The 71,845-nt window shown below is 48.7% G+C and overlaps 3 long non-coding RNA genes across 3 annotated transcripts; 2 read left to right on the top strand and 1 right to left on the bottom strand.

Moving 5' to 3' along the window:
* Window positions 1-44,262: 44,262 nt before the first annotated feature.
* Window positions 44,263-58,725, bottom strand: LOC136560358 (uncharacterized). Its single transcript, XR_010784134.1, has 5 exons — window positions 58,500-58,725; window positions 52,534-53,101; window positions 50,101-50,180; window positions 47,915-48,061; window positions 44,263-44,544 (listed from the first exon to the last, which is right to left on the bottom strand). It is a non-coding gene; the product is annotated as an uncharacterized lncRNA (long non-coding RNA).
* LOC136560359 (uncharacterized) lies at window positions 45,062-46,970 on the top strand. The gene is made up of 2 exons (XR_010784135.1): window positions 45,062-45,114; window positions 46,594-46,970. It is a non-coding gene; the product is annotated as an uncharacterized lncRNA (long non-coding RNA).
* A 4,141-nt stretch (window positions 58,726-62,866) lies between the features above and the next one.
* On the top strand, window positions 62,867-64,740 carry LOC136560357 (uncharacterized). Its single transcript, XR_010784133.1, has 2 exons — window positions 62,867-63,049; window positions 63,499-64,740. It is a non-coding gene; the product is annotated as an uncharacterized lncRNA (long non-coding RNA).
* Window positions 64,741-71,845: the final 7,105 nt, after the last annotated feature.

The following is a 71,845-nucleotide window of genomic DNA, read 5'->3' as shown; positions in this document are numbered from 1 at the left end:
TCTCCTTTGCCAAAAAGGAACCCACAACACCCCAAACCCCACCAAAACACCCCCAAACCCAAAGCAACAGGCCTGAAATACCCTAAAATCCCAAAAAACGCCTCAAATCTGCCCCTAAATACCCAAAAACTGCCCCAAAACGCCCCAAATACCTCCAAACCACCCCAAAATCCCATAGAAACACCCTGAAATCCCTCCACACATCCCCAAAATCATTCAAAACTGCCCCTGAATACCCTAAATCACCTCAAATGCCTTCAAGCTGCCACAAAATCCCATAGAAGCACCCCAAAATCCCATAGAAACACCCTAAACTCCATCCAGACCACCTGTCAGGATCCGTCCTAGTGAACGGATGACCTGCTGGTTCGTAGGAGTGATCTCAGGGTGCAAAAAACCAACACGGTACAAGGGGGTTTGCAGTGATAATCAAAACAAATGCAGTTTATTGAAATAACCACAGCAAAAATGTGATAGTGGAATTAAGGGAGAGAAAAAGATAGAGAAGAGAGAGAGAGAGGGGGATATAGCTACCAACGTAGAGACCAAGTCCTTTGGTCCAGTCCAGTAGAGGATCCGCCTGTTACACTGGGGAGATCTCAAAGGCACAGTTCATTTGCACCCCAATTGTACTCTTTTTTGTTGGGGGAAGGGAGAATAAATTTCACAACCGAAACAAAGGTCTTCAGGGGGGAAGAATAGAAAGGGGGGTACACAGAGTCCAAGCTAGGCAGCAGGCAAGAACCATTGTCTTCTTGGTCCAGTGGTCACAACCTGCAGGCAAACATCTCGCTCTGGTCAGCTTTGGTCCCCCACACACCTCCCCTGGGCTGGGGGTTTCAGTCCCAGTCCTTGGAAGGAGCAGAGGGGCCTTTTCACATGGGGGTTCCATCTCTCAGTCCTTGATGGAGAGGCTTCTCACATCTCAGTCTGTCTGTCATGGTGGTTGTAAAACAGGTGAGGGTCTTCTGTGGGAGACCACCCAAAATCAGGAGAAGCCCAGCCAGGCCGAGAGGTGGGACAGCTTCCAAAAGCTATTGTTGCAAACGGGGCACAGTGCCCCCTTCTTAGCATACAGCAAACACACCTGTGAAAACAATAAATTAACACTGTGCTTTCAGGTCTCAGGGCCTTTGGCGTGTGACTTTCTCCTTCAGAGCCAGAGATTGCAGACGGGGGGGTCTTCTCTTCAGTGGTCCACCAAGGACAATCCTGAGGCAGATGAGGGAGAATTCAGACAGACTCTCACATTGGGATGAGAAACAGCCATCAGCCCACTCCAGCACTGGAAATATTTCAATGCACTGAAGAAGCAGTGCCTGCAGGGCAGAGACTCTTTGGCTCTGGGCTCTCTGCGGCACTTTCTGCTGCAAGGCCATTCCCCCCTGGATGTCCCAAGGTGGGGTTTGGAGGCCTTGGCCACATGAGAACTGTATAGGCAGAAAGGAGCTCTGTGCTCAGTGGGGTGGAGACTGAGGACAGTGGAGCAGAACCATGAGAGTGTTTAAAGAGCAATTTCAGACATGGTGGATCCTTTTGACATAGTGGAAAACAGCCTGAGAAAGAAAAACTTAATGCCAAGTGCAGCTGGGGAGGCCTAGACTGGCACCAGGAGAAAGGAATTTCCCTGCCAGGGCAGGGCTGTGGTGCAGCATGTCCCCAGAAGGAGCCTGGAGCAGCCCAAGGCTTTGTGTGGGCAGGCAGAGGCAGGCAGGAGGCAGAGCTGTCAGCAAAGGAAGGGCCCAGCCAGGTGGGACAGCTGGGGGATGCCGACAGCCTGCAGGGACAGAGGTGCAGGGCAGGGGCACCGTAGGACAGCCTGGGCTGCACAGGGCACAGGGATGGGCAGCAGCTGCAAGACAGCCCTGCCAGAGCCAACTTGAGCAGCACTTTGGCCATGGCTGCTGGCCCTGGGCCTGAGCCATGAGGAGGGGACAAGTGACCCTTGCAGGCCTGGGGCCTCATGGCCTCCTTGTCCCTGCTCAGCAGCCTGGCAGGGGCTGCCCCATGCTCCTGCCCTTGGCATTGCCCATCCCCACATGCCAGTGCCCATCCCGCGAAGAGGCCTGAGCAAGGAGGGAGGGACAGGATCTGCCTGGCCATTCCTGAAACACATCCAGGTTTGCTCAGCACCAGAGAGACACCTTTGCCTTGCTTGTCCCCAGCTGCCATCACTGCCTCCAGTGTTCTGCTCTCCCTGGAACCTGGGGACACTTTCTCTTTGTCCTGTCCCTCACAGGGATCTATTTAAAGTACAAGAAACTTCAGTATTTCAATCTCACTTTGAGTTCTTGAGAAGTCTTTGAGCCCACTCTGAGGGACTGAGTCTGACGCAAACAGCACCAAAGCCCCAGAGGATCATTACAGCCCTTGTGCTGTGTCTGTGCTGCTGAGCTGGGCCGGGCTCCTGGCCCAGAGGCAGCTCCTGGCAAGGGCAGCAGAGCTGCAGAGAGACAGCTCTGGCCACCAGCAGCTCCTGTGCACAGCCCAGCAGGGCTGGGGCACTGCCAGGGCCCCTCAGGGACACCAGCAGGGCACAGACAGAGCTCACAGGGGCTCAGCTCTGGCAGGGGCTGTGGAATGTCCCCGAGGGGGCTGTGTCACAGCAGCACCTCTGTGGCTGTGTCACAGAGGCACAGAGCAGCTGTGATGTCAGAAGGGGGTTGTTTGACAGCACAGAGTGAGTTGTGTAACATCACTGAGGGGGTTGTGACATCACAGAGCTAGCGGTGACATCATAGAAGGTGGTTCTGTGAAATCACAATGTCGGTTGTGACATAGAGTGATATGATAGGGCAGCTGTGTGATGTCACAGAGAAGGCTGTGACATCACAGGGTGACTGTGACATCACAAAGCTGCTCTGTGGCATCACATAGCAGCTGCATGACATCATATGGAGGCTGTGTAACATTACAGGGGCAGTGTGACAGTGACATCACAGGAGCTGCGTGACATCAGAGATGGCAGTGTGACATCACAGGTGGCTGTATGAAATCATAGTTAGCCTGTGACATCACAGGGGGCTGTGTGACATCAGAGGAGCTGTGTGACATCACAGGGGGCTGTGTGACATCAGAGGGGCAGTGTGACATCACAGGAGCTGCGTGACATCACAGATGGCAGTGTGACATCACAGGTGGCTGTGTGACATCAAAGGGGGGCTGTGTGACATCACAGGTGGCTGTGTGACATCACAGGGGCTGTGTGAGGTCACAGGGGAAGTCACTCTGCCCGGCCCCCCTCACAGTTCCCCCCAGAGCCGTCCAACCCTGCTCGTGCACAGGGGGGTCCCCTGTCCCCCCGGGTCCCCCCGCCCCTGGTGCCGCAGCGTCCCCCAGAGGATGTTCCACGAGATCGACCCCAGAGCCTGACACGGGGACAGGGCCCTGGGGGTGGCACAGGGGGACAGGGACCCCCCAGCAGCGTCCCTGTGTCCCCCAGGGCCAGAGCCTGGGCCAGGGCTCCTTCACCCTGTTATGGATAAATATTATAATATCGGCTTTTTGCAAATATGAAAATGGATTTTATATGTGTGATGTTAAAGTAACTTTGGTATAAAGATATAACTTTTATTTCGGTTGTTAATCGAGCTTAGACATAGTAGTGAAATAGCTTATGGAAGTGTGCTTGTGTTAAACTGCCTGCTTGGATGGGATAACATCCAATGCACACAGGATGAGGACACCTGGACAGATCTGCCAACTATCAGCACTCACTGTCTGAAGGCAGAGTGGACCAAGGCCCAAAAACTGGAGGTGATAAGAATGGACTAAAACCACAACCAAGGAATCTGTATGCTCTGAAAAGGAAGATCCAAGGAGGAGCCATGCTAAACCGTTCTTAGAACATGTAAACTAGTTTGGGGAAAAGTTTGCTGTGCATAAGGGTCTATGAATATGCAACAGGCTGATGTAAGGGAAAGGTATTTCAGGGGGATCCCCGAAGGTAACAGGGTGCTCCTGGCTGAGTGCCAAGATGCACCCGGCCGTAATAACCTTTGCTCCATGGTCCTGGTCTCCCATTGTCTTTTATTAAACTTTTTACATTTTCACAGGAGAGTGAACGTGCTTTTCACAAATGGAATCTCAAGGAAACAAGGGTCAGTTGTTAAGCCCAGGCTCTGCTTTGACCAAGTGGGGCCTCATGGGACACAGGTGCCACTGGGGCATTGCCAGGTCTGGTAGGAACAAGGCTCCATTATTGCACAGCAAGGCCTCAGGGCGCCCAGCAGAGCAGCGTGACAATGACATCTTGGGGAACCAAGTGTCACCTGCAAACACAACGGGGCCTGGTGGAAGCCAGGTGCCACTTGGATATTGCCAGGGCAGGTGGAACGCAGTGTCCAATGTGACACCGCACAGCCTCATGGAACTCAGCAGAGCATTGGGACAGCCTGGAATCTCACGGAGCCAAGGCTCTACTTTGGCAAAGTGGGGCCCACAGGACACAGGTGTCACCGGGACATTGCCAGCTCTTGTGGAACCCAGTGTCCACTGTGACACAGCACAACCTCATGGAAACATGGGGACACTGTGACACAATGGAATCTCATGGAAGCAAGTGTCAGTTGTGAACACAGCACGGCCTCACAGAACCCAGGGGCAACGGGGACCGTGCTGTGGCTCGTGGGAGCAAGGGGCCATTGAGACACAGCGGGGCCTCTTGGAACCCAGGAGAACATTGTGGGCCCATGGATCCTCATAGAAGCACGGCCCCGTTGTGACAAAGGGCGGTGTCACAATGGTCTCCTGGGTTCCATGAGTCCTCGCTGTGTTTAGAATTGACACTTGGTTCCCCAAGATTCCATGGCATCCCTCTGCTCTCCTGTGATTTGAGGCTGTGCTGTGTCACAATGGACACTTGCTTCCTCCAAGGCTGGAGATGTCCCAGTGGCACTGGGCTTCCATGAGGCCGCGCTTTGTCACAATGGGGCCTTGGTTCCATCAGAGTCCATTGTCCCACAATGGTCTCCTGGGTGCCACAAGGCCTGCCTTTGTCACAGTGGAACCTTGTTGCACGAGCCCTGGCAATGTCCCAGTGGCACTGGGCTTCCATGAGACCCTGCCGTGTCACAATGGGCCCTTGGTTCCATCAGGTTCCATTGTGTCACAGTGCTCTCCTAGGTCCCATGAGGCCTTGGTCTGCCACAGTGGTGTCTTGTTCCCACTAGGCCTGACAATGTCCCTGTGGCACCTGTGTCCCATGAGGCCGCACTTGATCAAAGCAGAGCCTTGCTCCCATGAGATTCCACTGTGTCACAATGTTCTGCTTGGTTTCATGAGAACCTGATGTGTTGACAATTGATCCTTGGATCCTAGAGATTCCATTGGATCATGGCCATGTCCTTGGTTCCGTGAGGCCCAGCTTTGTCACAACCGGACCTTGGTTCCATGAGATTCCATTGTATCACAGCAGTGTCCTTGGTTCCGTGAGGCCCTGCTGGGTCACAGTGGAGCCTTTGTGCCATTCGTTTCCATGGTGCCACAATGGTCTCCAGCATTCCATGGGGCCACGCAGCAAAAGAGTGGACTCTTGGTTCCATGAGTTTCCATTCCATCAGGATGATCTCTTGCATTCCATGAGGCCCTGCTGTGTCACTAAGGAGCCTTTGTTCCACGTGTTCCCATTGGGACACAATGGTCTCCAGCGCTCCATGAGGCTGAGCCATGAAACTCTGGGCACTTGGTTCCATGAGATTCCACCACGGTGTCACCATGGTCTCCTGAGTCCTGTAACAATTCACACTTGGTTCCATGAGATACCACCAGGTGTCACCATGGTCTCCTGGGTCCTGTAACAATTCACACTTGGTTCCATGAGATTCCATGGTGTCACCATGGTCTCCTGGGTCCCATGAGGCCCCTCTCTGTGTCACAGTGTTTGCCTTGGTTTCCTGAGAAGCTGATGTGTTGACAGTTGACCCTTGTTTCCTTGAGATTCCATTGCATCCTACAGCGTCCTTGGTTTCATAACGCCCAGGTTTGTCACAAGGGAGCCTTGGTTTCAGGATATTCCATTGTGACACAATGGTCTCACCACTCTCTGAGGCTGCTCCGTGAAACAGTGGACACCTGGTTCCATGAGATTCTGTGGGGTAACAGTCAATTCTTTGCTTCTTTTCTGCCAAGGTTGGGATTAAATCCCAAGACAGCATTTCTTGTTTGGACTCAGGTGTTCATTAGCTCTTGTCTCTGGAACAGTCTCACAAGCTGTGAGTTCTGCAGCACTTCGCTAACAAGGTAAAAATCGAGCCCCATCTCTCTCTCTGCAAGGTCTTTTAAGGATAAACTGTCCAATTAAGAAATGACACCTAAATTATTTTTACTTTTAACCCAATAACCAACCACCCATGCCTAACAATGGGGACTTTTTTATCCATTACACAATACCACCCACACCTGAGGAGGAGGAGGGCTAGGAGGAAAAGAAGTAGAAGGAGAAGGAGAGGAAGGAGAAGAGGAAGAAGAAGAAGAGGAAGAGGAAGAAGAAGAAGAAGAAAAAGGATCACCCTCTGCCCTAAACCCTCCATCTTCCTTTATATATATTACTATATTCTAAAACCTTAAACTCCATGTTGTCCACCCCATGATATTACACCCTTCTATTCAAACTCTACACCCGTAGTCCCAGTTCTATCATTCCATTTTGGAAGCCTTCTCCACAGCCTCAGGTCAAATGCAGTGTTCTCTTGGGTGTCAGTGTCTGTCAGCTCAGAAAGTCTGAAATTCTCAGCAGCCAGGGTTCCAACAGGTAACAATGTTCTCCTGTGTTCCATTAGGTTCCATTAGGCCTGGCTCTGTCACCATGGTCACCTGGTTCCATGAGATTCCATTGGGTAACAATGTTCTCCAGTGTCACCATGGACACCTGGTTCCATGGGATTCCATTGGGTAAAAATGTTCTCCAGTGTTCCATCAGGCCCAGCCCTGTCACCATGGACACCTGGTCCCATGAGATTCCATTGAGTAACAATGTTCTCCAGTGTTCCATCTGTCACCATGGACACCTGGTTCCATGAGATTCCATGGGGTAACAATGTTCTCCAGTGTTCCAGAACATTCCATGGAGTCATGACGGTCACTTGGGTTCCATGCAGGTGCCTGGGGAGCGGGAGCTCAGCCCAAATATCCTGGGGGTCCCTGGGCTGGTGTTTTTGGGGGAACCTTTGGATCTTGCAGGGCTCCAATGCTGAGCCACGGATGCCCCTTGGGAAAGAATGAAGCATCATGGAAGCCAGGAGACCCTCATGGAAGCCAGGAGAGCCTCATGGAGCCAGGAGACCTTCATGGAAGCCAGGAGACCCTCATGGAAGCCAGGAGACCCTGATATGGAGGCAAGGCTGCAGCGGGACACAGAGGGACCTCACGGGAGCCAGGAGAGCGTTGTGAGGCTGTGGAACAATGTGGCACCAAGGTTTCACTGGGGCTTGACAGAAGCTCCTGGTGACAAGGAAGCACTGGGAGCCTCTGGAATCAGCATCTGCAGGAGGATTTCCTGCTCCCTCCTGGGATGCTGGTGGACAATAAAGCCTGAGGCAGCCTCCCAAGTGTCCGGCTGTGTCACCAGTGGGGGCCACATCTGGGAGGATGCCCTGTCAGCCCTGGCCCTGCTGCTCCTCCTGGCCGGGCATGGAGCTGCTGGGAGCCCGGGCTGGGGGGAATCCTCTGTCGGGTTCGGCTGTCTGTCTCTGCCCCGACACGGGTAGTGTGGTTCTTGGGTGGCACGCGTTTTAAAGGATGAGTCTGGACTCTTCAGCTTTTCGGTCTTCAGGTTGTTTATTATTTCTTATCTACAAAATTTTCTGTCTGCCCAACAGAGGTCTGATCTGCAAGCAGTCACAGGCACTCTCTGACCACCCACGGGGCGGTCATGTCTTTTTATACTAATATCTACGTACACAATATTTACCTTTATTTCCCAATGCTTTTCACCCATGTTGGCAAGTGCACCTTCACCATAAACCAATCCCCAAATGCCAACATCACCACAGGAGATGGAGGACAAGAAGAAGGAAGAAGAAGGACAAGACACGCCCTGATCCCTCCATCTTGTCTCCATAACCCCCCTGTACCCAAAAACCTTAAAATCTATATTTCATCCTCTAAATGTGTCCCTTTTACACCTTTTACTCTAAAGTGATTCTCTTGTCCTCAAACTCTTGTTATTTCTGTGGATGGATCAAAATCAAGCCACCAGACACTCTTGGCAACATTCCAGGATTTTCGAGACCCCCAAGGGTTCTCCTGGCATCTCTGGACATTGGGAACGATGTGCTGAGATCCCACAATCCTCAGGGCTGTGCAAGGAAAGGTTCCCCACAAGCAGCCCTGGAGTGAGATGTGCAGTGTGAAAAACGCCAATCACTTGTTTTTAAAATTTTAAAAGTTTAATAGAAATAAAATGGTTATAAAAATAGAAATACACTTAGAGTAATAATAATTTGGACAATTTGAATTAGGACAATATGAGACAATAGAGACAAAGAGTTATGGATGTCCGGGTACCTTTTTCTGGGCAGCACGAGCCTGAAAAAGACACCCGTTAACAAAGGATTAACCCTTAAAAGCAATAGCCTGTTGCATATTCATACACTTCATACATGATGCATAAATTCCATTCAAAAACAGGATTCTGTCTGGTCAGTGCTACCTACTTCCTCTGAATCCTAATAGCACCTTCGAGGCAGGAAGAAGTCAATTTCTTTTGATAAGAGGGCAATAAATTCCTTTTTCTCTGAACAATTTAGGTGTCCTGTGGCTGCTATCTCGCTGTGAGTCCTTTCTTTAAAAAAAGAATCCTACATAGCATAGTTTCTATTTTAATATTTTTTACAACCTAAAACTATATTTAACACAGTATTTAAGAGACTTAATACAGCATTACTTTCTAACACAAGACATATAATATACATTTTAATATTTGTGAAAAGCCCAATCATAAAATACGCATTTATCACATGCAGGCAAAGCCAGCGAGACAGCAGAAAAAGCAAGAGCAGCGCAAGCAACACAACAAACTCACCAAGAGCAAGAGAGCAAGTTTGAACAGAACCTGCAAAGGGCAAAATCAGTTCAAACCAGGTTAGACTGAAGAACAAGGAGCACCAGGCATGGGCTGATGATCCAGGTAAAACATTCCGACGTGAGGAGGATGACAGAAGCCTTCATCAAAAGAGCACCAGAAGATTGACGAGCACCACAGGAGGAACTGATGCAGGCGCTGAAGCCACACAGGGCTGTAAAACCGTGACACAGCTTTATGCAAATGTGAGTATGCTAATGAAGTGTTGTAATTGTGACTTTTAAAATGGAACTGAAGGCTAAAGGAGATCGTGTGGGTGACACCGTGGAATCTCATGGAACCAAGTGTGAATTGTTACAGGACTCAGGAGACCATGGTGACACCGTGGTGGAATCTCATGGAACCAAGTGCCCAGAGTTTCATGGCTCAGCCTCATGGAGCGCTGGAGACCATTGTGTCCCAATGGGAACACGTGGAACAAAGGCTCCTTAGTGACACAGCAGGGCCTCATGGAATGCAAGAGATCATCCTGATGGAATGGAAACTCATGGAACCAAGAGTCCACTCTTTTGCTGCGTGGCCCCATGGAATGCTGGAGACCATTGTGGCACCATGGAAACGAATGGCACAAAGGCTCCACTGTGACCCAGCAGGGCCTCACGGAACCAAGGACACTGCTGTGATACAATGGAATCTCATGGAACCAAGGTCCGGTTGTGACAAAGCTGGGCCTCACGGAACCAAGGACATGGCCATGATCCAATGGAATCTCTAGGATCCAAGGATCAATTGTCAACACATCAGGTTCTCATGAAACCAAGCAGAACATTGTGACACAGTGGAATCTCATGGGAGCAAGGCTCTGCTTTGATCAAGTGCGGCCTCATGGGACACAGGTGCCACAGGGACATTGTCAGGCCTAGTGGGAACAAGACACCACTGTGGCAGACCAAGGCCTCATGGGACCTAGGAGAGCACTGTGACACAATGGAACCTGATGGAACCAAGGGCCCATTGTGACACGGCAGGGTCTCATGGAAGCCCAGTGCCACTGGGACATTGCCAGGGCTCGTGCAACAAGGTTCCACTGTGACAAAGGCAGGCCTTGTGGCACCCAGGAGACCATTGTGGGACAATGGACTCTGATGGAACCAAGGCCCCATTGTGACAAAGCGCGGCCTCATGGAAGCCCAGTGCCACTGGGACATCTCCAGCCTTGGAGGAAGCAAGTGTCCATTGTGACACAGCACAGCCTCAAATCACAGGAGAGCAGAGGGATGCCATGGAATCTTGGGGAACCAAGTGTCAATTCTAAACACAGCGAGGACTCATGGAACCCAGGAGACCATTGTGACACCGCCCTTTGTCACAACGGGGCCGTGCTTCTATGAGGATCCATGGGCCCACAATGTTCTCCTGGGTTCCAAGAGGCCCCGCTGTGTCTCAATGGCCCCTTGCTCCCACGAGCCACAGCACGGTCCCCGTTGCCCCTGGGTTCTGTGAGGCCGTGCTGTGTTCACAACTGACACTTGCTTCCATGAGATTCCATTGTGTCACAGTGTCCCCATGTTTCCATGAGGTTGTGCTGTGTCACAGTGGACACTGGGTTCCACAAGAGCTGGCAATGTCCCGGTGACACCTGTGTCCTGTGGGCCCCACTTTGCCAAAGTAGAGCCTTGGCTCCGTGAGATTCCAGGCTGTCCCAATGCTCTGCTGAGTTCCATGAGGCTGTGCGGTGTCACATTGGACACTGCGTTCCACCTGCCCTGGCAATATCCAAGTGGCACCTGGCTTCCACCAGGCCCCGTTGTGTTTGCAGGTGACACTTGGTTCCCCAAGATGTCATTGTCACGCTGCTCTGCTGGGCGCCCTGAGGCCTTGCTGTGCAATAATGGAGCCTTGTTCCTACCAGACCTGGCAATGCCCCAGTGGCACCTGTGTCCCATGAGGCCCCACTTGGTCAAAGCAGAGCCTGGGCTTAACAACTGACCCTTGTTTCCTTGAGATTCCATTTGTGAAAAGCACGTTCACTCTCCTGTGAAAATGTAAAAAGTTTAATAAAAGACAATGGGAGACCAGGACCATGGAGCAAAGGTTATTACGGCCGGGTGCATCTTGGCACTCAGCCAGGAGCACCCTGTTACCTTCGGGGATCCCCCTGAAATACCTTTCCCTTACATCAGCCTGTTGCATATTCATAGACCCTTATGCACAGCAAACTTTTCCCCAAACTAGTTTACATGTTCTAAGAACGGTTTAGCATGGCTCCTCCTTGGATCTTCCTTTTCAGAGCATACAGATTCCTTGGTTGTGGTTTTAGTCCATTCTTATCACCTCCAGTTTTTGGGCCTTGGTCCACTCTGCCTTCAGACGGTGAGTGCTGATAGTTGGCAGATCTGTCCAGGTGTCCTCATCCTGTGTGCATTGGATGTTATCCCATCCAAGCAGGCAGTTTAACACAAGCACACTTCCATAAGCTATTTCACTACTATGTCTAAGCTCGATTAACAACCGAAATAAAAGTTATATCTTTATACCAAAGTTACTTTAACATCACACATATAAAATCCATTTTCATATTTGCAAAAAGCCGATATTATAATATTTATCCATAACAGGGTGAAGGAGCCCTGGCCCAGGCTCTGGCCCTGGGGGACACAGGGACGCTGCTGGGGGGTCCCTGTCCCCCTGTGCCACCCCCAGGGCCCTGTCCCCGTGTCAGGCTCTGGGGTCGATCTCGTGGAACATCCTCTGGGGGACGCTGCGGCACCAGGGGCGGGGGGACCCGGGGGGACAGGGGACCCCCCTGTGCACGAGCAGGGTTGGACGGCTCTGGGGGGAACTGTGAGGGGGGCCGGGCAGAGTGACTTCCCCTGTGACCTCACACAGCCCCTGTGATGTCACACAGCCACCTGTGATGTCACACAGCCCCCCTTTGATGTCACACAGCCACCTGTGATGTCACACTGCCATCTGTGATGTCACGCAGCTCCTGTGATGTCACACTGCCCCTCTGATGTCACACAGCCCCCTGTGATGTCACACAGCTCCTCTGATGTCACACAGCCCCCTGTGATGTCACAGGCTAACTATGATTTCATACAGCCACCTGTGATGTCACACTGCCATCTCTGATGTCACGCAGCTCCTGTGATGTCACTGTCACACTGCCCCTGTAATGTTACACAGCCTCCATATGATGTCATGCAGCTGCTATGTGATGCCACAGAGCAGCTTTGTGATGTCACAGTCACCCTGTGATGTCACAGCCTTCTCTGTGACATCACACAGCTGCCCTATCATATCACTCTATGTCACAACCGACATTGTGATTTCACAGAACCACCTTCTATGATGTCACCGCTAGCTCTGTGATGTCACAACCCCCTCAGTGATGTTACACAACTCACTCTGTGCTGTCAAACAACCCCCTTCTGACATCACAGCTGCTCTGTGCCTCTGTGACACAGCCACAGAGGTGCTGCTGTGACACAGCCCCCTCGGGGACATTCCACAGCCCCTGCCAGAGCTGAGCCCCTGTGAGCTCTGTCTGTGCCCTGCTGGTGTCCCTGAGGGGCCCTGGCAGTGCCCCAGCCCTGCTGGGCTGTGCACAGGAGCTGCTGGTGGCCAGAGCTGTCTCTCTGCAGCTCTGCTGCCCTTGCCAGGAGCTGCCTCTGGGCCAGGAGCCCGGCCCAGCTCAGCAGCACAGACACAGCACAAGGGCTGTAATGATCCTCTGGGGCTTTGGTGCTGTTTGCGTCAGACTCAGTCCCTCAGAGTGGGCTCAAAGACTTCTCAAGAACTCAAAGTGAGATTGAAATACTGAAGTTTCTTGTACTTTAAATAGATCCCTGTGAGGGACAGGACAAAGAGAAAGTGTCCCCAGGTTCCAGGGAGAGCAGAACACTGGAGGCAGTGATGGCAGCTGGGGACAAGCAAGGCAAAGGTGTCTCTCTGGTGCTGAGCAAACCTGGATGTGTTTCAGGAATGGCCAGGCAGATCCTGTCCCTCCCTCCTTGCTCAGGCCTCTTCGCGGGATGGGCACTGGCATGTGGGGATGGGCAATGCCAAGGGCAGGAGCATGGGGCAGCCCCTGCCAGGCTGCTGAGCAGGGACAAGGAGGCCATGAGGCCCCAGGCCTGCAAGGGTCACTTGTCCCCTCCTCATGGCTCAGGCCCAGGGCCAGCAGCCATGGCCAAAGTGCTGCTCAAGTTGGCTCTGGCAGGGCTGTCTTGCAGCTGCTGCCCATCCCTGTGCCCTGTGCAGCCCAGGCTGTCCTACGGTGCCCCTGCCCTGCACCTCTGTCCCTGCAGGCTGTCGGCATCCCCCAGCTGTCCCACCTGGCTGGGCCCTTCCTTTGCTGACAGCTCTGCCTCCTGCCTGCCTCTGCCTGCCCACACAAAGCCTTGGGCTGCTCCAGGCTCCTTCTGGGGACATGCTGCACCACAGCCCTGCCCTGGCAGGGAAATTCCTTTCTCCTGGTGCCAGTCTAGGCCTCCCCAGCTGCACTTGGCATTAAGTTTTTCTTTCTCAGGCTGTTTTCCACTATGTCAAAAGGATCCACCATGTCTGAAATTGCTCTTTAAACACTCTCATGGTTCTGCTCCACTGTCCTCAGTCTCCACCCCACTGAGCACAGAGCTCCTTTCTGCCTATACAGTTCTCATGTGGCCAAGGCCTCCAAACCCCACCTTGGGACATCCAGGGGGGAATGGCCTTGCAGCAGAAAGTGCCGCAGAGAGCCCAGAGCCAAAGAGTCTCTGCCCTGCAGGCACTGCTTCTTCAGTGCATTGAAATATTTCCAGTGCTGGAGTGGGCTGATGGCTGTTTCTCATCCCAATGTGAGAGTCTGTCTGAATTCTCCCTCATCTGCCTCAGGATTGTCCTTGGTGGACCACTGAAGAGAAGACCCCCCCGTCTGCAATCTCTGGCTCTGAAGGAGAAAGTCACACGCCAAAGGCCCTGAGACCTGAAAGCACAGTGTTAATTTATTGTTTTCACAGGTGTGTTTGCTGTATGCTAAGAAGGGGGCACTGTGCCCCGTTTGCAACAATAGCTTTTGGAAGCTGTCCCACCTCTCGGCCTGGCTGGGCTTCTCCTGATTTTGGGTGGTCTCCCACAGAAGACCCTCACCTGTTTTACAACCACCATGACAGACAGACTGAGATGTGAGAAGCCTCTCCATCAAGGACTGAGAGATGGAACCCCCATGTGAAAAGGCCCCTCTGCTCCTTCCAAGGACTGGGACTGAAACCCCCAGCCCAGGGGAGGTGTGTGGGGGACCAAAGCTGACCAGAGCGAGATGTTTGCCTGCAGGTTGTGACCACTGGACCAAGAAGACAATGGTTCTTGCCTGCTGCCTAGCTTGGACTCTGTGTACCCCCCTTTCTATTCTTCCCCCCTGAAGACCTTTGTTTCGGTTGTGAAATTTATTCTCCCTTCCCCCAACAAAAAAGAGTACAATTGGGGTGCAAATGAACTGTGCCTTTGAGATCTCCCCAGTGTAACAGGCGGATCCTCTACTGGACTGGACCAAAGGACTTGGTCTCTACGTTGGTAGCTATATCCCCCTCTCTCTCTCTCTTCTCTATCTTTTTCTCTCCCTTAATTCCACTATCACATTTTTGCTGTGGTTATTTCAATAAACTGCATTTGTTTTGATTATCACTGCAAACCCCCTTGTACCGTGTTGGTTTTTTGCACCCTGAGATCACTCCTACGAACCAGCAGGTCATCCGTTCACTAGGACGGATCCTGACAGGTGGTCTGGATGGAGTTTAGGGTGTTTCTATGGGATTTTGGGGTGCTTCTATGGGATTTTGTGGCAGCTTGAAGGCATTTGAGGTGATTTAGGGTATTCAGGGGCAGTTTTGAATGATTTTGGGGATGTGTGGAGGGATTTCAGGGTGTTTCTATGGGATTTTGGGGTGGTTTGGAGGTATTTGGGGCGTTTTGGGGCAGTTTTTGGGTATTTAGGGGCAGATTTGAGGCGTTTTTTGGGATTTTAGGGTATTTCAGGCCTGTTGCTTTGGGTTTGGGGGTGTTTTGGTGGGGTTTGGGGTGTTGTGGGTTCCTTTTTGGCAAAGGAGATCTTCCTGGCGCTGCTCTGGGTGATGCTGAAGCCCTGCAGGGCCTCGCAGGCAGCGCCCGCCTGCACCTCGGTGTCCAACTGCACCCAGGCACCAGGGCAGCTCCTGAACCCCAGGAGCCTGGGCTGGGAACGGGGCCAGGAGAGCCCCAGACACCCGGGAACATTCCCCAGGCACCCGGGAATGTTCCCCCAAAAACCCAGGAATGTTCCCCCCCAAATTCAGAAAAAAAAAAAAAATCCTGAAACATTCCCCAAAAAATTCAGAAATGTTCCCCAAAGAAATCCAGAAATGTTCCTCCAAAAACTCCTGAAACATTCCCAAAAAACTAAGAATTTTCCCCAGGAAATCCAGAAACATTCTTCCCCAAACAATCCAAAACCAACCCCGTTCCCCATGCAGAAACATTCCCAAAAAATCCAGAAACATTCTTCCAAAAATCCCAACATTCCCCTTTAAAAAAAAATCTAGAAATCTTCCCCCCCGCCCCCAAAAATCCAGAAGTCCTGCCGCAAAAAATTCAGAAATTCCCCGCTAAAAAATCCTGAAATTTGCCCCCCCAAAATCCAGACATTTCCCACCAAAAATCCAGAAATTTCCTCCCTAAAAAATCCAGAATTTCCTCCCGCCAAATCCTGGTCTTTCTCCAAAAATCCAGACATTCTCCCCCAAAATCCCGATACTTCCCCCAAACAATCCTGTCCCAAGCCCCCCTCACCCCTCTCACCCCCCAAGCCCCAAAATCCCCCAATGCCCAAAGGCCGCCTGGAATGCCCGGAATCCCCAGGATGCTGGGATTGCCCCAGATCTCACTGGGTGCAGAGCATGGGGAGCAGCAGCTCCTTGGGCTCCTCAGGGAGCTGGGGCAGGAACAGGATGTGCTTCGGGCCTTTGCCCACAGCTGGGGAAACGGGAGAAAAACCCCAACATCAGCAACAAATCTGCCCCAAATCTGCCCCAAGCAGGCCCAAAATCGGCCCAAAGTCACTCTGGATACACACCAAACAATCTGCCCAAAATCCCACCAAAATCCTCCATGCTTTGACCCAGTGCTGTCTCATCATTTTTAAGTATTTTTCAGAGTTCCAAGAAATGATATCTCAGCTTTGTGGGAAGCCTCCTCTAAACTGATGGCATTGTGACATCTACTCTCAGTAATCAGATGCAGCCCCAATTATTATTACAGAACCACTCCAACAGTTTGCTGGGTTTAAAGCATCTCTGTGCTGAGGGAATTTTGGAGGAGACAGCTATTGGATGGTTCATTAGTCTGCCGCCCCCAGACCTTTACTCCTCAGTGCTGTTCTCAAGAGCTTTGTTTTAAATTACCTTTAAGGAATTCTCTCCCACTTAGAGCTTAGGTGGTGGGCAGGCCTTAGCTCTGCATGGATGGGAATTTACCAACAGACCCAGATGATTTCTGCATCAAAGCTAGATTTGAGTTGCTTTGACTTGGAAATCTGACCCTCTAGACATGACAGTTGAACTCTTTTTAAAGGGAGCTTGGGAATTATTATCTGGAAATAATGATCCAAGTCCCCACTGAATCGAGGTTTGTCAGCTGTTTGCAGACTCTGGGATGATGGTACATTATTGCAGAGATTGCTATTTACCTAATTCCACCTATGTTGTTAGCTTTGTCTGCTATTTGAAATATTCCTGATTGTTGTATCCAAATTATTCCTAATTGCTGTAAGTTTCTTGTCCACTGCATGTATTATTTTACTGTGATGTTGCTTCATACTCATAACAAAAGACATGCATCTCATTCTTAAAAAACAAAAAAAAAAAAGGAGGAATGAACGCCTTAAGAACATTCAAATAATGCAATATGTACATGAGAAATTTGGACGACCAATCATTTTGAATAATGCAATATTTACATGAGAAATTTGGAAAAAAGATCATCACATCTAAATCCCAATTGAGTGTACCACAGTGAAGCCTAATTGATTCATTAACTTCAGGAGAAGATGTGCCTGTGTTTTATCATCAGCAGTTCAAAGCAGTCACCTGTTCATTCCATCAGATACTGATCAGCTCTGAAAAAATGAGGCCCAGTGCAGAGAGAAATAACCTCATCACCTTGCAGCCTTTGTGGCCAGAGCAGGAGCAGAAGGAGGACTGCCCAGACACGGCTGTGTCTGGAAACTGACAGAGGCAATTTGCCAACAAAAGCCTCCTGGCATCCTCATGGTACTGAGCTCCTATGGACCTTCTGCAGTCATTCCCTGTTCCAGCTCCCAGGAGGACATTCAGTGATGTCAAAGATCAACACTTCCAGCTCATGGACTTTCTCACACTTCTCAACTCATTGGAAACAATGGTCATTTCTTTCCATTTCCCTAAGAGACATTGGACATTATTCTTTTGTCTTCTCATGCTGCAAAACCCTGTGTCAATGACTTGATAGAATTTGGTAAGTTTTGTTGATTGTAATTGGTCTTTTATCTATCTTATCCCATATCTAACAGATAACCAGTGATAACCTTGATGAGATAATACCCTGACAAGAGTGAGCTGTTTCAGCATCAGAACGTAGGAGCCTTTTTTAAATGAATGAAAAGGGGGAGATGTCATAGGCAGGTAGGATAGTGATAAAAGAAAGGTCTTATGAAATCAGGCCTTGTTCTGCCATATTAATAGCTGGCCTGTCATCTCTTCTGAGTGCAGCTAAGCAGTTACAAGTTCCCATGTGAAGCTATTGTGAGAATGAGACTTTGTGAACAATCTATTCTGAAGGTGAAAAACAAATGCACCTCCATCAACAAGGGATTTGTCCCATGAGCATCGGTGAAGAGAACAGGTAAACAATACAATAGAGAGATCTGATGCACAAGTAAAATCTATTTGATTAAGCAAAAATAGAATAACTGCTAAGAAATCTATGAACTAACTAAAGTTGCTCACGAGGTCTGTCAAACTGTGTAAAATGAGTTGTGTGAATAAAGAGTAAAGAGTTCTTCTCCATCTCAGCTGGGTCCTCTGGGATTTCAGTTCCCCCTTTCTGTGGGGCTTGGGCTTCCCTCTTCTCTGGAGCTTTGGTTTCCTTCTTCTTTAGGGCTTTGGTTTCCTTCTTTTCTGGTGCTCTGGTTTCTTTCTCTGGGATTTTGGTTTCCTTCCTATCTGTGAATTTGGTTTCCTTCTTTTCTGGAGGTTCGTTTTTCTTTTCTGGGAGTTTGTTTTCCTTCTTCTCTGGGGCCTTGGCTTCTTTCTTCTCTGGGGCATTCTTTTCCTTCTTCTCTGGGGCCTTGGTTTCTTTCTTCTCTGGGACATTCTTTTCCTTCTTCTCTGGGGCCTTGGTTTCCTTTTTTGGGATTTTGGTTTCCTTCTTCTCTGGGGCATGGGCTTCTTTCTTCTCTGGGGGTTTGGTTTTCCCCTTCTCTGGTTTTGGAGGTTGCTTCCCAACAGAGACACCCTTCTTTTCCTTCTTCTGCCTCTCTTCCTCCTCTAAGGCTTTTGCCTCCTCCTCAAGCTTTTGAGCCGGTTGCTTCAGCTCTCTTCTGCAGACAAAACAGAAAACATGGCTGAGTCCCACCAGAAACTTGGGCTCCCTAGTCCTGGCTGGCCCTGCACTTCATTCCTTGACCCTGAGGCCATTTCTGTGAATTCTCCTCAACCCACAGAGGCTGGGAACATCCCAAGGGAGGGCATTGGTGGAAGGGGACCTCCAGGACCAGCCAAACCTAAGCTTTGCCATCATAAGCTCTTGACTGTGCCAGCTCCCTCTGAAGGCACAGCCAGACCCCTCCCACCCCTGCCCAAGGCTGATCCACCAGCTCTCTGTGCTGCTGCCTGAAAACGCCCTTTGTCTCTTGGCTTCCCAGTTTAGAGCAGAGCACAGATTGCTGACATCTGCTCGTCTCTCCTACAATTCTTACTCAGCTCATTCAGCCCCCTTCTCCCTGGGCATAGCTGAAGCATGATTTTAAAGAGTTCAGATTTCAGCTGAGGCTTAGAAGCAATTCCCATTGATCAGGATGTAAGTTAGATAGGCAGACCATAGGTTAATGATTATGAGATGCTTAAGCTGGAGCTGATTGTTCTGTTGTTTACCATTAGGAGCTTCTTTCTAGAAGGAAGTGGAGTAAGTGAACTGTTATACGAACATCTTGAAACCAGGAGAACAATGCTTAGCACCTGGGCTTGATGTCAATCAATCACTAAGCAGGGGACCTTGGATGGTGCCAGAGGGTCACAGAGACCTGATGAAGACATTCCTGACTTCATCCCTTAAGACCACAGACCCAATTTGAGACCACCGACCCAATTCAAGGGAAGAATTGCACGGGTGTGAAGGACCAATGAGCTCATTTGAATACAGAGCGGGGATGGGAGGTGCTGGGGCTGTGCAGATGTATTGCATGTAAGATCTTGGGAAATAAAGAGAGGGCAAAGAACCTTGGACAGCGCGGTCACGCCTTTTAGGGACGGCTCTGGTGCCGCCCGCTGGTGTTAATAAACACACCACTGTCTAACTCTAATTAGTTCGAGAGTCTCTGCCCGTGTTCTTCGGTTTTAATGACTCCTAGCCTGCTCCTTCATGAGAACAATCCTATCAGTCAGAAAGCAGAGGCTGCAGGAGCTCCTCTCCTGCAAGACAGGCTCTTGTCAGGCAGATTTCCTGCTGGAACCCAGCTGGGACCAAGCAAACCAGTGCTGGCTGCCATGGAAACCATTGGAAGCAGCCTCGTCCCTCTCCTCCCCATGAAACCAACTTCAGCCTGGCCTGAAGAAGTCCTGATGCACAGGCTGGCTTGGAGCACCTCCACTCCCAGCTCCACACTGGGCCTGTGTGTCCTGAGCTGGGCTGCCTTGCTGGAGCTGAGCTTCTCCTGTGCTTGCCCACGGCTGCAGCTGCAGGGGAGCCTAAAGGACATGAGCTTTTCTGGGCGCTGTCCCACCATAAGGAGAAGCCTGGCAGATCAGCATTGCAAGGACTTCATCTGTGGCAGGAGCAGGACCCAAAGCAAGGTTTGGTCTGTGCCCCACGCCTGCCCATACCACAATCCCACTGTTTTGGTGAAGAAGGGAGATGATGAAGAAGATGCCACTCAACACCAAGGACTTGAAGACACCTCTAGAGGCAGTGCCAAGGCAAGCCCAGAGTCCAGCTCCCTGCAGGCAACAGCTAAGCCAGGAGGGCTCAGCACTCAAATAGAGAAGATGTTGTGTCTCTTCCTCTCTTGGCAGCCAGGGAGCTCAGAGTGGCCACCCCTGTGTTGCTGCTGGCCTTTGCTGTGCAGCACCTCTGAGCTCAGAGTCCTTGGAGCAGGGGAGCCCTGCAGGGACAATAACCCATGGCAGAGCAGGAACCCATGGAAGACTGACTCACCTCTCCCTGAGAGGGGCCTGAGAGCCACAGTTGATCTCCCGGGGGCTCAGGGAGAAGCTGACACGTGAGGCCTCCCCAGGCACCAGCACCTCATAGCTGGGGCCTCCCTCCACTGGCACAGCTCCGAGACATTGCAGGTGGTGTTGAGGAGGCCAGAGAAGGTGGAGGAGACCTGCTGGCTCTCTCCTGGCTGCAGCACAGCTGACACTGGCAGGATACTGAAAGCCTGGATGGAAGACAGGAGAGATTGAGGTGCTGAGCATGGAAATGGATGCAGAAGAGCATCTTGGAGCAAAGTGCAGCTGTAGCCAGAGGGGCCTATTCCCCAAACACTGCCAGAATCACCCTCACCTCATCCTGCATCCATGCCACTGACCAGTGCAGGGACCATGGGGAAAATCTTCTCCCATCCTCACGGGTCAATGCATTAATTAGTACATTACATGAAAATGAACTGGGATGTCTCCTGGCAGTAGAAATTCTCTCTGATGCACAACTTGCCTTTAAAAAGTTTAAAAGCTTCCTGCTTTTAGAAAAGGAGAACTCAGAGTGAGAGCTCTTGGAGCCGGGGGAAGGAGTCCAGCCCAGCTCATCTGACTCCTGAGGCTCTTCCCCTCTCTCTCTGATTTAAATGCTGCTTTCTCAAGGTGCTACAGCAAAAGCTGCTGCAAAAATTTCCTGTGGAGCACCTGAGGAGTTCCAGGGGGAGCAGTGCCCTCCAGAGGTGCTGCACAGCGTCCTCGGGCAGCCCTACAACGTGTCCTGCACGGCTCTCCAACAAGCAGCTGCTTCAGCAGCACTTTGTGATGGGCCTGCAGGGATGGGAGGCCCCTCTGGGGGCCAATGCTGAGGGCCCCCAGTGGCACTGGCAGCTTCAGCCCTGCTTGCCACACTGACAATGGGCAAGTGAGACAAGATTCCCTCTTGCCTTTTCCGCTCCCAGGGGAGGGTGTGCCACGTCCAGGGAGCACCTGAATCCCTCCAAGCCTCATGGCAGGTGAGGGTTTGCAGGAGTTGGTGCTGGCACCTGAAAAACAAGCCATTTTCTGTGCTGGGAGGAAGAGACAGCCACTTTGCAAGGTCTCCCTTTGTAAGACAGCTCCAGGGCCAGCAGTGCAACAGCAGCTCTGGGTGAAAGCAGAGCCCTGCAAACAGGGAGTCTGGCTGCCTTGGGAAGAGGCTCCATGGAGATCAGGATCATCCCAGCTGGCTCTGGGAGGGAAGCTGGAGGTCTGACCATGAGGATGCAGAGAAAAGCCTCATCTTACACTGGGAAGGAAACAAGGCAAAAAATACCACACTCAACACAGGCCTGTAGGATCTGAGTCAGCTTCTCCAAGGAAAACTCTCCTATTTCTCCCTCCCCCTCATCCCATGTCCAGCCACTGGCCCTGCTGCCCAGCCCACTGTCAGGGCATAGCACAGCAGGGCAGCAAAAAGGGAGCTCAGCATGAGCAGGACTTGGTGCTGGCAGGCGGGGGAGGCAGAACAAGCACTGGATGTACAAGAAAATCTACCTCTGCTCCTGAAGATTGGCTTAAATCCTGCACTTCTTTGAGGGCTCTGGCTGCCTCCTCCTTTCCAATCCTGAAGCGCCTCCATCAAGTTTCTGGGCAATCCAAACTGGTTCTGTTCCCCTTCAGTGGCTGGGGTTTGAATTTCAGTGGGTTAAGCTCATCTCTGGAAAATAAATAACTATGAACAGGGACCTGCAGTGGGAGGGAGGGACACCTGCACGAGCAGCTCCCGGCCAGGATGCAGCCCCTGGGTGGGTGCTGGCACATTGAACTGAGAAATGGTTGGATCCAGCCCTTCCCAAACAGGATGGAGCAGGTCTGTTCTAAAGGCAGCCCAGGGATGACACTGAGGTGCTGCAGCAGCTGCAACTGCTTGCACTGAGCAACTGCAGAGGACAGCCATGAACACCTTGTGGGGATGCAGAAAGCACAGTGGGAGAGGAAAAGACAGAAAAGACAGCAAAAAGGTGAGATTTGAGGCACCGAGGGGCAGACCCAGCCAGTGCCCAGCCAGCACAGCCCCCCCAGTGCCCAAGGCCAGAAACTCTGCAGCTCCACCAGGGATTTATCAGGAATGTTCCCCTGACACTGCTGGGGGGTTGGTTGACATTTTCCAACACTCCCAGGTGACTCAGGTCACATTCTCCATCCATCCATCCATCCATCCATCCATCCATCCATCCATCCATCCATCCATCCATCCATCCATCCATCCATCCTGTGGCTGTGGTGCTGGGATCCTGCCAAGCTCTGCCAGCCTTGGGAAAAAACCACAACAGGGAAACCTAAAAAACCTTCAACAGCTCAACCCTGCTCAAGTTATTTCTTTAGGGACACCTACCACTCTCCAGCTGAAATGCTGGGCTTTTGGGGAAAAAAGAAAATTACATGTTCACCTCCAAACTGAAAGGGATTAAGGTATAAGAACCTTTCAAACTACAAATTATTGGCCCAAAGCTTTTACCTTTGCAAGAAATCTCTAGTTAACACCAGGCTGACAGTTAAACAACTGGTTCTCCTGGTGGGGAGAAACCCTCATCTTTAAGGGAAGCAGCCTGAGAGTTGAAAGCAACTGTTTGGTCAAACTTCAGGCTCCCTAGCACAGCCTGCATTGCCTGTCCTTCCTGTTCACTGATTTACAGGCAGTGCCACAATGGCCCAGGTTCAGATGTTTGGGGCCATCCAGGGAATTTGGCCTTGTCATTTCCATATGTCTTAATATAAGTTTAAATCCTTGCAACCACTCTTCAAATGCCAGCTTTCCTTTCTTTTACAGAAAGCTCAAGGTTCCCACAAGTCTTCTGACATCCTCTTTTGTGCTCAGAGAGATGACATTTTCAAACAGATGTTTCCAAAGTTAACGGCATTTGAAAGAATAATGAACTGAAATGACCCTGGGTTCCAGCTTAGCCAAACTCCATTCTGTGTCAGACACTGAGATTGCCACCTCTAAGGCAGGAGCTGTTTGTGCCACCCATCCCTCCTGTCCTTCTCCCCAGCAGCCTGGGCCTGTTTTCCCCGGCAGAATCCCCGTCCCTGTGCACCCTGCCGGGAGCAGTTGCACACAGGCTCACATCTCCCCTTGCCCTCACCAGGGGGTTTCTCTCATCCCCCAACACGCCCATGACAACGTTGGTGCCATGAGTGCCCAGGGCCTGCACTTCCACCACAACTGGGATCTCTGCTGTGCTCTGGGGCTGCACAATCCCACAGGGCTTGGGGCTGGAGTAGAGCACAGCAGAGTCCTCCTTGCATTTCTGGAAGGGACAGAATGAAATGCAGCTTCAGAGGGACCTCTGGAGAAACTTTAGACTCCTTAACATCCACCGCAACAGCAACTTACACACACGTTTAAAACTCCCCAGGACAAAGGTCAAAGGCACAAACAAGATGCAAGAATTGTAGGCTTAGCACTCCCAGGGGATCCTGCAAGGAGGCTGCCAGCACAGGCATTGGTGTCTGTGGATGCAGCAGCTTTTCACAACCCTCTAAGATCTCCCACAAGAAAACACCCTGAAGACCAGAACATTACCTGTTTCCTCAGGAGCTTCAACTGCCTCCTAAAGTTTACAGTCGGGTAGGATCCTGTTCTCAGCAGATCTTTAAGACTGAATAGAAACCAGCAAGGTCTTATCCAAACCTCTTTTTCCCCTAAAAATCTCCTCAATAATATTTGACAGGAGGAGGTGGATGTGATGCCAAACCTGGGGAATGAGCCCGTAGCAGCCAGGAAGGTGGCTGGGATTCCTAATGAAGAGCTTCCTCTCGTAGAGCACCTTCAGGTGGTACTCATCGTACAGCAGCACTTGGGGGGACACTTGGAGCTCAGGAACGAGACATCTGGGCAGAGAGATGACCCCAGGGCAATCAGAGATACTGAGAGAATGGAGAACGTTTCCCCCCAGAGATTGTGCAATGGAGCAGAACACATTGGTCACTGTCAAATGCACACTGAACAGCCCTACAGGGATAAATTGCCTTCTACCTCTTCCCACTCCAACATGTCTTGTCAAGGAGGGGCAAACCCTGAGAGGCAGCACCCAGAGGCTGCCAAGTGCCCCAGGCAGAGCACTTTGCCCCACAGCTGCCTCAGCCCCTCCTGTACCCAGGAAGGCTTGCAAGGACTCCTGGAACAGTCCCAGTGATCCACGAGCTCTGGGGGAGCCTTCCCAACAAGGATCAGGGCTCCCTAAGGCTCAAGGAACACACAACTCCAGTGTCTCAGTAAAAATGACTCCCTTCTCTGCCATGGTGCTGTTGCCCTGCCCGAGAACTCAGCTCTTTGCCCCAGCCCTGGAGGGCACAAGACAGCAGCTGCCCCACAGAGGGGCTGATCAGCCCCTGCCAGGCCCTGCACCTCCCTGGCTCCTTCACTGCACAGCTCCAGGCCCTGCCTGGCCCCAGCTCCACCTGCTTTACAGAATGGCAGCCCAGGCACTGCCTGGATGGCTCTGCCTGAGACAGGGAACAGCCCCAGGGAGCTGCATCCCTCTTGGCATCACACTGACACCCACAGCTGCACAGCAGCATGGAATTCTGCTGCAGCAACAACGACTTTTGGTCTCAACTCTGAGAACATTAAAGCTCAAAATGGGAAGCAGAGGGAAGGAGAAAAACTGGAGCTGACCTGCCACATCAAGGGCTGCTTTCCCCTCGTAAGACCTTGCCCTCACCACTCTTGCTGGGAGCCACTTCCCCCCTGCCATGGGCCCTCATGGACAGAGCCAGACCCTGACTCTCAGCAGGCTGCCTGGTGTGGCCCAAACCAGTGCACGGTGCTCACAACCAGCACAACTCCACCTCTTGCAGGGAGAAGGAGAGGAGGCCCTCGGGAAATTTGTTCCACCTCAAGCACCAAAAACCAGGCCAATCAATGATATCACTCCTGGTGCCTTTAGCAGAGGGCCCAGGACCGTGCTGGGCTGTGAGCAGGGGTGCTTTTCACCACAGGCTGCTGCCCAAGCACTGCTGTTCTCATGTCCAGCTGGCACAACACGAGGCCATTAAGCAGCACTTCTCCTTGGCAGCTGCAGCCAGCAAAGCCTGGGCAAGGCAGTGCCCGGGGGAGGCCAGGCAAGGGCTGGTACCTGGCTGTGATGATCAGGGTTGCCACTCCCTTGCCAATACCCTCCAGCTCCACCAGCATTCTCCTGCAGAACTCCATCAGCGTGTTGGAACACAGGGTCACCTGGTGGAAGAGAAGAACAGTCAATTCTTCCTTACAAAAGCTCATTACCCATGTGTGATATCCTCCACCTCTTGAGGGAGGATTTGGCCTTAATTCTTCTGCTGCTCCATGTGTAGAGCACAGTCTCAGAGTAACAAAAGCCTTCTGGCAATACCAGATTTGTTAAACACACCTTGCTATCAGGGCACAGGTCAGCTACATTAAAACATTAGACTACAGCTCTATGCACCACTGCATTCAAATTAAGGGGCCAATTTCTCATCTACAATGAGAAATGCAACTACAGTGACATCCATGCAGAGGAAATCTGACTTGAACACAATGAGTTCAGAATTCAGAACTCAGCAAGAAGCTGAGGGCAAAGTTTGGCCCAGCAGGTGCTGGGCAGTTCATGGCTGCAGAGTTTTTTGTCTCCGCTGGAGCTTCCTGCAGTGAACACAAATCATTCTGCTCCCCGGGATGGGGGAAATGAGACCAAGAAGGAAAGCTCACTGCTTTATACAATGACATCTCTCTAACAGCCACCTTGTGGCCTCATCCTTGCTCTGCCCACTTGCAATCAAAGAAATCGCTCTCAAAAACACAAGAATGGCTTCAGGCCTTGACCATAAGGTATGTGACCTCAGCATATGATTTTGGAAACCAAACAGTGCTCCTTGAGGAACATCCTGAGTAAGGCAGCTAGCAGAGGCCTCCCAGCAGTGCAGATCTCTCACTGCCAGGATGCTCAAAGCTGGCACCAGAGCTAAAGCCCTCCCACACTGCAGTGCAGCTCCAGCCCTGGTGCTGCAGCGTCTGTGGCTGGGCTCTGGCCGTACCTCGATATCCTGGTGTCCCTGGGGGAGGATGGTGCCTTGGCTGGGATTCATGGTGAACTCCCTGGGCTCCACATAGAAATGGATTCCCTCCCTCCAGGCCGGGTCAGTGTCCCTGCGGATCTGATCCACGCTGTCCACAGCCGGCTGCGTGCCATCGTCCGACATGCGGAGCTGGAACGTCAGGGGCACCGGGGAGCTGTTGGTGAGGCGGCAGCGCCGCGTCTAGGGAAAGCCTGGGGAAGGACACAAATATCCATTCAGGCACCCATTAGGGCATGATCCTGGGGGAATATCCTGGCAGGATGAAAGTGGGATTGGAGTTGAGCTCTTTATGATCTGAACTACAGCTCACCTGAGAAGCTGCGTGAGGAATTAATCGTCACTGAGTTCCGTTTGACACAGATTCCAGACTGCAGCCTTGAAAATGCCCACTCCTAGACCTGCTGAACACTGCAAGCTTCTCTCTTTGTGATGGGGAGGAGATCCCTCACCTGCCCCAAACCAGCACCAGTTCTCTCTCAGTGATGAGTGTGCACCCAGACCCAGCATTTACTCTGAGAATTCAAGCTGTCAAATTCCCTGGTCAGCCTGCCAACACTCCCACCACTTTCAAGATATATAAACAGTGAGTCATCACTGAGAAGACGCTACAGCAAAAGAAAGTGAGGATGGAATCAGGAACTAGAACGTGATGCAAAGCACCCTAATGCAGCTTCTCTCTGCAGGATCCTTAAGGCATCTCTTGGTTTGGGCCAAACAGACTGAGCACGTGACAGCTCAGAGCCCACTCAACCGGGGGCACACCCCAGCCTTGGTTTGAGATCAGCAATTAGGAACCAGGTCCCACCTCAGCCAACAAACAGGGACATTACAGCCATGCTGCTCACTGTGATTGCTGCCTGCACGGGTTTACCCCACTTTAGCTCTGAGATTTGCTTTCCATCCTGCAAAGCCAGAGATACAGCCACTCATGGTGGGGATGTCCTGCAGAGCCCGCAGAGCAGCCTCAGCCTGCTCTGCAGTGCACATCTGGCTGGGCTGGCAGCTCTGTGGGGAGGAGACTTCTGCCCAGGCCTGCTCACCAAGAGTCACTGGAACACAGATGGGGAGAAAAAACAACTGCAGCTGCAGCCCAGAGCTTCTCTGTGCCCATCCAAGGGACCACTGCCAGCTCCAGCAGTGACTCCAGCAGGGAGGCAAGAGAGGCACAAAAAGGATAAACCCAAATGTCAAAACCTCAAATGAGACTGAGGTCAGCAGCACCTGCAGACAACAGCCAAGAGTTACAAAGACGCAAAGATACAACAGCTGCCTTCAGCTGAAGAGGCCTTAGGAATGAAATCACATTCAGCAGGATCAATCTCCTGCTTCAGAACCATATTTCCATCTCTTGCCTTTCTTGTTTCATTTCTTCAAAAGGCAACTTGACAAGTGCCTCCGTGGTGATGCAGGCTGGGGCAGAAGCAGCTCAGGAAAGGCAACGAGTTTCCTTCAGAAGTTCATGAACTTCATTGTTCTGGGTTTAGGCTTGGCAGTGAATGTTGCCCTTGGTCTGGGAAGGGGGATAGGGGTTTTGGGGGGTTTTGGCCCTGGGCTGGGCTTTTCCGCTGGGGTTTTTTGGGAGTTGTGGCGTGATGCCGTGGGCGGCTGTGCAGTGGAAGCTGAGGCTGGGCAGGGAGCGGAGCTTCCCTTCCTCCCGCTGGGGATCGCAGCTCGGCCGCTGCTGCTGCGGGAGGTTGTGTGCTTGGCCCCGGGACTGCCCTGGCTGCAGCTCAGCGCTGGCATCGACCCTGCCTGCCTGCCCCGCTCCTGCCTGCTGCTGCTGGGCACTGCCCACATCCCCCTGCCCTTTGGGGGTTTGCACAAGGAGCATTTCCTTCCTGCCTGCCCTCCCTCCTTCCCTCCTTCCCTGCCGGTGCCAGCTGGGAGGGAATCCCTGCCCTGCCAGAGCCACAGCTCCTCCTGCTGGGACCAGAACTCCACCAAAAGGGAAAAACGGGACTTGGCGCCTGGGAACCCTCTGTTCTTGCCTTGATGTCTGTGCTCTCCTGAGATAGTCTAGGAAAGAATTGTTATTCCTTTTCTCATAGTTTTGCCTGGGAGCCCTGTCATTTCAAAGGGATTATAATTTGGAGGGAGGGGCTCATCTTTCCATTGCAGGAAGATTCCCAGCTTCCTTGGAGACATCTGTCTTTTAAAGCAGCACAGACACACCAGAAAATACTGACTTTCTATTCCTTGCTTCCATTGTATCTCACAATGGCAAAATGCCCCCTGAGGCAGCAGCAGCAGCAGCCCTGCAGTTGACAGCCTGAAGAGGCTGCTGGGGCAGACCAGGAGTGAGGGATGCTTTTCTGTTGGAAGGCATAGATCCCTGACGCTGTGTCCCAGCCCAGGCAACACTCACCAAAGGAGATGTCCCCGAAGTCGAGCTCAGGGAGGTCGAAGTGTACACTCGGTGCAGTGACGCTGCCCCTGGAGGCCGAGGACAGAGCAGGAAAGGGCTCGGTTAAAGGAATTGCAAAGGTCCGGCTGTCGTGGCTCAGGGCACAAAACCTGGGCTCAGGGCACCCTGGGTTTCCAACCAACACAGCACCGTGTGCTCAGCACAGGGCCCTGTGCACAGGAGGCAGCTCAAGCCAAGTGGCAGCAGCCAACAGCCCCTGATGGGCTTTGGGCACAGGGCAGGCAGGAGAAGCCCCGGGTTGCTGGGGGTCCCATGAAGGACCCTGAACACACACCGAGACATGGCTCCGTGCCTCAGTTTCCCCATCTGCAATGGGATGGACATCAAGGTGTCCCCACAAGCTTCTGTAAGGAGCCCTTCCAGCCACAGCTTCCCTGCTTTGCTCCTTCTTAGCTGCAACTGCTGTTCCCATGGAGGAGCTTTCTCAGCAGAGTTTGACCCACACAATCATTACAGACACAGTTCTGAGAGACATGAATCCAGGGCATTCCTAAACATCCTCTGGAAAGAGCAGCAACAGTTCTACCCAGGGGACAGATGAATCCTAGAGGAAAGGACCAGCTTGTCAGCAGTTGCCCCAGCTAGCACAGCCAAGAGCAAGAGCTTCAACAAGCAAACAAGGCTGTCCTGACTCTAGCACAGCACCTCACCTGGCCTTGAACTCAGCAGACACACTCCAAAAGTCACCAACATCCACTGAAATCAGCACTTGAAGCTGCACAACACTCACCAGTTGATTTCACGGTTGATGTCAATCAGTGCCCACTCTGCCTTTTGGTTCAAAATCAAGGAGCAGTGACCTGGGCCTTGTGTTGTATTCACAGGACTGCCCCTGGCTCTGCTCTGCACATCTCAACAAGAGACACCTGCCTTTGCTCAAGGAGAAAGCTGCTTATGCAGAAACACCCCATGACCACTTTGGGGGAGGGACAGAGGAGAATCAATTCTTTGATGGTGAAAGGTTCCCTCTTGATTTCCAAAAGACAAAAGCAGCACTTTTTCCTCCAAAAACAAAGCCAGCATCATTGTTTCTCCACTATGGGCACACCTACTCACCACTTTTCTCTTGCTAAGGAATAACTTCCTTGTTCTTTTTTATCCATCCCCCTTATCTTATTGGTATCATCCAGTGCAGATTGCTTTCATTTCTTTACTGCCTTGAGCCAGTGCCCCCCAAGAGCAGCAGCCCAGCTGCAAAGCTGCAGAGCAGCCAGCATCAGCTCTCCTGCTTCCACTGCATTATCCTAGCAGCAGATGGCTCAGGCTGGCAGGGACAAGGCCTCATGCTGCTGTGGTGCTGAGGACTGAGCTCTGCCTCCCCTATGATCAGCCCTTCTCCCTTTGGCTGGGCCAGGATTGTCTCTTGCCATGGCACCAGCCCACGGGATGGTGCCCCAGTCCTTGGCACAGTTCCTGCTGCACAGTTCCCTGACTCCCACATCAGCCCTTTGCTGGCTGTGCAAAGGAGGCACCAGAGCACTCTGTGCACAGGAGCTGGGAGCACGGTTTGTGCCCCACAGCATGGCCATGAGAGGTGAGCTGAGGCTGCTGCTGCCCATCTAGCATGGATTATTCACACAAGTTTTTACAAACACTGCTGCTGGGGCAGAATCACCCAGGCTGGCCCATCTGCAAAGCCCTGGGGGCCTTGCTGGGTGTTCAGCTGGGACATCCCAGAGCAGCTGCTGCCCAAAGCTGATCCATCCCACTGCCTGCCATGGCCCAAGGCACAGGGAGATCCCTGCAGGGAGGAGTCATTCCAGCTGCCAGGTACCACACAGGGCAGGAGGCAGGCTCACACTAAAGCAATGCCAGAAGCAGAGCAGAGATTCAGACTTCAGGAAACACCTTTTTTCTCTGCTCCACCCCAAAAGGAGGTAGGTGGGGGATGTCCCAGAGACAGCCACAGATGTGCCCACCCTGCCAGGGTCCTTACTTGATGGTCAGGATGGCAGGCCTAGGAGATCCAGCCACACTGAACTGGAACTCCTCCTCAAAGCTCCCCAGAACGGTGGCACTGAAGGAGATCTGAACACTCTGGCTCCCACCTGCTGCAACGATGCCCTCCTCGGGTGCAAACTTGAAGCACAAGCCCACGTTAGTGGCTGAGGGGATACAGGAGAAGGGGGCATCAAGAGCTCTTTGGTTCATCAGTTTCACCTGCAGCAGCAAGAAAGCAAAATGGAAATACATGTGGAACCTTCCCTTCTTGTGAGTTCTTGTCTAATGATGCAATGAACACCCAGCAAAGGCAGAAGATGCTTTGTGCTGCTGAATGGCAGAAGTCAAAAGATACAACAGGACAAGTTCTGCCTTTGGGTTTTCATGCAGAGCAGGGGCAACTCCACAGAACAGCAGCCACCCTGGGCTTATCCCATGGACACAGAGCAGTGCACCTCTGCTCAGCAGCACCAAGCTCATTGAGAGCTGGCCCTGAGAGCAATGTGGGCTGATTGCAGCTGCAGAGTGAATCACCCCAGAGCTGCTGCTGCCCCAGTGAGCACAGCTCCAACAGCACCATCTACTCATTCACCTTTCCCACACCATGAAACAATACATTGAGAATGAGGCACCAGCATCAAAATGTACAGACAGCACCATCTTTTGGTAAGAAAACTCAGGGTGTCTTTCTCTTCCCCAGCCAAGCTTTTGAACATGTCTGGCATGATGCAGTGCCTCATTTTCTACCTCTTCAGTTGCTCTCTCATGATTTTTTTGCAAGCTTGGCACTACTGGGGGGGAGGCAAATAGGTAGAAAAATCCTTTGCTTTATTCCCAGGAACACTTTTCTCTTTCTAGAGCCAGAGATGCAGCAAGGCTGAAGTGTGGTGAGGGACTGGTCAGCAAAGGAGAGAACTCCCAAGGCTTTCCTGTCACTTGCAGGAATATGCAGGGACACTTGACTGGGAGCTGTTTGCAGAGGGCTGAAGCTCAAAGGCAGCCAGTTTGTTGCAGCTGCTTCTGCAGAGCCCAGTGCAAAGGTGCCTTGTGTCTGGCACTGCCACAAAAGCCTCTGAACATGCAGCTTTTGGAGCTAGTGCTGGTTTCATGGCCCAAGGGGTTGTTTTGCAGGAAGCCTCTCAGCTGATCCCTAAGGAAGACTGCCCAAAAGCAGGGATTGGGGCTTCAGGAACAACAGACACACCTTTCTGACCCCTCCATGTTGCAGTGAGATTTCCTGTTTCACCTATCCCAAGCCCCTCAGGTGTGCCAACCTTCCCCCTCCCCCTTTTGCCCTCCTGCTAAGAGCTGTCCATCAATCTTAACATTCCAGCAAGGGCATCGTGTGGTTGGCAGATGCTCCTCTGGTCTGGGTTCATTGGCCTGTCCTAGCGTCTATCTCCTTTGAGCCTTCCCCTCCTCACACCTGGTTGGCCCTCACCTGTCCCCTCCCCTCCCCCCTGTCCCCAGGGCTTAAAAGGACACAAGACGACGTGGCCGGTTTTCGATCGGTGAGCTGTTACCACATTCAGAGGTCTACCATGCTGAAATAAAACTCTGGATTTAGACTCTGTGATAGAACCTGCTTCTTTTCTCTTCACTGCTGCTTGAACCTTTTCCACTAGAGGTAAACTGAGTTCCTACTTTGCCTGGATTTGTTCCAAGTGCCCAGCTGCAGCATCCAGCTGGCCAAAGGTATCTCTGGGGTGAAAAACGCCACAGCTGCCGCCTTTGGTCTAGCAGCAAGGGCCAGAAGAAGCCAGGCACCCCACACCAGGAAACACGGGGACTAATATTCAATACCCCCAGATCTGAACAGTCCATCAAATATTCCCTGCTCACAAGTGCCCAGGCTGGCAGCGATTCCACAGCTCCACCAGGCTTGCTGCTGCCTCAGGAGCCATCAGGATCCATCCCAAGCCCTGCTGCTCACCTCATAGACATGGGGGGTGTTGACAAAAACGTTCCCAAGGTTCAGAGTCCGAGAGCTGAGTTCAACCAAGGGTCCTTGGCCTTCCCCTCTGAGCAGCAGGGGCAGCCTGCTCTCACGGCCTGGGGAGAGATGTCCGTTGCAGTACAATCATTCCCTCTGTCACACTGGATTTTCCAGGCTGCCTCAGTGCTAGTCCCTGACTCTGAGCTGGATGCAACCAGCTCCTGATGCTGCAGGAGAAGATATGCACCCTTCTCTTCCCTCAGGAGACATCCCTTGGGGCTGACTTCTAATTTCCAACCCATTCCTTGGGCTGCTTTCCAATTTGAGCCACCAGTTTGCTGAGTTTAAAACATCTCTGGTGTCCTGTAGTGACAGGCCAAGGAGTAATGGGTAGAAATTGAAAGAAAGGAAATTTAGGTTAGATATTAGGGAAGAAATTTTTTACTGTGAGGGTGGTGAGACACTGGAGCAGGTTGCCCAGGGAAGTTGTGGAGGTTCCAGCCCTGCAAGTGTTCCAAGCCAGACTGGATGGGGCTTGGAGCTACCTGGTCTAGGGGGAGGTGTCCCTGCCCATGGCAGGGGCCTTGGCACTAGATGATCTTTAAGGTCCATTCCATCTTTAACATACTGTGATTCTGTGGTTTCTTTCCCATGCACCTCGAGGAGCTTTGAAATCCATTCAGTGAAGCCACAAAGCTCCTACAGAACTGGGCAATTACCAAACTCCCAGGCCCAGTATAAAATATTAATCCAAATATTTCTGATTGGGATGTGCCTGGCTGCCTCTGGCCCTTGCTGCTGGACCAAAGGCGGCAGCTGTGGCGTTTTCACCTCAGAGGTACCTTTGGCCGGCTGGATGCTGCAGCTAGGCACTCGGAACAAATCCAGGCAAAGTAGGAACTCAGTTTACCTCTGGTGGAAAAGGTTCAGGCGACAGTGAAGAGAAAGGAGAGGATTCTATCGTAGAGTCTTAATCCAGAGTTTTATTTCAGGATGACAGACCTCTGAATGTGGTAACAGCTCCCAATAGAATCCCGACCGCATGGTCTCGTGTCCTTTAAAGCCCCGGGGACAGGGGGAGGGGAAGGGACAGGTAAGGGCCAACCAGGTGTGAGGAGGGGAAGGCTCAAGGGATAAAGACACTAGGACAGGCCAATGAGCCTAGACCTGAGGGGCATCTTTTGAACTTCTGCCAACCACACGAGGCCCTTGCTGGAATGTTAAGATTGATGGACAGCTCTTAGCAGGAGGGCAAAAGGGGGAGGGCAATGGTTGGCACACCTGGGGGCATCGCACTGCAACTGCCCAGGAGCACAGGACTTTGTTGCCCAAGTGCTCCCCTTCTGACACTCAGCCCTGTGTTCTATTTCCACAGACTGAGAGCTACAAGGTGACAGCTCCCACACAGGGAGAGAAGCAGCTGCTGGCCAAGGCTGCTCCCTCTACAAACAGCCTGGGCTCAGTGGGGCTCAGCCACCTCTGCTCTGCTGCTGTCTGGGCACTGGGAGGTGATCCAGGCTCAGGGAGCCCATTTCTAACTCAGCTCCTCCCACCTGATGATGGCAAATGGACCCATCCTGGATCCAAGGCTGACTGTGGATCTCTCTCTCCCTCTTCTCCTGATTTCCTCTTCTCAAAATCCACACCTTCTCTGGGCAAACTGTTCCAGGAGGGTCTTTTTTCTGAATCTCTTACCTAAAGTGACTCTCTCTCCATTTGGATCCATTCTCCCTTGTCCTGTCCCTGCCTGCCCTCATACAAAGTCCTGGTCCAGCTTTCTTGTAGGTTGCCCTCAGGTACTGGAAGGCCACAGCTCAATCAAGGCGGTCTCTTTCCCAGGCTGAAGAAGCCGAGCTGTGTCAGCCTTTCCTTGCAGGAGAGGAGCTGCAGCCCTGGCACCATCTGGGTGTCCCTGCTGGGCCCCTGCTGCAGCGTGTCCATGTCCTTGCTGTCTGTGCCAGGGAGCCCGGCAGAGCCGGAGGCAGCGCTGCAGGTGCAGGGTCAGCGGCGGGGAGGAGACCCAGCCCTGGCAGCGGCTCCGGGAGCAGCGATTGGCGCTGGGCCGCCCGCACTGCAGAGAGCCGGGGCCCTTGTGCCTGCCCTTGTGCCCAGGGTGCCTTTCCCCACCGCTCGCCTGCCCACCTGCTTGGGGGAAATGCCCCCTGTGCCGCCCCTCAGGGCCGCCCCTCGCCGCTGCCCTGGGGGCTCCCCGGCGCCGGCTGGAGGGCCCCAGGCCTTGGCCTCACCCTGCTCAGCCCAAGGCCTGGAAAAGCAGATTCAAACACCCACCCAGAAAGTGCCCCAGGATGCCAAGGTCAATATTTTCTCTACAGCATGGGTCTGTGATAAATGAATTCACTGGATTTAAGGATCATGCAATTATAATTTTTTATTATTATTATGCAAGCAAGAATAAGCAAAGTTCAGCGCTGGGTGGCTGGGAGTCTCCTCTCCTCTAGGCTCGCGCCATTCCTATCCCCAAAGTTCACCTTTTATTGCCTTCTTCTCCCGGGTCCAGGGATGACGTGGTCTGTCTTTTGCACTTGCTCGTTCAGTTGCTAGGGGGTCTTTTTCTGCCTTCTGGTGGTCGTGGGATGAAGGCTCCAAGTCTTCCTCTTTAACCGCTGAGTGAACTTTCCCTTATAAGGCATACCTATACAGTGGAATTTTCAGAACACTATATGATTCCTGCAAGCCTAAGCAATTCTTGTGAGTTTAGGGATTGTTGTTACAGCCTTCCTCTGTGACCTCTCGGTGAACTTCTCCTTATAAGGTATATCTTTACAATGGAATTCTCAAAGCACTATACGATTCCTGCGAGCTAAGCAACCATATGTGGCAGCACATTTAAGAATGAAGCAGTTTTAGCTATTTAGTTATTGCTTTGATATTGTATAATTATTTAGCTATTGATTTAATTAATGAACAAACATATTGCTACTTATTACAATCCCCCATTTTTTTTTTACCAATTTTGTTCATTAAATCTTTTTAGTTCCTTCCTAGCAAGCGTTAAATGAGTTGCCTCTTCAGTTAAGCTATGTGCACTAATTATAGATGCTAATTTCCTTAGCTTTTTCATCCTATTCAAATTCATAACGAATAGAACTGCTGGCAAAATAAAACCAAGCACAATCAGAATCAAAAGAACAACAATGGGATGGCATATACTGTTTAGGACACCTGTGGTAGTAGGAGACCACCCGAACAGGGTATCCCACCACCTATGCTCGCCATCTTGCTTTACCCTCTCTATAACCCGGTGTATTTTTCCTACGTCATGATGAACAGTCACTAGGGTTTTCTGTCCGCTTTCCATGATTTTCTCGAGGATTTTGATCAGGTCTTGATGGAGCATCAGTTGTCTCACTAGAGTGAAGTTCATCCCAATTGGGGTGGGCATTATCTTGTGAAGCAGTGTTTAGTTGGATTGTAATAGGTGGTGAGAGGTGACTTTAGCTTCATAAAGGATATCACACCCTGTAATCTTAGTGAAGTTACAAGCACAGAAGTTTGAGTGATTCTTTGTATCCACCACAATATCATCTACAAGCACAGAATCACAAATAGTTCTAAGACATGCACATCCATTGCCTATGTATATAAAAATTGTTTTAGAAGTCTCGTTAGGACGAATCTCAAAATGACAAATGTTTGCTCCGTGTCTAAACAAATATCATGAACTATAATTACATTGCCTTCACAGATGAACCCCAATTGTTCTCGGATAATACACGATTCCAAATCAACAGTTTGCCATTTGTCATCAAACTGACAGGCCCATCCCCTATGTTCTATAGGATAGAGAACAGCTCCGTCATGGTTTATTCCTAATGCAATAACGGGAAAAACTAGATGTACAGAGGCATTGTGTATGGTCAAGACAAAAGCAGTAGCTGTATTTGAAATAGCATTGTAGGTAAAATTCACCAGTTTCCACCAGGATTGGAATTCTCTTTCAAAATCGTTGGCATTGTCCCAGATTATTTTCCGAATTTCTGTGGGGAAAGTGCCTTCCTCACCTTCTCTTATAATCAAGGCAGAAACTGACTGCATCCACAATTGTGCTTGGATACAGCTGAGGGCTAAGGAAACATTATTTTGTGCAGTACTGAGTGCATCAATCATCAATTTGTGATCGTTCACTCTTTCCCAATTTGGCAAAATGTTTGACAGCATCCACTGGTGTGTCCCCAAGGCTAACAGAGATGACTTCAGTGGTTGCTATAATTTGGACAGATCTCTAGTCATAGCAGCCAATTTGTTCATTAGTACTTCCGGATCAATGCTATTCAGAGTTCCCAATCCTGTACCTAGAACACCAGTCACATCTCTAAGTTTCCTTGTTTTAAAAGAGCTGCATTTCCGGAGCCAAATGGTCCAGCCATCAAAGGATGTTTGCAAAAATGGAAAACAAGCTGGCTGGATGTCTGAAACATTGGTCTGCATCAGCAGTTCGACCTGTTTGAGAGACCATGCTGGATGGAATAATATTTGTTGTTGACAAGTTTTCCTGATTATATAAGGTCCAATTTTGAAAATTTTTGGGGTGAGTATAACTGGTGGTGTAGATGGAGTCATGATATTGTGAGGTTCAGCAGTGGTAGAGTGCGTTTTAGTATCTATTATAAATTTAAAAGAAAGGCCCTGTGTATCTTTCGACCAGAGACAGACTACCTCTGCCGTGTGAGTTAATGTGAAGTTTTGCCAGCAGTCTCGTGTTATTGGGTATGCACAATCTGCTATTTGTTTATCCTCCTCACCCATGGAAACACTAATTGCAATTGTGTTAGTATGGTCAGACCCATTAACCATTCAACATCCAATATTAATTTGTTCTCCCACTACTCCTTGAAGCTGCCAGGTTTTCTGCTTCTTCCATTCATGTCTAGCGTACGGCAGACTGTCATGCAGTACTAATGTTAGTAAACTTAAAACTGTGCTATTCCCCATAGATCCGGTAGATTGCAAAAAGGCCTGAGACCAGTCAGGGATCAGGGTCCATTTATTTAGGGGGATCATGTTCTCTTTGTAAGGCTGATGAGGGTTTCCCCAGGCAGCCGGGAGGCTCAGGGTTATAATAATTAAGGTAGCTCGCCAAGCAGGGCAGGATCCTAGCAACAAATTTCTTTCTCCTTTTGTACTCATATCTCTTTTACCTGGGGCTTTCCTGTGCTCTGTTCCTGTGGTCCATTGCTCTCCCCCACTACTCCTTACCTCTCTGCCTCACCTGCCAGCCCGGGTGCGTCGGTCTGCAGGGATCATTATCTTCTCGGCAGCAGGGGTAGTCTTCAGGGGGTGCATTATTTGGGCTATCTCCTTAACTCCTGCCCCCACTCCTAAGGGCAGGCTGTCAGGCCTGCAGGCAAAGGGTCTCCTTCAAAGGATTTCTTTGATTTTACGACAGACTCTCTGCCGTCCCTAGCGAGCTTTACAGGGCCTGAGTCCCACACCTACTTAGGGTCCACCCTCTGCCTTTCATTCCCTTTCTCCTATCTTCCTAGAGTTATGTCGTTCTTCCCTACGTTCTCTACGTTTTTGTTGTTTATAGACTCGGGAATAACGGCGAATCGTGCTATTCCACTCGTCGGGCCTCACTTGCCACCCCAGAGGAACGTGGATTCCCTTCTTACACAAGGTAGTTAATATGACTGTCTGGTTTTGGCATGTCATCCTATGCAATTGGTGTTGGAATTCCCATGCCAGGGCCCAATCTCTTCTCTGTTCTAGATTTTCAACTAGTGACACTGCTTCTCTGTCAGGGATCTCCCGCTCTCCAGGGATCCTTATAAATTCTCTTAAGGCCCTTAATGGATTTGCTCTTCTCCAATCCCAATCACAAGTAAAACACCATGCACTCCCCACCAAATGTGACTGGAAAATCCACCATTTGTCTTTACAGCCCCCGCAAAAGATTTTTACCCACGCCTGACAAGAAGATTCCCGACATTTAAGACACTCGGTGTAATTGAATAATTCTCGCCTCACTTCAGCCACTACTGAAAGAGCAAGCGTCAGTTCATTCCAGGTTTTCCACGGCAGAGGGCACTTTAACTCCTGTTCCAGTTCCTGCAGGGGTTTTCTTACCAAAAGGCTCAATCGGTGTAGTTCTCTGTCCCCTAATTCAGTCATTCACGTTCCCAGCTGGCGCAGGTCCCTGTGCCTTCCACAGGGTTGGCCGTAGATCTCCAGGGCGACTGGTCACCTCCCAAGGGGTGTCTGCAGTGATGGGTCCTTTCACTCGACTGGCATGTGTCCAGCCTTTTTCAGCAGTTCGGATGGCTGTTTCTGTGGTAAACAGGACAACATAGGGACCTTCCCATTGGGGTGTTAGGGATGTCTCTTTCCAAGTCTTAATTAGGACCCTATCTCCGGGTTTAAGCTTATGCATTATTATATCCAAAGGGGGTCTTTGTACCAATAGCCCTTTTCGTTTTAATTCCTCCCTCTGTTTCATTAACTGTTGTATGTAACCCTGAATTTGACTATCTTGGATGCAAGGATGGTTCCCCGGGAATTCTAAGTCGTAAAGCATTCCATAAAGCATTTCAAAAGAAGAAATTTCCACATCTGTCCTAGGTTGGGTTCTAATGTTTAGCAATGCCATGGGTAAACATCTGACCCAAGACATTTTAGTTTCTACCATGAGCTTGGTGAGTTGCTTCTTGATTTCTCCATTTGCCCTTTCCACCCTCCCTGAGCTTTGAGGGTGCCAAGGGGTGTGATATTGCCATTTAGTGCCTAAGACCCCAGTTACCTCTCTCAGTACTTTGTTTGCAAAATGGGGACCTCTATCAGAGTCTAATATTTCTACTAGTCCATACCTAGGGATTATTTCTTCCAGCAGGGTTTTAATCACCACATTTGCAGTAGCCCGTGATGTAGGATATGCTTCTACGAAGTGGGTTAGATGATCTACCAGTACCAAGAAGTACTTGTATCTCCCTACTTTTGGTAGCTCGGTGAAATCTATTTGTATATGTGAAAAAGGTCAGTGTGCTAATTCCCTTCCTCCTGGAATCCTTTCTCGAGCCTGATGTCTGTTAAGTCTTTAGCATGTTATACATCCCCTAACTACTTGTTTTGCTATATCGTAAATTCCTATACACATGTACTTAATAGTAAACTGATCTACTAAGGCTTGGGTTCCCCAATGAGTCTGGTCATGCAGCTGCTGCACTATTCTTCGGGCCATAGATTTTGGCAATACCTCCCTATCATCTGGCAATTTTCGAATACCCCCATTCTCTTTTATTCCCATTTTGTCTAATTTCTCCTTTTCCTGGGCTGTGAAGCTCAGGACTCGAACTTTCTCGTCATCTCGCGTTCTCCTTATCCCCTGATCCTGGAATTTTCTGAGAGCAGTTTCCTTTGCCTCTCTGTCTGCTGTGTTGTTTCCTCTGATCAAATGGGAGAGACCCTTTTGATGTCCTTTAACATGTACTATTGCTATTTTCTTTGGGCCTCTTAAAGCTTGTAGTACCTGAGTAATTAGTTCCTGATGAATTAATTCTCTTCCTCGGGAGTTTATTAACCCTCTTTCTTCCCAAATTTCCCCAAAAGTATGTACCACTCCAAAGGCGTATTTTGAGTCTGTGTAGATGGTCCCAACCTTAGCTTCCAAGAATTTTAGAGCCCGCAATACTGCATACAGCTCACAGGCCTGGGCTGACCAACTAGGACTCAAAGGTCCAGATTCTATTATTTCCAAAATTTACCTCCTACAATCGCATATCCAGAGATTCGCTTTCCCTCAACAACTCTAGAGGACCCATCCACAAATAACCTTTCTCCCTCTTCCAGTTCTTCCTCTTCGAGGTCCGGCCTAATTTTTGTTTGTTTTTCTATGCTATGTAGGTAGTCATGAGTTAAATTCTCCTGTGGATCTCCAAACAAAAATTCAGCGGGGTTTTGCAGAGAGGTGGTTTCAAGTATCAACTGAGGGGATGACAGTAAAATGCCCTCGTATTTCAAAACTCTTGAGTCTCTTATCCATTTTTCTGCCTTTTGTTGCAATACTGCCCGTATGTAATGGGGGGTAAAGACTTTCAGTTCACCTCCATAGGTAATTTTGAGAGCTTCTTCCACTGAGAGGGCTGTTGCCACTATAATCTGCAAACATGTTGGCCATCCTCTACTTACGGAGTCTAGTATTTTAGAAATAAATGCTACTGGTTTTCGACTGCCGGCCCAGTCCTGTGCCAGTACCCCAAATGCTACTCCTGCCTCAGTGTTAACAAACAAATAAAAGGGTCTCCTAACATCCGGGAGGCTTAGCACTGGGGCATTAGCCAATTCCTCTTTTAATTGTTCTAATGATTCATCATCCTTCCCAGTCCATTTCATCAAACCTTCAGCAGTTAGTTTTTCATACAAAAATTTTACTTTACCACTAAAGTTTTCAGTCCATTGTCTGCAGTATCCTACAAGACCCAATAGCTGCCTGATTTGTCTCTTATTTCTTGGGGGAGGAAGGGAGAGGATTCCCTTAACCCTCCCTGGGTCTAGTGTTTTAGTTCCTTTACTAAGTCGGTGTCCTAGGTACTTCTACGAATTGCAATTTACTTTTGGACACCTTCAGCCCCTGGATGCTTAGAAAGTTCAGAAGCTTAATGCTTTCTTCTCTAACTGATTCCTCGCTTTTTCCAGCAATTAAAAGGTCATCTACATATTGAACGGTTATTCCTTGGTTTGGGGTATAGGATTTCATTATTTGCTCTAGTGCCTGCCCAAACAAATTTGGGGATTCTGTGAATCCCTGTGGGAGCACTGTCCACCTTAGCTGTTGCTTTCGGTGGGTATCAGGATCTTCCCATTCAAATGCAAAATAATCTCTACATTCTTCTTTCAAGGGGCACGCCCAAAAGGCATCTTTCAAATCTATAACACTATACGAGTGATCATCTGGTTTCAATTGACTGAGCAATGTATGGGGGTTTGCTACTACAGGGAACCAGGCAATGGTTCTCTTATTTATTTCCCTTAGATCGTGTACTAATCGGTATTTTCCATCTGGTTTCTTTACAGGTAAGATGGGGGTGTTGAAGGGAGACATGCAAGGTTCCAAGAGCCCTTGTTGTATTAACTGTTCTACCCCTTTGCCCCCCATCTGACATGGGATATTGTTTTATCCTTACTGGGATTTCTGTGTTTTGAATGTTTACTGTGAAGGGCTCTTCAATCTTCCTGCTGTATCAAGGGTATACCAGACTTCTGGGTTGATTTTCTCTTTGTCAGTGACCCGTAAGGGGCACAACCTGACTTTCAGCTGTTTTTCTTCAATATTTATATTTATCCCTAATTCCATCATTAAATCTCTTCCTAATAAATTGCAATCAGCTTCAGGGACCAGTAGCAGTGATCCTACCCCTATTTTCTTCTCTGATTCTATTAAAACATCTTTAATTACAGGAACCTTGAAGGGTTGTCCTTTTGCCCCAATAACCTGTACTGTGGAAGGTGAAATCCTACATCCTGGGGGCAAAGATTGAACTGTTGATCTCTCAGCCCCTGTATCTACAAGGAAGGTTATGGGGGTTTGCTGGGGACCCAACTTAAGTTTTACCAAGGGCTCCGATGACATTTGGGTCCCCAATAGATAGAACCCTTGACCCCCCTAATCCTCTTTGAACATTTTCTCATCCCTAAGCCTCTTTCGGCATTCCCTCTTCATGTGTCCTTTTCCACCACAATAGTAACACACTGTTCCTTCTCTCCCTCCAGTTGGAGGTCCTCCTAAATCCCGGGGACCTCTCCTCATGCCATTTCTTTCTCGTGGTGGAGGGTTGTTTTGCTGTCCCTCCCTGACTGCCACCACCATCATCCGAACTCGTCTTCTGTGTGCCTCATCCTCCCGTCTAACATATACCTTCTGAGCCTCCCTGAGCAATTCATCAAGTCCTCTGTCTAACTTTTCTAATTTCTTTCGAACATCCTCCCATGATTTGGCTACAAACTGTGTTTTAAGGAGTGCTTGCCCCATTGGCATCTCTGGGTCCACCCCTGAGTATAACTGAAAACTCTTCCTTAATCTTTCCAACCATTCAGTGGGGGTCTCATCTTTTCCTTGGCACTCTTTGAATGCCTTGCTTATATTTTGTCCCCGGGGCACAGCCTCTCGTATGCCCTGGATTATGATGGTTCTTAAGTCCTGCATATGACCACGATGGTTGGGGTCCTGATTGTTCCAGTTGGGATTTTGCAAGGGCCATTTCACATCAGCCGCGGGACCTTGAACATGTTGGGTGTCCCAAATCCTCATTCCTGCCCTTCTAATCATCCCTCTCTCCTCTGTTGTAAATAGGATGCCTAGAATGGATTGCATCTCCACCCAAGTATATATGTTTGGCCCTAGGAACTGATCCACTCTTTCTGCTACTCCTATAGGGTCTTCTAATAATTTTCCCATCTCTTTCTTAAACTCGCGGACATCTCCCGAGTTCAAGGGAACAGTGACAAACCCCATCCCAGCTTGAGGTCCTCCTAATGCTATTTCCCTGAGAGGGAACAACCCACTCCAAGTACGCTTCCTGCAATCCGGGGAGTCCGTGACCTGCTGTCTATTAGGGGCCGATACTGGGGGTGCGTTTGGGGGGGGGGGGGGTTCAGGGGGAGCTGGTGGTATATACGGGGGAGGATAAATAGGAACATATTGCTCCGGTTGAGACTTTTTCTTTTTTTCCTCCTCCCCTTGACTTCCCTTAAGGGGGAACAACCTAGCTGTTTGCTCATTACTTCCTACCAACCATAATTTAGCATATGCACTCTCCTCCGAGTTCACCGGCTCTTTAGAATTCACATAAATGTTCAGGGCTTGACAGACCCAATCCTCGAAGGATCCGAAAATGGGCCAGTATATACTTCCTGAATCCAGATTCTTACCTCCCCACACTACCATTAAATAATTTATCATTTTTGCCTTATCCTTCCCCTTTCTGGAGGGAAAGTCATCCCAATACTTGATCATTAATCCTAACGGACTGTCCTTAGGTATTGGGGGTAACTGGGGACCCTCCCCCATGGGATCAGAAGGCTTGCATTTCTTCTGCCCCATCTTCCAAGGCACCTCCACACACACACACACAAAACCCCTCGGTGGTGGCTCGCTCCCTCGCGGGCTACGAGAACCGCACTACTAGAGGGTCCCTCTCACGTCATCCACAGGTGGACGTCTCATTCACCGTGCCCCAGGATCCCAACCCCAACCGAGCGGTTCACCTCGTATACTCATGCGTCCTGCGTTGTCGCTCGGATCTTCGTGCACAAAGTTTACATGGTTACCGGTGTTTTCCTTGCTTATTCCCGAATTTAGGTTCGTCAGTCCAGATGAGGGGTCAGGTGAGAAGGCCAGGGCCACCAGGTGGTGGGGCACCCCCCCAGGATTCTCGAACCAACCCCGTTTACTGGATCCGAGTCACGGCACCAAATTGTGATAAACGAGTCCACTGGATTTAAGGATCATACAATTATTTTTATTATTATGCAAGCAAGAATAAGCAAAGTTCAGCGCTGGGCGGCCGGAGTCTCTGCTCCTCTAGGCTCGCACCATTCCTATCCCCAAAGTTCACCTTTTATTGCCTTCTTCTCCCGGGTCCAGGGATGACGTGGTCTGTCTTTTGCACTTGCTCGTTCAGTTGCTAGGGGGTCTTTTTCTGCCTTCTGGTGGTCGTGGGATGAAGGCTCCAAGTCTTCCTCTTTAACCGCTGAGTGAACTTTCCCTTATAAGGCATACCTATACAGTGGAATTTTCAGAACACTATATGATTCCTGCAAGCCTAAGCAATTCTTGTGAGTTTAGGGATTGTTGTTACAGCCTTCCTCTGTGACCTCTCGGTGAACTTCTCCTTATAAGGTATATCTTTACAATGGAATTCTCAAAGCACTATATGATTCCTGCGAGCTAAGCAACCATATGTGGCAGCACATTTAAGAATGAAGCGGTTTTAGCTATTTAGTTATTGCTTTGATATTGTATAATTATTTAGCTATTGATTTAATTAATGAACAAACATATTGCTACTTATTACAGTGTCCCTTTGCACTTCTGAATCTCTTTCACCCCTCCCCTCTATTTACAGACACCGCCCCGCTCGCCGCTCGCTCCCGCCCCTCGCCCTTCCCTCGCTTGGCAGCCACGTCCTTCCCCCGCCCCCGGCACCCAGCGCCGAGGGGCAGGGCGCTGGCTCGGGGGGGGGGGGGGGGGGGGGAGGGGGCGCTCTCTGTCCACAAGGCGGCAGCACTGCCGCTGGCCACAGCCGGGGACCACCGCTCGCCTTGAGGGAAGGGAGGCAAAAAGGAACAGGTGCGCTCCCCTTCGAAAAATCCTCAAAAATAAATGCCCCAAAAATCCCTACACGAAAATTTAAAAAACCCCTGCCTCTAACCAAATAACCCCCCCCCCAAAAAAAAACCTCCTTTCTTTTAAACTTTATTTAACTATTTTTTATATTTATATTTTTCATATTCACATTTACATTTATAAATTGATGTATAATGTATATTGATGTATAATGTTATTTCTATTCTATATTACATCTCTTCCTATTACTTATATTTATTATTTTATACTTTTATATATCTATATATATTTATTATATATTTTTATATGTTTCTATATTTAGATTTATATTCCTAAAATACTTATGTTCTTTAAAAGAAAAACCCTGCCTCTAACCAAATAGGAACAAAAAACCACTTTCTTTAAAACTATAATTAAATATATCATATTTATATTTTTCATAATTATATTCACATTGACATTTGTATTTTATATTGACATATTTTATTTATATATACGCATATATATCATAATGTAATATTATAAATACATTATTATTTGTATTATATATTTTGTCAATTTCTAAGATACATACTTATTTCCATTTTATATTTATATATATTTTTTATATATTTATGATATAGTTCTATATTAAGATTTATATATTTAATCATTATTTCTATTTTTATTATTTACAGGAAAAGCCCTGCCTATAACCAAATTTTTAAAAAAACACTGTTATTTAAATAATATTTAAATCGTTTTATATTTATATTTTTCATATTTATATTTGCCTTTACATTTACAGTTTATATTGATGTATTATATTTACAGAAGTATATAACATATATCACAATAAAATAATATATATGCTTTATTTCTATTATATATCTATTTCTAATACTTATATTTACTTACATTTTATATTTATATATGTATTTATGGTACATTTCTATATTTAGATTTCTAGTTTTATGATAATTATATTTTTATAAAAACGCTGCCTATAACACAATAAAAATAAAATAAATTTTAAAAATTATTTTTAACCATATTTAAATATTTTTATATTTTTATTTTTTATATTTCTATTCACATTTAGATTTATAAATTTGCATTTATCATCCTATAATCTATTGATGTACTATTATAAATTACACATAATATATTACAATATAATAAGATATATACAGTATTATTGTTACTATAAAATGTATCTATCTCTATTATTTTGTATTTATTTATATTTTATCTTTTTCTATATATCTCTATACCTTTATTATATATTTCCATATTTCTATTTCTACATGGTGATCTTTCCATTTATAACCTATGTTTCTGTATTTTACATAAACATATAATGGATATTAAACATTATAATATCTTGTAGTAATATATAATATTTATGTTGCATGTTCTATTTATATATATTTTATTTACATTTTATATCTACAATTTATATTCGCATTTCTATATTTATATATTTGTTTTGCTTATTTATAGTTGTATGGCAGGGAGGCAGGGGGACAGGATGGAATGGGACGGGACAAGAGGGGACAGGACGGGCGCCCCACATGGCACGGCAGATGTACGGGCCACTCCCAAGATGGCGGCCGTGAGAGAACCTCGGCAGAGAGAGGCGTTTTTGCCGCAGCATCAGTGGGGGACTGCAGTACTGCTCTCTGTGCACAAAGCGGCAGCACTGCCACCCACCTCAGCCAGGGGCTGCGGCACGCCTTGGGGCTGTGGGCAGAGAAGGCGGGAAAAAAAGAACAGGTGCCATCCCCTCCAAAATCTCCTCTAACATACGTGCCCCAAAATAACCCACACAAAAAAAACCCCAAACCCTTCCTCTACCCCAATAAGAACCAAAAAACCACTCTTTCTTTTAAATATATTTTAGTTTTATATTTTTAATATTTATATTCACATTTATATGTATAATGTATATTGATGTATAATGTTATGTATATTCTATATTCCATCTGCTCCTATTACTTTTTATATATTTCTATTTTCATACATATCTTTATATATTGATTATATATTTCTATATTTAGATTTATATTTCTATAATGCTTATATTTTTTAAAATAAAACCTCTGCCTCTATGCAAATAAAAATCAAAAAAGGCCCTTTCTTTTAAACCGTATTTAAAATTTTAAAAATTTACATATTTCACATTTATATTAACATTTACATTTAAAACGTATATTGATGTATGGTGTTATTTATATTTTATATTACATATCTTCCTATTACCTATATTTATTCATATTTAATATTTCCATACATATATCTTATCTATCTTTATATATTGATTATATATTTCTATATTTAGAACTATATCAAAATAATATGCATGTTCATATTACTTCCAATAAAACCCCTGCCTCTAAACAAATACAAACCAAAAAAAGCCCTTTCTTTTAGACTATATTTAAATATTTTTGTATTTATATTTTTCATATTATATTCACATTTGCATTTATAGTTTGTATTGATGTATTATATTTATAAATATATATATCATAATGTAATAATATAAACTTTAATTTATATTATATATCATATGTTTGGCTAATACTTATATTTATTTAAATTTTTATTTATATATATCTTTAAGTATTTATGATATATTTCTATACTTAGATTTCTACCTTTATTTTATTTATATTTATAATTTTTATAATAAACCTGTATTTCCCTTGACACAGCATGAGACTGTGTTGTCTGGTTCTGTCAGTTGCTGCCTGGGGAAAGAGACCAACCTTCACCTGATTACAACCACCATTCAGGAAGTTGTTGAGAGTGATAAGGTCACCTCTGAATCTCCCTTTCTCCAGGCCTGGAACATGTGGGAAAGATCTTGAAAATGTAGGATGGATTCTTGGAAAGATGCGGTGGGTTCTGGGACACAAGAAGCAGCTGGAGCACCAGGAGAAAGTTCTGGAGAATTTCCAAGGATCACCTGAGGGATTAGAAGGCTTCAACCCAGGATGCATCCCACTCCATTCCCCTCCTCCCCCACTCTGGCTCTTTCCCTTCTCAAAGAAAACCCCAGCCCTTACGGCATCCTGATGGCATCCTCCAGTCATGGACCATGGCCCCATGCTTCTGACACGTTGCCGCATAGGTCTCCAGCACCTGGCAGAGGATTGACCTCGCCCCATTGCTCAGACACAGGTCAGACAGGCAGTTGCAATAGAAGTCATGAGGTGTTGTAGTGCGTTTTTATACTTTGTAATACTTTGAAGTAGTTTTGTTTTGTATCCCCATATTTCTCCCAAATGGTTTATCCCTGACTGTACCCCCCTCCCTTTACCTGTGTTATCCCTCTCCCTGGATGAGATCATCCCCAAACCCTCACCCTGGCTCTGTCAAGCACTCAGCATCCCATCCCTCCATCTAGAAGTTTCGGTCCAAGTCGTTGAGTGATTAGCCAGAGGCTAGGGGTCAGCCCCCCAAGCCTTGCCCCATACGCTGTCCTATATGTCTATCCCCCAGTACCCATCTCTTAGGGTCACTTATTGGTTAGTAAAATGTTATCTACTTTGGTTTCCACCTCCCTTTAAATATAACCTTGGCACATCTCCCGGGGCTCTGGGCAGGAGCCCCCTGAGGCGCAGGAGCTCTTTTGGGACTCCTAATAAAACCTTGGATTAACCCCTGCTAAGAGTCGGCCCTTTGTCTTCTACTGATGTCTCTAGTGTCTCTTCTGCTGCAAAGGCGACCAGCCTAGGTGCCCTCAGTACCCTCGGGGCACAGAGAGTGTCTCCCCGTGGTCAGTCATGTCGGGGCTGCCCCCCTGGTGTCTGCCGACTCGGGACTGGCCGAGGGTTACTGAGAGGCTCACAGAGGGACCGAGACAATGAGGCTTCACTATGTCGTGACATGCTCTGAAGGGCCCCTGGAAGGATTTTTTGATGATCCCACAATAGTGGCTCCTGCCATAAAGCTCCATCTTTTTCTCATCACACACTGGGCATACTCCATCACAATAATCCCAACAAATCGTCAGACTTGGAGCCAGTGCTTTTCCAGCTTTTAGCCATGTGACAATTGCAGTGATGTTGTCACCAGCCTTGGGGACATTGTCAAGGGGCTTGAGGTTGAAATTCCTGCAGAGGCCGCAAACATGGCAGAAGTAGGTGCTGGGGAGGTTGATCTGGAGGTGCCAGTTCCAGTCATAGGAGACCTGGAGACCAAAATCTGTCTCCAGAGCAACACAGAGCCCACTGGTACACACCCTTCTATCTGCCAGGAGCACAGAGAGCAGTGTCACCTCCCCGTTCACCTGCCAGTGGCCCAACATTCTCAGTTATCTCAATGTTTTATTCTCAACATACACCAATATTTCATTTCAAATGTATCCTAATATTCTATTCCTTACATATCCCAATTCTTTATTCCCAGCATATTCCAACACTAAATCTCATCATATCCCAACATTTTACACCTCAAATATCCCAATTTATTCTTGCCATATTTTATTACTGATATGTCCCAATATTCTATTCCCACTATGACCCAATATTTCATTCCCAGAATATCCAAACACCCCATAGTTTTTTGTTCCTGCTGCATTCCAACATTTTATTCCTGAAATATACTAATATTTTATTCCCTAGACACACCAACATTTTATCCCAGTTTATCCCAACATCTTATTCCTGGAATATCCTGTCTTTTTGCTGACACATACCAACATTTTACTCCCAACAAATTCCAACATCCTATTCCAATCTTATCACAACGTTCTGTTCCTGACATATCCAAATATTCTATTCCCCATATTTTGTTCCTACCATTTTCCCAACTTTTTATTCCTGACATTTCCCAACATTTTATTCCCAAAATATGTCAATATTTCAGCAATCAGCTTCCCAGTCTGACTGATTTATCCCAAAATAACATTGGCACTGCTGGATGAAGAAGGAGGTAGGGAAGAGCTGGATGAAGCAAAAAGTTGAGAAAAAGCCCAAATTCTCACAATTCCACCCAACTCACCAGACTCTTCTGTCTTCATTCTGACAGAAGGAGATGCGTTGTCCATAGATGTCAACATTGACCAAGGAGACATAGTGTCACTGTTGAGACAGAAACAGGAATGAAGGCAACACAACTCCATGCATTTTCAGAAGGCATAAAAGCTCACTTTATTACAAAACTTCACGTTTTTATAACTGATATCATTCACCTAGAACCTGATTGGTTCTTAATAACACCTGTCACCCCATTGATTAATTAGGTTAATTAGGAACAACACCATCTTTCCGTAACATCACATATAAGACGTTCCACATGTTCACCAACACCAGCTGCAGAGACCAAGATAAGAATTGTTTTAATTCTTTTCTCTGAGCTTCTCACAATTTCCCCAGGACAATGCCTGGGAAACTACCTGTTTCTCTCTGACAATGTCCACAACATAAGACACAGATTGGATCCCACCACGGATGTCATTCTTGGCCTGGACCCTGAAGGGCACCAGCCCAGGGTCATTCCCATGGGATTCAGCCATGGTGTAGGTGCAGGTTCCTTGGAAGTCAAAGTCAAGGCTGTTGAAGGTTTGGAAGTGTGGGTCACCATGTGGCGACCAGGGCTGGGACACAGTGGGATTGGGCACCGCGGGGCTGGCAGCGATCCTTGGGGCGGCACTGCAGGGACTTGCAGGGGTCTGGGAGGGGAGGAAGAGCAGAATGAGCCATGGGCTGGGTGAAATAGGAGATAAACATTGGGGGAAGCCATGGGTTAGGCAAAAGGAGGGGAAAAAATTGGGGGAAGTCATAGGATAGAGAAAACTACGAGATTTTACAGACCACAGAATAGGAAAAATCACAGGATGGAAGAAACTATGGGAGAAACCATGGAATGAACCATGGGAGAAATCATGGGTTGGAAAACCATAGGAAAGACTATGGTAAAAAAACATGGGAAGAACAATGAGACAAACGGGATAGGAAAAAAACATAGAAAAGGCCATAGCAGAAGCCATGGAATGGGAGAAACCATGGGAGAACCATGGGAAAAATCATAGGATGGGGAAAAAAACATGGAAGAAACCATAGGAGAAGCCACCAGATGGGAGAAACCATGGGAAGAATTACCCAATCCCTGACCATTAGTGCCAGAGATAGCACTCTGTTCCGTCCATCTCCCCTTCAATTTTCCCCACTAAATCAACCCCCCAGTCATCTCTGGATCCAATCTCCCTTTAAAACACCCTTTCCCCCCATTTTCCCTCACTTTTATTGATATATCCCAAGACCCCTTCCCAGATTTCACAGGATTTGTCCTCATTGCAAGCATGGTCATAGCAGGTAAGGCCCTGGCCAAGGACACAGGTGCAATGGCACTGGCAGCAATCCCAGAAAAGCATCCTATGGAGCTGTGGGGAGGGATAAGGGAGAAAGGGAAATCCATGAAAAGAGGAGATAAAAAGAAATATTCAGGAAAAAAGAACATAAGTGCAGAAAACTAGGGAAAATAATGAATGAAATATAAGGAAAAAGGATGTAAATGCATAAAAATAGGGGAAAAGGGGGAAATACAGGAAGAAAAAAAATAAAGGCATAAAAGTAGGGGAAAATGCAGGGGAAAAGCATAAATACAGGAAAAATAGGGAAAATGCAGAAAAATAAATGGAAATGCACAAATTAGGGAGAAATACAGGCAAAAAAAAAAGGATGTAACTGCCTAAAGATAGGGGGAAAATGAAATAAAATGCAAGGAATAGACAACATGAAAATAGTAGGGGGAAGGGGGGAAAATGCTGGGAAAATGCAGGAAATAAAAATGTAAATGCACAAAAATAAGGGAGAAAGGTGAAAAATTAATTTAAAATAGTAAATCCATTAACCAGGAAAAAAAGCAAATGCCATGGAAACAGAAATAAATGCAGAAAAATATGAGAGAAATTTAAAAATGGCATAAAAATATAGGTGAGGACATAAAAGAGGGAAAAGAAGGAAAACAATGCAGAGAGAAAAGACATAAATGCCTAAAAATACCGGAAAGAAAAGAAAGCCAGAAAAACTGCCTTATATTATTCTCCATCCCTGAAGCACCTGCACTTCTACTTGGGAATGTATCACTGTCCTTCAAAGACTGGTGACACTGGCAGCCCTCAGTGCATGTTTGGGGACAGGTGGTGGTATTTCCGGTGCAGATGTTGGCACAGGTGTTGGTGCAAAGGGAGTAGGTGCTGTTGGCTGGGCAGGTGGGGGCTGGAAGTTTCATGGAATCATGTATTGAGTTGGGTTGGAAGGGACCTTAAAGCTCATCCCATCACCATCATCCCATGTCCTATGTGTCAGCACTGTCACCCAGACCCAAACAAGGAACATTCCCCACCTGTGCCCCCCCCAAACTCCAGTATCACCTAGAGATCTTCCCAACTCCAAAGAGGGGATATTTGCCCCTGTGCCCTCCCAAACTCACGGCAGAAGGATGATGTCCTCCAAGCCCCCACGGTGACACCGGCACCTTGGCATGCAGTGACATAGCTCTGGATACTCTGGCACAGGACATGTGTGTCCCCTCCCATCATACAGAGGTCATGGATGCAGGATTGGGAATACGGGATGGGGTCAATGATGCGATGGCAGGAGCCAAAGGGACCTTCAGAGGCCGTGAGTAGGCCACAATAGTTGGGTTTTTGGAGGACTGCCACTTTCTCCTCTGTGCAGGTGGGACACTCATCCTTGGGACAGGTGTCATTGCAAGGTGTATCTGTTGTTTTCCATGCAGATCCAAAGGCTGTTGCATCTGGAGCCAGCTGGCCACTGGAAAGCTGGAACTCATCATTGCCTTGGCCATTGTAGTTGCCGCAGAGGCCACACAAGCGCCCCATGTAGGTCTGGGGGACCGTGACCATCACGTGCTGGACGAGGTCATAGTGGACAACGAGGCCAAAGTCAGTGCGGAGCAGGACACCTGTCCCATGTGGGTAGACCTGGACCTGTCCCTCACTCAGGATGGTGGGGAGGTGGTGGGAGATGGAATCCACCTGGGATAGAGAAGGAAGAGTCCTCCAGTGAGGAGGTGGGACCAAACATTTGGGGGAAACACCTTCCAAACAATATTCTGACAGATTTGTGGATCCCACTTGGAAGAAAAAAGTTTGGATGAGGATGGATTAGTCTTGGAGATGGGGTGAGGGCTCCCCTCACCAAGGAAACAGAGTTTTGGGGTTGATTGAGGTAGAACAAAAAAATTAGGGAAAACAACTTCCAACCAAGGTTTTAATGCATTTACAGATCTTGCTTAGAAAGAAAAGTTGGGAGGAGTACGGATTGGGATTGGAGATGGGCTGAAGTGTCCCTTCCATCAAGGAAACCAAATTTGGGAGGGATCCCATGAGATTTGGAACATAAAGTGCCACCATACCATGACACCTGTCCCCTTTCCTTGTTTCAAGGTCAAGGTGAAACAAGGACTCCCATAGACTTCCACAGACAACACTTCGATCCCGAAGACCTTCCCCTTCTGCTGTGACTCCTTCTAGATTGTGACCATAAATGATGTCACATTGTCACCTGTGCAGATCTGGGTGAGGACATAGGAGCAAGTACCAGTGATATTGAAGGCTATCCTCTCAAAGGTGACAGGTGGTGGACACCTGCAAAGGACACTGATGACCTTCCCATGGCCATCATCAGGACAGGAAGTATTTTGGCACTCGGAAGCATCAGAGTCTTGGGCTCACTGTGACCCCTTGTTCAGCTTGGCCGGAGGGAACTGGCAAAATAAGGGACAGGAATGATGGTCTTGCCCAGAAAATAAACGTTTTAATAACAAAAAACAAACATGGAAACTGCAGAGTACAGGGGCAAGATTCAAAAGACCCAGGGGCGTGGCCAACGCAACCACATATAGGGGTCTTTTGATTGAAGGGTCCAATTACTTGGGGGAAAACCTGTTAAAATCTGATACAAATGATTAAAACTCAACTTGCATACATAAATATGTATAAAAGTAGCTGATAAGGATTTTTTAAATTTAGGAAATAGGCAACTGGGGGGTTAGGTAAAAAAGGATAATTCTGGCTTTTTTTCTAAAAGAAATGGAATTTGGGCGTTTGGAGGAAAAATAGGAATAATGAGATTTGGGAATAAAATATGGGAATAAAGGGGTGTTTCTTAAATAAAAATATAAATCAGGGTTGGTTTTTGTTTTTGTTTTTTTTTTAACTGTGGTTTTGAAGAAAAATAAACAGGGAAATAAGGAATTAGGATTTTAAAAATTAAAATACAATGAATAAAATTTAAAACATAGTTTATATAGTCTTTTAAAAAGGAAGAAAAATAAGAAATATATTAGGGGGAAAAGAGGAAAAAAGGTTTTTCCTTATAAAACTACATAAGAAGTTGGGTTGATACAGGTTTTGCATGAAAAATTAAAGAAAAAGTAAAGAAAATAAGGTAGAAGAGGGTTTTTTCCCATAAAATGAATTGTTTTTATTAAAATAGAACAAATAAAAGGCCTTTTATCATAAAAAAAAAATTCAAAAAATAGACTTTTTTTTCTCCCCCAGAAATACAGTCAGTGTATCGACGGTGAGTTTTGTTCCTGGAAAAACACCAAAATAGCTAATTAGAATTTTACCTCAAAAAAAACCCCAAAAAACTCCCGAAAACTAAAATGTAAACCCAAATAATGAGGATAAAGTGCATTTTCATTTTTTCTTTAGAAAGTGAACAAAAAGGGGATGTTTTAATGAAAAATAAGAAGATTCTAAAGGCTATTGGATTAAAACAAATTATTTTAAAAGGACACTTTTTGGTTAAAACCAATAAATATGAGGCTGAGAGGTTGTTGGGGAAGACACAAAATGAGGGGAAAAGGGAATTTTCAGGAAAAAAAACACCCCAGGCATTTAGAATTTCCTTTTCTTATTTCAAGCAAATAAGTTCAAATTCAAGAAATTTGGGAATTTTGTGTGCAAAATGGGGATGTTGCTTACCACAGAAGGGAAGGAGGAGCCACCAGGACCAACCTGTGCTACTCCTGTGAAAAACACCCAAAAATACTAAAAATTGCTATTTTATGGGAAAAATCCCTGTGAGCCCAGAGATGTCTCCAGAACCCTCAAATTACCCCCAAAATGCCTTTTTTCCCCCCATGGAATCCCTTGGGGCTTATTTTGGCCCCTGTTGCCACCAAATCCACCCAAAAACCTTCCAAACACTATGAATTTTGCCTCAAATCCCCCAAAATTGGGTCAAAATGCTTGTTTTTCCCTCTAAATTTCCTGCAGTTTGGGTCAAAATGGAGTTCAACAAATGAGTTTAACAAAATCCTCCCTCCCCCTGATATCCCCCCTCCAAGGCCACTTCCAATTCCCCATTCCTATCAGATTTGCCCAAAACATTCCAAAAAAGATAAATTTTAACCAAAATCACCTAGATTTGTGTCAAATTCAAGTTAAAATGCTTACACAGCCCTCACCCACCAATCCCTTACCTTGATGCCACCTCAATACTACATTTCCACCAAATTCACACTAAAACTTCATGGAAAGAATGAATTTTGCCCCAAATTCCCCCAGTTTGGGTCAAAACGGTGTTCAAAATCCAGGACAACCTGCCCTCCACCTTATCCCACTCAAGTTCCCCCAAATCCTAAATTCAGCCTAAAAAGGGGGAAAAAAATTCCAAATTCTGGGCATGAAGAGGGCAAAAAATCTGAAATTTGGAGGAAAAGTGCACAAAAAGGGAAAACCCCTGAGATTTGGGGGGAAATGGGCAAAAATAAAAAATCTGGGCACAAAAAGTGTTTCAATCCAACATTTGTGAAGAAAAAGGAATAAAATTATGAAACTTATGGGGATAAGGGGGCAAAAGCCATAAAACTGGGGAGGAGAAAGGGTAAAAAATCTGAAATTTGGGCAAAAAACCCCTCCTCAATTTCTGTCCATACCCAAAGAATAAGGAAAACAAATTAAAAACAGGGAATGAAGCCTCTCCACTCACCAGCCTGTCAACTCCAGAATTCCAGGGACTCTGCAAACATAGACAAAGCACTTGTCCCCAGATTGCCCTTTTTATCCCTAAATGGGGCTCAGCCACAGCCAAACCATGCACATTTGGCCAGATTCAGCAAAATTTCAGGATGCAAAGCGGGGAGGAGGGGCCAGGGGTGCATGTTCCACAGTTCCAGAGAATTTGGGAACTGGCAGCTGGATCCTGTCACTGATAGGACGGTGACAGAGTGGAAATCAAAAGAATTGCTGTTCCCATGGCGCTCTCTGCCTCCACTGAAAAGAATGAAGGATTTGTCTTTACAAACAAACTGTAGGTCTGCTGATGAACAGAAATGGATACTAAGAGATAAAAGAAACAGTGGGCATCTTTAACATACATTCCATAGGAATTTCATTGATTGACATAAGGAAAAGAAAAAAGAGGGGTATACATTGGAAGGGGGACTTTATTAGGTGATTCAGGAAGACTGTGCCTCTCAAGCACCCCAGACAATGGGGAAAGAGAGAGGGAAATACAGCAGGGTAATCAGGATAAAAAGAAGGCTGCCCTCCTCCAAAAATTTGGTAGGCCCCAGGGGAAATGCCCATGACCTCTCTCTATAGCTGAATAAAGTTACAGGACTCTGTCTCCTTTTTGGAAATAAACCTCTGGTGTTTGTGGGTTAATTTTCCTGACACTGTGACCCCGGGGAAAGGACAAACCAAGTCCAGATGTTTTTTACCCAAAATTAATGATCCAAGTCCCAGCAGGAAATTCTGGCCCAAATGACTGAAAAAGCTGAAGAAAACCAGCTGGAGCCAGGAGAGATGATGGCAAACAGGGAATTAAAGGGCTTTTGCCTTAAAACGAAGACATAAAAACGGGGAAACCCTGAACCCCACAGAGATCCTCAAAACTGTCCAGAGACAGAGACCCCACCCCCAAAGCCATCCAGGGACCCCCAAAACTACATGGGGATCCCCCAAAACTACCCAGGGATCCCCTCAGCCCTCTAAACCTCCCAAACCACAAGGTCTCTCCAGGAAGATGGGGGTCTCTGGAAGGGTTTTGGGGGTCCTGATAAATGACACGGAGAAGAGAAATTTTCAGTTGCCCTGAAGGTGCTGGATGGAGCTTAAAGACAACTGTCAGAAAAGCTGAAAGGATTTAAAGGCACACACAGAGGATCGCAAGCACAGCTGGACCCAGTGGACAAATAGGTAATGAGGAATATAGTGGGGTTTTTGTCAAGTTATGTAACAAGAAGTAACAGTGCACACTCAAGGAAAACGTTCAAGGAAAGGTCACGTGTAATATGGAAGCATTCTGTGAATATGACCACCAGAGACCCGTTAGTGGTCCCTACAGGACCATACCCTGTGGCAGTTTCGTCACACACATCAGATTAAAGGAGAAATCCTTCAGTGTGTCACTGGTGGGGCTAGACGCACTCTTGTGGGCTAAGGTGGTCATTTGTGGGCCAGGGGCGGTCACTTGTGGGGCAGGGGGGCAGTTGTGTGTCAGGGGTCACTTGAGGGGCTGAAGGGGCACTTGTGGGTTGGGGAGACACTTCTGGCTCAGGAAGTCCCTTGTGGGGCTGGGGGAACACTTGTGGGACTGCCACCCCTCATGACATGCAGCCCCCCCAGGCCCTCTCGGGGACCTCCTCCTCTGGATGCTGCGATGCCACCGCCAGGCCATAAGGGGAAGCCTTTGGCAAGACATCCCCACCCCCAAATTTCAGAGGTATGCCCCTGCGCCTTCCCCAGGTCCCCCTAACTCCCCATTTGCTCTCCCTTCCCTTCCCCAGGGCCATCAAGATCCTCTTGGAATGCCCACCTGGGCAACCCCAACGCATGGTGGGGCCAATAAAGCAATGTCACCCCAAAATTGCACCCGGGAGGTGGGGAGACCCCCAAAACTCCCTCCCTTACCGCCCTCACCTTTGGGATTGTCCCCAATCCCCTCTCCCCCCAAATGTCCCCAGGAGCTTTAGGGGGCTTCTGGGGGCTCAAAAGCAGCTGTTGGTGGGGCGCTGGGTGTCTCTAGGGGGTCCGGGAGGGTCTTTGGAGTGTCTGGAGGGGCTCTGATGAGGCTGAGGAAGGGATTTTGGGGGGTTGTACGGGGAGTGCTGGAAATCAGGAGTAGTTGGGAGGGCACTGGGTGTCTATAGGGCATCTAGAAGAGGTCTGTGGGATTTTGGGGGGAGACTCTAGGAGTGCTGAGGAAAATCTGTGAAAGATATTGGGGGTCCAGGTAGGGGTTTTGGGGGACCCTTGGGCTTTGGAGTGTCGTTAACAGTCCAGAGGTCTGTGGGATGTTTTGGGGGGCCCAGGACAGCGTTGGAGGGTCTGTGGGGACTAGGAAGTCTATAGGGGCGTCTGGGGGTTTATTGGGAGCATCAGGGCGGGGAACCCCCAAACCCTTAGGAGTGGGGCTCACCTGTCTTCTTCACCTTCTCATGGCTGATGTGGCACCGGGGGCTTCTGGTGTCCTTCCGCCCCTGGGGGCGCTGTGGGGGGTCAAGGGGGCATCAGAAGCTCACCCTGAGCCCCCAAAAATCCCTCGTGGCCCCCACCTCCCATTGGCCGCTGGTTTTGCGCCAGTTTACTCACTTCCTGGACTACAACTCCCGAAAGACCGCGGGTCCCTGTAGGCCGCCGATAGAGCCGGGACTGCGGTTCCCGTCATGCCCCACGGCCCCTGAAGAGTTCCACCAGAGCCAGGACTGTCCCAGAAGTACCGTCCCGGCTGCTCCCCAAGTGCTTCCCTGAACCGTAAGTGCGCCCCTGGGCCCCGTAAGTACCCTCAGTTTCCCTCTCCTGACCCTCAAGTGCCCCTCATGGTCCCAATGTCCGCCCGCCCCCCGTCCCCTACTTGCCCCCAAAATGCCCCCTGTGTGTCCTCTTGGACCCCCAAGTGCTCTCCAACTGCCTCCCCTAAGCGCCCCTCCAGACCCTTTAATGATCCCGCAAGCACCCCCCAGCTGGCCTCCAAGCGCCCCTCGAGTGTCTCCTGGGAACTGGAGTGATGACAACAATGTAGAGAAAGACCCTGACTCTATCGCAGTATCAGCAACCATTCAGCCTTTAATTAAAATTTGAATCAAAACTGCAATGGCCGATGTAGGGGATGGACAAGCCTCCCCACTTTTTCATGCTACTCCCGTGGTCCCTCTTGGGGCCAGGGAAGTTGCAGGAAAAACATTCCTGTGTGTTGTGCGCATCAAGATTTCATAGAAATCAGGAACAGAGCCTGTGTGGTGAACTTCCCTGACAGGTGGAGATAAATCCCTCCATCCCCTACAGACTCCCCAGCAGATCCCAAATACCCTCAGGATCCCCTCAAAATGCTCCATAGCTCTCCCCCGTGAACACCCTATAAACCCTCAGAACCCTCCCAAACCTCCCTCTACAACCTCATGTGGCTCTCTAAAATAACCCATAGATCTCGGCACTCCCCCACACCCCCCAAAAGGGGCTGCCCCAGGTGGCCACAACTAGTCATGGACTGCCTGAGTCACTTTTTGGGCTGATATGTGTGTAGGTATAAATCTTATAGAGAGATAAAATATAGAAAGGGGCCTCCAGGAGAGCTAGGGAGGGCCTTTGTCAGGGGACAGGATGGAGGGTGAGGGTTTTCACCTGCCAGAGGACAGGGCTAGATGGGATTTTGGGAAGAAAATTCCTCCTTGTGAGGGTGGTGAGAACCTGGCACCGGTTGTCCAGAGAAGCTGCAGCTGCTCCATCCCTGGAAGTGTCCAAGGCCAGGTTGGACAGGGCTTGGAGCAACCTGGGATAGTGGGAGATGTCCCTGCCCATGGCAGGGGGTGGATCAAGATGACCTTTGAAGTCCCTTCCAACCCAAACCAGCCTGGGATTCTAAAAGTGGGGGAGGTTTGGGGTAGGTGACCTTGGCTGACCCCAGGTGCCCCCCCAGGCTGTTCCATCACTCACGCTTCAGGAAGAGACAGCAAGAGAAAACCTGATGAAAAAGCTCCTGGGGGAGATGGGTTGGGGTGTGTGAGTCTCTCAAGAACTGCTCCAGCCCTTTCCAGTCCCTCAGGTGGAGGCACTTGGGACATGATTCCTACCCAATAGGTGCCCCAATGAGGGAGAAGACTGGTTCAGCCTTCTTGATCCAGCCTGTCCTGATCCCTCTGCAGAGCCTTTCTGCCCTCCAGCAGATCCACACTCCCACACAAGTTGGTGTCATTTGTGAACTTAGTTTGACTTCCACTTGATCCCCTCATCCAGATCACCGGTAAAGATGTTGAACAGGACTGGACCCAGCACTGACTCCTGGGGTCACCTACAAGTAATTGGGTGTTATGAATAGAGTGGGAGCTTCAGACAAGCCCTGTCTTAGGCTAAGATTTTGGGTACAGCTTGAATTAGGTGGCCTGCACCTAAACCACTCTGGCTCGCAAGTTGTAAGAGTGACAGATCAGGTCTATTATGAAATTAGTTATTTATTGAATAGACAGGAGATACTAGACAAAAGGTCTTGAACGGAGTTACTTACTACACAGTATGAAACAAAAGAACTACTAGAAGATTACATAAAACACTGCCCAACATTAAGGTACCTATAATCAAAGCTAGGAAAGAAATAGTATAGATTAGGAGTCAATGTAACTTACCACCAAACTGGCAAGAGTGTGCACAGAGTCCTTTCACTCAACCCTTGAGAGAGGAACTACAAAACCAGCATCCCATATTTGGGGGAAAAGCCCTACACATTTCCAGGGAATGTGCAGAAGACTTCTAGTTTGGTGTAGCTTTAATAGTTTGTGAAGTGAAGTGTCTGTCAGAAATTCCAGCTTATCTTTTCACAATCTTGCTTCCACAGCAAGCTGTTTATTGTCAGCTACAAGTGTCACTTACATGATACCCAAATAACCATGAGACAAGCAGTCTTTAGTGATTTATTTCACCAATTAGCAAGCTCTTGTGGCAGGGAACATGTCCTGCTACACTGGTACCCCAGCTGGGTACAATTGCCCACCACTCTCTGGGCTTGGGCATCAGCCAGTTTTTCATCCAGCAAACAGTTCCCCTGTCCAATCCATGAGCAGCCAGTTTCTCCAGTGTCAAAGGCTTTACTGATATCTATAAATATACATCCACCGCCCTTCCCTCATCTACTGAGTGGGTCATTCTCTCATCGCCTGCAGACCCTTGGCCTGGGCGGGAACAACCTGCGGCACTCGGCAGCCGTGGCATTCCAGGGCCTCCCGCAGCTTTGCCAGCTTTCCCTGGCCCACAGCCGGCTGCTGGAGGTGAGCCTGGCCGCATTCCAGCCGGTGCAGGTGACCCTGGGCGTGCTGGAGCTGCTGCCAATGTGCTGCGCTGCCTGAGCCCACACCTGCGTCAGCTGCCGCCTTTCCGCTCCCTGCACAACCTCTGTGAGCTGAAGCTGCAGGCGCAGCAGCCACAGGGGATGCGTGTGGTCCCACAACGCTTCTTCCAGGGCCTCAGTGCCTTGCGCTCGCTCTGCCTGTCACAGAACTCGCTGTCGGCCATCCCTGCCAATGCCTTCGATGACCTGGCACAGCTGCAGTGTTGCAGCTTGAATAGCTGCTAGTAAAGTCCAGGATAAAGAAGCAAAAAGGGCCTTTGCATGGTATCCACAGATGTTTAATTCAGCCACGTGGTAACATGTTTGAGTCCCAGGTACACACACTTGGAGGGTCCAGGTTTCTCTCTCCCTGGGGCCCAGGGTCATCCTGGTCTTGGGGCAGTACAAAGATAAGGGCTAATCAGGGAATAGGGAGGGAGTGGCTCAGGGACACAGGAACAGACATAGGAACAGGGGAAGGGGCCAATAGGGTCTTATTGGCTTTTTGAGGGAAGATCCTTGTGTTTCCCCAACCCAGGGGATGCCCCCCAGGGTCTCCACTCTGCAGTATCTGATGCTGGCTGGCAGCAACAGCGGGATGGGCCACTGCCTGCCAGCATCTTCAAGAACCTGAGCCAACTGCGCAGCCTGAACCTGGAAAGTGCAGGACTGCACAGCCTTGGCCCTGAGGTCTTCCACAACCTAGCACAACTGAAGGAGCTGCGCCTGGCCAAGAACGAGCTGCGTACATTGGATGTGACTCTGGCCATGGATTTGCTGCTTTTAAATGTTTTACTTTCCATAAGTTGTCTGGGCTGTGTTACGCAAGAGGTCAGTGTTTCACCTTTTATAAATAGATTATGATGATGCTACTTATTAATCTCCCTTGCAGCACATCTGCAAGGCAGATACTTTGCTCTCAAGACTTTAACTTGTGCAAAATTTACCCTTCCCTTGCTCATAATTTTCCTTTGCTGGGCTATTCCCAGTGAACATCACCAAATCCCACAAGACCAGTCTTTACTGCACCAAAATAAAATTAACTGTGAATGTTATTTTTCTCAAGGATTTTAAGGTTTATAAATCACCTGTTCTGAAGTGATATCAGGTGTAGCAGGCAAGACCTAAAGGGTTTAGAGATAAAAGCATCATTTTTCATATGTTTTAATGAAAAATAAAATATGTTCACTCAGACATGGCAGGCTCTCCCTGCTGCTGCAGGGTTTGGGGAGGGAATTTGGGGACATCCAGCAGGACCTGACACCTAATTTCTCCTTCAGTGAGGATTCTAAAATGGCAAAGTATCTGGAAACTTTAGAAGCTGAGAAAAACTACCCAAATAGTGGTTGCTGAGGCTCTTGCCTGTGTTTTGGGAGGGACCTTGGGGACATGTGCGTACACGAAGGGGAGACATGGGGACACGGGGTGGCAATGAGGGTACTGTGTCCATGGGGAGGGGCAGTGTTAGAAATGATGCAACTCCTAAAATTTTTAACTAACTTTAGTCAGGGGTTTTGTTCACCTTTGCCTAGAGGCAAGGGAATGGATTGTTCCCCGGGCAAGGCCTGACTAGCTTGACATCTCAATAGACCGGGTGTTGCCAGAGGATGCTCAAGAGAGAAGTGACCATCAACACCCGAACTTCCTTCCTGGTGAGTCAGAGACACTTGGTCTGAGAAAAGATCAATAAGAGAATGAAGAATGAGGACCTAATTAGCATTGAAGGCAAAGGGATCAATAACCAATAGGAAACCAGATACAAAGAATGGTGTAACTTGTGGCCAATGAATGTTGAACCAATGAATTTTTCTGGGGTTTGACTATGTAAGTATGTGAAAAATCTAGTAAAGAACCATATGTGATGGAATGGTTTTCTCTCCACAACACAGGCAATATGTGGATGAAATTATCTCTGTTGCACATTCTGGCCAGAACAACAACCTGGCCAGAATAAAGTAATGCCTTAAGTCTCTTAAAGTAGAAACATTGTTGTTCTTTTAAAGTAGAAACATTGTTTTTCCCATGGTTACAGTGACAGCAGGACAGTGCCTCAATGTCCCTCCATATCCCCTCACATCACATGTGTGTCCTTTTCTCCCAGATTGATTTTATGGACAGCTGCAACCCTCAACTGATGCCCACTGGCCACAGGGAGGCACTAGGAGCTACTGGGAGAATGCTGTGAGCAACTGGGATCACAACTGGGGTAACTAGGATCATACAGGGAACAACTGGATGTCACATTCACATTTTCTGAAAAATCCCTTTGCCCAGGATTTTTCTCCTGGGAAGCTGAGAAGCCTCAGAGAAAAATGGAAACAATAATTATCTCATTTGCTTCTCCTCTGTTTTGCTCATGCAGAATGTATTTGGAGATTGTTTATCCAGCAGATGATTGTTCCATTGGTTTCTGGTGTGAGTGTTTTGATTCAATGGCCAATCAGTGCCAAGCTGTGTCGAGACTCTGGAGAGAGTCACAAGTTTTCATTATTATCTTTTTAGCCTTCTCTAAGTATCCTTTCTGTATTCTTTAGTATAGTATAGTATAGCATTCTTTAATATAATATAGTATCATAAAATAATAAATTAGCCTTCTGAGAACATGGAGTCATCCTTCCTGCCACAGGGACCCTGCAAATACAGTAACAGGAACCATGCTGGAGAGTGACAGGGAGAAATGGGAATCATACTGGGGATTAAATAGGAGCAAATGGGACCATGCTGGGATCATAGTGTGTTGGAAAGGATTAAAGTTTGACAAGAAAGTCTCACAGATATGTATGTTTAGCAGAAAGATTTTCTAATGTAGAATCTGAAGAAGGAATAGAGATGAAAGCAAGTTTTAAGATAGAAGTAAAGAATTGCTGAGCCAGTCTTACTGGATAATCAAGGAGGCAAAGGGTTAGTTAGAAGGGTTTTTTTTATGACTTAGAGCAAAGAATAAACCCACTTCAAACAAGAAGATGTTTTTACTAAGCAGAAAGATAGCACAGGCAAAGGGGCGTGCCAATGTTGCAAGTAGAGAAAAGGTCTCAGAATTTTCCACTGCAAGAAAACTGAGAAACTTCTAGCTTAAATTGTAATGTACTAACTTTTAGTGATTGGAGAATAGTAACATGAATATGGTAATTATAGCAGTTATGACAGGCTATAGATAAAAGTTAAGGTATATATTGGTTCTACTGTATTAAGATGCTCAGCAAAGAAAAGTATAGAATGCATTTGTAACCAAAACTAAGGGTCTCCAGGCCTGCCTGCAGCTGGAGCTGTAGGCACAGGCTCTGTCGCCAACGACCCTGGCTTGCTGTAAGGTCTTGGATGTAATAAACTGCATTTTGGAGAACTGCCTGGAGTTTTGCATTCCTCATTTTGGCTCTTACAATAGTGGGAGTGACTAGGATCATACAGGGAATGACTGGAACTGTACTGTAGGTGACTGGGAGCCACTGAGACCAGGGCCAGAAGGATCCAGCAAACTCCAGGCCTTGGTGCTGGAACAGCCCTGGAACAGATTCCCTGGAGGAACCCACATCACGGACAGGAAAACCAGGGCATTGGGAACAGCCAGGGCTTGGAAAAGGCCAGTACTGCCTGACTCACCTGATCTCCTGCTTGCCCAGGTGGCCCCGGTGGGTGTTAGACATGTGTGGGTGTGTCTGCCTGCAGCTCAGCAAAGCCTTTGGCACTGCCTCCATCTCCCTGCCTCTCTCTACAGGAGCACCTGTAGCTTGTGGCTGGGACAGGTGCCTCTCACTGGGAACACCTGGCTGGTTGCCAGGCCAAGGAGGAGTGGGAATGGGGCCACAGCCAGCTGGGGCTGGGCACTGCTGGGGTTCCCCAGTCTCAGGGTCTCTAGTTGGTCAGAGTGACCCCAAGAAATGTTAGAAAATCTCTTTTCCCAGACCAGCGGTTAAAGAAGGAGTCAGCTCTTCAGTTCTTGGTCTCAAGGTTGTTTATTGTATCTTATCTATAAAATTTTTCCTCCTGTCCAGCCGAGGTCCACTCAGCAAGACAGTCCAAGGCACTCTGTCCCTGGGGCAGTATTATGTCTTTATAATAAAAACTACATGTACAATATTTACAATTACTTTCCAATACCTATCACCTATGTTACACAGTGAGCTTCTACTCTAAACCAATCTAAAAGTGCCAACATCACAGCAGAAGATAGAGGCCAAGAAGAAGGAGAAAGGCTGGACACACCCAGATTCCTCCATCTTGCCCCCTGAACCCCCATTCTAAAAACCCCAAAAATCTATTTTTTACCCCATGATTAATTCAATATCATTCTACTTAAACTGTCATGGCTTGCAGATCTTCATAAAGGTTGGTAACTTGCTCCATGGGTCATAAGCAAAACCGCAGGCATCTCTGGCTCCGTGCCAGGGTCTCTGAGCCCCCTGGCAGGGGTCTTGGCTGTCCAGGACAGCCAGAGGGATGTCCTGAGTTCCGACACCCCAGGGTGCAGTGTTGGGGCCGGTCCTGTTCAACATCTGGCCTGGGTGGACAACTAGGGACAATTGAGAGGCTTGATGGGGTCAAATAAGGAGTGTGGTGGCCCACTGGAAAAACTGGGGGTTAACTGGATGGTCTGTGAGGCAATGCCCTCAAGAGACCCCAAAGCCCACCTGGGCCACCATGGGTTCACTAACACCCCAATCTGCTTCTCCCAATGGATTTTATGGACAGTTATAATCCTTGACTGACCCCCACTGGGCACTGGGAGGCACAGGGAGCTACTGGGACCATGTTGGGAGTCAACTGAAGACACACTGGGAGCAAATGAAAGATGCTGGAACCATGTTGGGGGTACTGGGTCCACAACTGGGGCAATGTGAAAGACGGTCTGAAGTTCCCCTCATTTGCCTCACGACCATTGCAAGGACAGAGACCGGGATCCTGAGGACCCTGATCAGAATTCTGGCCTGCTTGAGGTAGATGCATGCCAAGATCCTGAGGCCCCTGTGCAGAGTTCTGGCCTGCCAAGTGATTGTTTGCAGGTGTATTTGCTGCCATGGTACACTGCTTATAGCAGGGCCTGGCTAAGGGGGCAACGTGCCCTATATGCTTACACCTGCTTTGTGGCAATAGCCCAAGAATTTTCCCACCTCTTGGCCAGATGAACTTGCTGGGGCAACTTTGGTGGTCCCCCCACGGAAAATCCTTCATCTGCTTCACTACCAGCATGACGAACGAAGATTGAAGCCGCCTCCCAAGGACTCAAGACTGAGACCCCTACAATTCTGACACAGGGGTGCTGACCAGACTGAAGTGAGCCAAGTGTTGCCTGCAGATGTGTTCACTGGACCAAGAAAACAATGGGTCCCGCTCACTGCTGAGAACATGGACTATCTGTCCCTGTTCCCCTCCTCAATACCCTTATTCTTCATTGTATCTGTTCCCCCTCAGCAATTTCAAGAGACTTATTCTTTATTACCTGCTCCCCCCTCATGCAAAGGACTATAATAGACCCCTGAGTTAACCAGGACTTTGAGATCTCCCCAACATGACTAGGCAAACTCCATTGACTGGACCATGAGGATTTTGTCTCTACTTTTGGTAGCTATACTCCCTCTCTCTCTCTCTTTCTCTATTCTTTTCATTTTTCCTAATTCCTTTAACGCATTTGCTGTGGTCATTCAATAAAAGGTGCATTTGTTTTGATTGATACTGCAATCCCCTTTCCGTGTTGTGTTTTGCACTCTGAGATCAGCTAATGAACCATCACGACCCCCATTCATATTGAGTGGATTGTGCCAGGCAACTAGGATCATACAGGAGGGGACTACTGGAACCATGCTGGGTTCGTACTGGGAGCATCTGGAACCACATTGGGGGCAAGTGGTATCATATTGGCAGTGACTAGGATCAAAGTGGGATCATTCTAGTTGCGACAGAAATTGATTGGGACCATTGGGGGTATGACAGGGATCATACTGGGAGTCGTTGTGATCATACTGGACTCACACTGGGAGTGACTGGAAAGCACTAGAATCATATTGCAGGGGACTGGAATCATACTGGGATCATTCTGGGAGTAACTGAAACCATGCAGATGACCGGGAGCAATGGCAACCACACTGGGAATGACTCGGATCACACTAGGATGATTACAGAGCCCATACTGGGACTGCAGTGGGATGATAAATGAGACTACCCTGGGAGCACCAAGGTGCAGGGTGCCCGGGGCTGGGTGTGGCACCATCAACTCATAGTCTGGCGGCACAGAGTGATCGCGCACCCCAATTGGCATGAAGAGGAAAGTGACATCATGAGCAGTGCAGTGCGGCAGGATATTGGAATGGAGCAGCATGTCAGATCCCAGGTGTGACGTCACTGTCAGGGAGTGGGAGAGGGAGCTTGGGGGTACCCGGAAGTGGCGTGGGGGGCCCTGGACACCTTAGTCCACCCTGACTCCCCCTTCCCCAGCCACCGGGTCCCCTCCTGGACTCGGCCTGACCCTGCAGTGGGCACGGCCATGTTATAAGTAGAAAAAGCTGCTAATTTTTTTTAAAAGGTTGCAGAGTGAACAGGTTGGACCAGTTGCTGCCAGGGTGGAGTTCTAACTGTTATCGTAATCACCAGTTGTTTTTGTTAACTACTCCTTTTGTCAGTACCACCCTGCCTGCTCCCAGATGGATGACCCTTCTCAGACAGTGAAAGGAGGGGACATCGGGGAGGGAGGGACATCGGAGGGCATGCAAATAACCTTGGAGCCAGCATGCCACGGGAAAGCCACCCCACCAAACTTACCAAAAGACGCCAAAAACAACGAGCCAACACAGAGTTAAGAGATCAAAGTGATTTTTGGACGTGAGGATCAAAGCCCAGAGCCTGCAGAGATGCTGAGACCCTTTTTTGCCCCTCACCCTAGCCAAGTAAGGACCTCGGCTAGAGACAGAACCCTGGAAGTCAAACCGAAAAAGCGAACAAAGGATCTTTCCCAATGATCACATGAGGATGGAATGCCCAGCTCTGTTCACAGACCAATGGACAAAGCTGCACTCCTCCTCCGAGTCACCACTGGGAGCAGCGGCGGCGTGAGGGCAGACCCATCGAATCTCCCCCCAAAGCTGGTCACTTTTACTAAAGGCATTAAAAAGGAGAAAAGTCTCCTGCCTGTGTTTATTTCAGGCCACACCATGCCCTGCCCCAAACACACCCCCCAACAGCATGGCAGTCCCCCAGTACCCCGATCGCCCCAGCTGGGGGCATGCAGTGAGTGAGGGACCCCCTATGGACCTCCCACATCGAGCCCCCTTATAGGCCCCCCTCTAGTGCACTCCTATGGACTCCCTCTAATGTGGTCCTCCAACCCCAGCCTGTGCCCTACATACCCTATATGTTTCCATCACCTATAGTCACTCCCTCTCCCTTTAGTGCCCTATACCCTGCTCCTCATAGCCCCCCATATGCCCCCGTCCCCTGTAACTCCCCTATATCGGCGATAACTGTAGCTCCCTATAGATCCCTCATATCCGCAATGTCCCCCTAGACCTTACAGATCCCTTATAACCCCCACAGCTTCTCTCTGTCCCCCTGGCCCCTTTAAGACCTGGTCTGCACCAGCGTCCCTGTGGGTCTCCCCTGATCTGGTCCAAGGGATCCATTTTTATACAGTCTTTCAGGCTTTGCAAGGGGGTCTTCTTTAGCATATCATTGGGTTTTCTGGAGCTGGTGGATAATCAATGGAATCCTGTCAGGAAAAAACTTTCGGCGGTGTGGGGGAGGGGAGCGGAACTTCTGATGATGCTTATTAATATGCCTCCTGCTGGGGTCTGGTCAGACAAAGAAATCTTTTGGAATACACGTTGGAATACACGTCTTCTGGAGGCAGTGTCTTTCTGGTATTTGAATTTCTGCCACTTAGTTTGTAGTTGCTGGTGATGCTTATCTGAAGTGTCTCCAGCTGGGGTCTTGTCAGACAAGGAATCCTTTGGAATATACATCTCTGGCAACCATGTCTTCCAGGTGTTTTAGCTGGCTTGTTGCCCAACATTGCTTTTAGTACCCACTAAGCTGTGGTTTTAATTTCACTTAGCATGAATTATTTTATAAACTATACTACATATCACAGGACACAGGCAGCAGAGGCCGTCATGGTGCAGCTGCTGGAAGACATGTACCTGTGCTCACTGCATGCCCGCCGAGTCACCCTGATCCCCCAGGATGTGCAGCTGGCCTGGTGCCTGCAGGGACCCGAGGGGGGCATCTGAATGGGGACCCCCTGGGGGTCTTTCCTTACAATTTCACACCCCTAATCTCACTGGGACCTCCTATGGGACCATCATGCTGAGACCCCCACCCCCCCATGGGGTCACCCAAGCCCCCCATAGACTCCCCCACCTCAGGATCCCCAACAACCCCTTCAGGAACCCATCCCGAGGTGGAGGTCCCCTTCCTTAGTCCAGCACCCCTCAGATTATTGAGGGCCCCTACCTATGATCCCCTTGGAACCCCCCTACCAGCATGCCAGTCCCAGAGAAACCTACCCAGGACCTCCACCCTGCTGGAGACCCTCCCAGTTCTGCTGCACCCCAATAAATGTTTGTGACCCCTAGGTGCTGATGCTGGGGAGCTTGGAGGGGATTTGGGGGTGAGGCACCACAGGGGGGACCTCTGGAAGGGAGAACCCACAGAGAGGGGGGCTCTGAGAGTATTTTGGGTGAGGGTACATGGGATGGGGGCCAGGAAGGTCTTGGGGCCTAAGGGGTTCCATGCGTAGTGGTGGTGGGGGGTCGCCTAGGGGATGGAGCTTAGGGGATTCACTTTTTGAATGGAGGTCAGGGCTTTGGGGGCCATGCTTAGAGGTGGCTTGAATGTGGGTAGGGTTGCCTGTGGGGGGCGGGGCTTAGTAACCCATGAGGGCGGGGCTCTGGAGAGCTCCCATCCATGGGTGGAGTTCTTGGGGGCGGGGCTTGGGGGCAGCGACACTTGGGAGGTGGAGCTGCTGGGGTTGCTGCTGCCCCTGAGGGTGCTGCTGAGCAGGGAGGGGCTTGGGGCCCGCGGGGATGCTGCACCAGCCACAGCCTGCTCCTGAGGGCGTGCCTGCTCCTGAGGGCGTGGGAGGGACCCTAGAATGGACCCGCCCAACCCCAACCTTGCCCTGGGACCCCAACCCCCCCCTTCCTCATGCCTTGGAGACCCTCCTGAGCCTCAGAACTCAAAACCTCTCCTGGGACCCCAAATCCTCTTAAACCTGCCCATCTCTGCCATCCTTGGGGTATCCTCTGAGCCCCCCAAACCTCAAGGACCCCAAATATTCCCCTTAAAATCCCAGCCCAGCCCCAAACCTGGTTTGGGATACCTCCAGTTTTGGGTCCCCTCAACCCTTTTTTTTCCCTAGACAGGCTGGTGCTGAGCTTGGTGGGGAATTTTTTTGTTACTGAACTTTCAAAGAAAGTTAACAACTCAAATTGTGGACAGGACAGAAAATTGCTTTGACGTCTCTAATGACCCTATAAGCAGCAGTACATCTGATGATGAGAAAATCACATTACAACCCCAAATTAAAGATGAAACCTTCTATGATAGTCAGGGTCTGCTCACTGTTACTAAAACAGTGTGGTACACAGCAGCCAAGATAGCAAAGTTCCAGGAAAAGTATAGCAGACTTACGTACTTATTGGAAACTGGATATGTTTGGAGAGTGCCTCTGGCAGAGGGTGATTGAATCATTTGTCTGAGGCGCTCAAGGCTTCTGGAAGCCAGAAGTGTTTTTAATGGTGGATGACCAGAGAAAACTGTGGCCTTTAACTCAGAGTGCTGGAGCAGGTGGTTGAATCCATTAGAGAGGAGTGATTTGCTTAGGATCGAGACCCCAAGCATAGATCATTGGACAGAGGGTGTACAGAAGGCGACATTTTTGCAACTGATGAATGACAGATGTTCCAGGACAGCTCTCACCTACATCACTGGTTATCCAAGTATATGGCTGACATGGTTAGAGTTTTGCTGGACATGATAAAACACTGCAGCAGAATTTCAGGATTACTTGAAGCAAATGTTAACCCCACAGAGAGGAAGACAAGGGAAAAGATCCTTAATGTTGGGAGAGAGATCTTCAAGGCTAATTAGCTATGGCAGAAGGATTGGTTTCACTTAATAATTAGTAAATAGAACAACAATCAAGAGATTGGAATTGCACCAAGGAAGCAGACTGCCCAAAAGGGAGCAGCAGGGTCCCAGTGCATGATGGAACGCAGTATGAGCGAAAGGCTTGCAGAAAGGAATTTCTTGGTAAGTGATAAATTATCCACTGCTGTTCTGGAGAATGTAGTGCCTGGAATGGAGTGCCTGGGGAAAAAGGAAAGTTGCGCTCCCTTGCCACAAGCAGGATAAAGATGTTGATGTGGGAGTTGGAACTCCTGAGAGACTTATCATTACTATGGCCCCACAGGCAAATGTTGTTAAATTGGAGTCTTAGAAACAACTTTTGCCATCCTCAG

The sequence above is a fragment of the Molothrus aeneus genome, chromosome 9 (assembly GCF_037042795.1).
Source record: "Molothrus aeneus isolate 106 chromosome 9, BPBGC_Maene_1.0, whole genome shotgun sequence".
Lineage (NCBI taxonomy): Eukaryota > Metazoa > Chordata > Aves > Passeriformes > Icteridae > Molothrus > Molothrus aeneus.
This window is presented reverse-complemented; position numbering and strand designations above follow the sequence as displayed.